Below are 60,948 nucleotides of genomic sequence, written 5' to 3'. Positions count from 1 at the left end.
AGAGTATGATTTAGCATATGAATCGTTGCGTGCCATGAGAGGTCAAGTTATCGCCGATTTTATCGTTGATCATAGAATTAAGGATGAAGAAGATATTAATTATGTTAGTGTTTTCCCTTGGAAACTTTATTTTGATGGATCGGTTTGTAGAGAAGGGCAAGGTATCGGTAATGTTTTAGTTTCACCTAACAATGTTATTTATGAAACATCGGTCCGTCTAGAATATTTTTGTACTAATAACCAAACTGAATATGAGGCTTTGTTGTTTGGCTTGCAAAGTTTAGTGGACATGGGTGTAAGGGACATAGATGCTTATGGAGATTCGCTTCTAGTAGTACAACAAATAACAGGCGAATTTCAGTGCTTTGATGGATTACTAAATAGCTACTTAGACCGATGTTTAGATATAATTAGGTCTCTAGATACATTTACTATCCATCATATACGTAGAGAAGACAATTCTAGAGCCAATTGTTTAGCACAACAAGCATCTGGTCATCTTGTTTCCAGAGGAAGATTTCTCGTGCTAGAGGCACCAACGTTAGATGCTGCTGCAAGAAAGACCGAACTATTATGGTATGACTGTTTCTAGTTCGGTACAACAACAAATGAAACAGGCTAAAGAGAATTCGGTCCAGACGTTGCAAACAGCCGAATTAGAAAATAATAGAGAACCTAAAGAATCTGGAGATTGGAGAGTTCCTCTAGTTAGTTATTTAAAAGACCCAAGTCAGATAAGAGATAGAAAAATTCGGCGACAGGCTTTGAAATATACTTTGTTAAATGATGAATTATATCGCCGAACAATAGATGGGTTGTTTTTGAAATTTTTGAATTCTGATGAATCTAAAATAGCTATGGGTGAAGTTCATGAAGAAATATGCGGTACACATCAGTCGGCTCATAAGATGCGATGGTTATTAAAAAGAGCGGGTTTTTACTGGCCGACTTTGTTAGAAGATTGTTTTCGGTATTATAAGGGGTGCGAAGCATGTCAAAAATTTGGGAACATACAGTTAGCGCCCGCGGCTATGCTGAATCCTATAATTAAGCCGTGGCCATTCAGAGGGTGGGGTTTAGATTTTATTGGTCAAATACATCCCGCTTCTTCTAAAAGGCATCGCTTCGTCCTAGTAGCTACAGACTATTTTACTAAATGGACAGAAGCGGTACCCTTAAGAAATATGACTCATAGAGAGGTTATAAGTTTTGTCTTAGAGCATATTATTCATAGATTCGGTATTCCCCAAACTTTGACTACTGATCAAGGGTCTTCTTTTATGTCTCACCAATTTCGCGAGTTTGCCGAATCATTTGGAATTAAATTGTTAAATTCGTCGCCTTATTATGCTCAAGCTAATGGACAGGCCGAATCTAGCAATAAAATTTTGATTAAACTTATAAAGAAGAAGATTGAGGAGCATCCGAAAAAATGGCATGAGGTGCTTTCGGAAGCATTATGGGCTCATCGAATATCTAAGCATGGAGCAACTCAAGTAACACCTTATGAGTTAGTATATGGGCAAGAGTCAGTGTTGCCTGTAGAAGTTAACTTACAAGCTCTTAGGGTGGCCAGACAAAATGATTTGTCGGCTGTAGACTATAATAACTTGATGATGGATAGAATAGATGATGTTTCCGAAGAAAGACTAAGAGCCTTGCGGGAAATTGAAAAGGAAAAATTAAGAGTAGCTAAGGCTTATAATAAAAAGGTGAAAGAAAAATCGTTTCAAATAGGAGACTTAGTATGGAAAACGATTTTACCTATTGGAACTAAAGATAGAAAATTCGGCAAATGGTCGCCGAGTTGGGAAGGTCCATATAAAATAGTAGAGATTGTTCCTGGAAATTCATATTTTGTACAATCTTTGCAGGGGGAGAAATTGCCAAAAGCACTTAATGGAAGATACTTGAAAAAGTATTATCCTAGCATGTGGCAAGAGGCTTGAAGAGATTATGGCCGATACATTATTACAAGTATTGACCTAAGCAAAAGTTGGCTGATACATTATTACAAGTATCGCCCTAAGCAAAAGTTGGCCGATATGTTACTTGAAGTATCGCCCTAAGCAAATTTGGCCGATGTATTTTTTTTAAACATCGCCCTGAGCAAATGTGTGGCCGTTGTGAAGTGGTTTACATCGTGCTAAGGTACTGCTGTTATAATATTTTTGACAAATACAATTGTGCCAAAAACAGGGGGGCATGTGTTAAGTATATAATTTGGCTACTAGATATTTTGGCAGGCCAAATTAGTTTAAAATCTGGTGTTTAGATTATTGATTGACATATATATTCAAGATTATTGTTTAGTTAAAAATGCAGGCATGATCAAACTTCAATACAAATGTCGAGAGCGTACCAAGCTATTCACCCGGGACAGGTATACTGAGTTTTACAGGACTAACAGCTCGCGGGACAAGTCCTCGGATGAATTCTTGCATGTTGAGATAAAACGCAGCTGCAAAGATGAGTCCTAGCAAGCATCAGAGCCAAGCTGTCACATGAGAAGAAGTGCGACAGGAAAAATATATGGATGAATAGGACGTAGGTAATCCTTATTATCTGATGTGATTAGCTCCTGGCCGGAGTATTTTATTCATACAAGCAATTAGTGCTGGGTCTAAACATGACCAGGAGATGATACGGATATGTTAGCTAGCCGACTTAGAACGCCGTGGTCTATACATGGTAATCTAATTACGGCAAGATTCTAGTCGGTTTATGTTTTGGAGTTCTAAGCTTGTACGTCAAGTCCGGCTGTAACGCAAAGTCCTGCGCCTTATTTAAAGGCTCTGGCCGATTGAAGAGAAGCCCCAATCGATATTCATCAAAAAACAAATCTACTTTTTCTTACGTACTGTTTTTACGTTCATTCTTCTCCGCTGAGCTCTAGCAACCCTAGGCTTAGCAAAATCTTTGCCGCTTTGCGCTGAAAAGCGGTCGTCCTCCTCTCCGAAATTGAGGCATCTTTGTTGATTTGCTCGAAAATCATCCGGTTCGTCGTCACGAAAGTACGACGGTTATCGTGTTGTTGCGCTGCAGTTTTGCGTGGCAACAAGTATAACCTGTTAACCGTTCTCTGACCAAGAACGAAGTTTGCCATCACCAACTATAATTTCTTATGCACCTTTATTTGTGATTACCTTATACTTGTTTCAAGTTGAGTTATATGAGGAAGTTGTTTACTAGAATGATTTGTGTTAATGAATATGATGCTTATTGTCCGTATTTTATTTATCGACTCTTCACTCCATAAACATGTGGTCCTGTTTACCGAGTTCAGTTTCGCTTGGGGACAAGCGAAGTCTAAGCTTGGGGGGAGTTGATATGTCCAATTTGCATCACTATTTTATATCATAATTTGCTGTTATTCCTTGTTATATTTCATGTTTGGACACAATACTTATGTTATTTCATCTGTTTTGCATGTTTCATCATTATTGGAGGATCAAGCACCGGAGCCAGGATTCTGCTGGAAAAAGCACCGTCAGAATGCAATATTTCGGAAGATCAATTGTGGAAAGAAATTATACCAAAAATCCTATTTTTCAAGATGACGAAGGAAACCAGAAGGAGGAGCTGAGAAGGCCCAAGGCGGGGCCAGACCACAGGCCGGCGCGGCCCATGGCCTAGCCACGCCACCTGGTGGTGTGGGGGCCCCACAGACCCTTTCGCCTCCTTTTCTTCGCGAAACCCTTCGTCCCGAAGACCTAAGCCACAGAGGATGCTGCTGACGTGGGAGTCGTAGCTTCCTTGTGACGGTAAAGCACTCGTCCGTTGGGAACCCCAAGAGGAAGGTATGATGTCGTATAGCAGCAAGTTTTCCCTCAGTAAGAAACCAAGGTTTAATCGAACCAGTAGGAGTCAAGAAGCACGTTGAAGGTTGATGGTGAGGAGTGTAGTGCGGCGCAACACCAGGGATTCCGGCGCCAACGTGGAACCTGCACAACACAACCAAAGTACTTTGCCCCAACGAAACAGTGAGGTTGTCAATCTCACCGGCTTGCTGTAACAAAGGATTAGATGTATAGTGTGGATGATGATTGTTTGCAGAGAACAGTAGAAACAGTATTGCAGTAGATTGTATTCGATGTAAAAGAATGGACCGGGGTCCACAGTTCACTAGAGGTGTCTCTCCCATAAGAAATAGCATATTGGGTAAACAAATTACAGTTGGGCAATTGACAAATAGAGAGGGCATGACAATACACATACATGACATGATGAGTATTGTGAGATTTAATTGGACATTACGACAAAGTACATAGACCGCTATCCAGCATGCATCTATGCCTAAAAAGTCCACTTTCAGGTTATCATCCGAACCCCTTCCGGTATTAAGTTGTAAACAACAGACAATTGCATTAAGTATGGTGCGTAATGTAATCAATAACTACATCCTCGGACATAGCATCAATGTTTTATCCCTAGTGGCAACAGCACATCCATAACCTTAGAGGTTGCTGTCACTCTTCCAGATTCACGGAGACATGAACCCACTATCGAGCATAAATACTCCCTCTTGGAGTTACAAGCAATGACTTGGCCAGAGCCTCTACTAGCAACGGAGAGCATGCAAGATCATAAACAACACATAGATAGATTGATAATCAACATAATATAGTATTCTCTATTCATCGGATCCCAACAAACACACATGTAGCATTACAGATAGATGATCTTGATCATGATAGGCAGCTCACAAGATCAGACAATGAAGCACAATGGGGAGAAGACAACCATCTAGCTACTGCTATGGACCCATAGTCCAGGGGTGAACTACTCACTCATCAATCCGGAGGCGACCATGGTGGTGTAGAGTCCTCCGGGAGATGATTCCCCTCTCCGGCAGGGTGCCGGAGGTGATCTCCAGAATCCCCCGAGATGGGATTAGCGGCGGCGGCGTCTCAGTATGTTTTCTCGTATCGTGGCTCTCGGTACTGGGGGTTTCGCGACGAAGGCTTTAAGTAGGCGGAAGAATTAGGTCAGGGGGGCGCCCGAGGGGCCCACACCACCAGGCGGCGCGGCCAGGGCCTGGGCCGCGCCGCCCTATGGTGTGGCCACCTTGTGGCCCCACTTCGTCTCTCCCTCGGACTTCTGGAAGCTTCGTGGAAAAATAGGGACCTGGGCGTTGATTTCGTCCAATTCCGAGAATATTTCCTTACTAGGATTTCTGAAACCAAAAACAGCAGAAACAAGAATCGGCTCTTCGGCATCTTGTTAATAGGTTAGTGCCGGAAAATGCATAATAATGACATATAATGTGTATAAAACATGTGAGTATCATCATAAAAGTAGCATGGAACATAAGAAATTATAGATACGTTTGAGACGTATCAAGCATCCCCAAGCTTAGTTCCTACTCGTCCCGAGTAGGTAAACGATAACAAAGATAATTTCTTAGTGACAATGCTACCAACATAATCTTGATCATACTATTGTAAGCACATGTAATGAATGCAGCGATCGAAACAATGGTAAATGACATGAGTAAACAACTGAATCATAAAGCAAAGACTTTTCATGAATAGTACTTAAAGACAAGCATCAATAAGTCTTGCATAAGAGTTAACTCATAAAGCAATAATTCAAAGTAGAAAGTATTGAAGCAACACAAAGGAAGATAAAGTTTCAGCGGTTGCTTTCAACTTGTAACATGTATATCTCATGGATATTGTCAACATAGAGTAATATAACAAGTGCAATATGTAAGTATGTAGGAATCAATGCATAGTTCACACAAGTGTTTGCTTCTTAAGGTGGAGAGAAATAGGTGAACTGACTCAACATAAAAGTAAAAGAATGGTCCTCCAAAGAGGAAAGCATCGATTGCTATATTTGTGCTAGAGCTTTTATTTTGAAAACAAGAAACAATTTTGTCAACGGTAGTAATAAAGCATATGAGTTATGTAAATTATATCCTACAAGTTGCAAGCCTCATGCATAGTATACTAATAGTGCCCGCACCTTGTCCTAATTAGCTTGGATTTACATGGATTATCATAGCATAGCACATGTTTCAACCAAGTGTCACAAAGGGGTACCTCTATGCCGCCTGTACAAAGGTCTAAGGAGAAAGCTCGCATTGGATTTCTCGCTTTTGATTATTCTCAACTTAGACATCCATACCGGGACAACATAGACAACAGATAATGGACTCCTCTTTAATGCATAAGCATTCAACAACAAATAATATTCTCATAAGAGATTGAGGTTTGTTGTCCAAACTGAAACTTCCACCATGGATCATGGCTTTAGTTAGCGGCCCAATGTTCTTCTCTAACAATATGCATACTCAAACCATTTGATCATGATAAATCACTCTTACTTCAGACAAGACGAACATGCATAGCAACTCACATGATATTCAACAAAGAAATAGTTGATGGCGTCCCCAGAAACATGGTTATCGCACAACAAGCAACTTAATAAGAGATAAAGTGCATAAGTACATATTCAATACCACAATAGTTTTTAAGCTATTTGTCCCATGAGCTATATATTGTAAAGGTAGAGAATGGAAATTTTAAAGGTAGCACTCAAGCAATATACTTTGGAATGGCAGAGAAATACCATGTGGTAGGTAGGTATGGTGGACACAAATGGCATAGTGGTTGGCTCAAGGATTTTGGATGCATGAGAAGTATTCCCTCTCGATACAAGGTTTAGGCTAGCAAGGTTATTTGAAACAAACACAAGGATGAACCGGTACAGCAAAACTCACATAAAAGACATATTGTAAACATTATAAGACTCTATACCGTCTTCCTTGTTGTTCAAACTCAATACTAGAAATTATCTAGACCTTAGAGAAACCAAACATGCAAATCAGATTTTGGCATGCTCTATGTATTTCTTCATTAATAAGTGCAGAGTATATGATGCAAGAGCTTAAACATGAGCACAACAATTGCCAAGTATCACATTATTCAAGATGTTATACCAATTACCACATATATCATTTTCCAATTCCAACCATATAACAATTTAACGAAGAAGAAACTTCGCCATGAATACTATGAGTAAAGCCTAAGGACATACTTGTCCATATGCAATAGCGGAGCGTGTCTCTCTCCCATACAATGAATTCTAAGATCCATTTTATTCAAACAAAACAAAAACAAAAACAAACAGACGCTCCAAGCAAAGTACATAAGATGTGACAGAATAAAAATATAGTTTCAGGGGAGGAACCTGATAATGTTGTCGATGAAGAAGGGGATGCCTTGGGCATCCCCAAGCTTAGACGCTTGAGTCTTATTAATATATGCTGGGGTGAACCACCGGGGCATCCCCAAGCTTAGAGCTTTCACTCTCCTTGATCATGGTGTATATCATCCTCCTCTCTTGACCCTTGAAAACTTCCTCCACACCAAACTTAAAGTAACTCATTAGAGATTTAGTGCACAATTAAAATTCACATATTCAGATGTGACACAATCATTCTTTATACTTCTGGACATTGCACAAAGCTACTGAAAGTCATTGGAACAAAAAAATCCATCTAACATAGCAAAACAGACAATGCAAAATAAAAGGCAGAATCTGTCAAAACAGAACAGTTCGTAAAGACGAATTTCTAACAGGCACCAGACTTGCTCAAATGAAAAAACTTAAAACTAATGAAAGTTGCGTACATATCTGAGGATCACTCACGTAAATTGGCATAATTTTCTGAGTTTCCTACAGAGAATTAGACTCAGATTCGTGACAGCAAAGAAAACTGTTTCTGCGCAGTAATCCAAATCTAGTATCATACTTCTATTAGAGACTTTACTTGGCACAACAATGCAATAAAACTAAGATAAGGAGAGGTTGCTACAGTAGTAAACAACTTCCAAGACTCAAATATAAAACAAAATACTGTAGTAAAAATATGGGTTGTCTCCCATAAGCGCTTTTCTTTAACGCCTTTCAGCTAGGCGCAGAAAGTGTGCATCAAGTAACATCAAGAGACGAAGCATCAACATCATAATTTGTTCTAATAATAGAATCAAAAGGTAACTTCATTCTCTTCTAGGGAAGTGTTCCATACCTTTCTTGAGAGGAAATTGGTATTTAATATTACCTTCCTTCATATCAATGGTAGCACCAACAGTTCGAAGAAAAGGTCTTCCCAATATAATGGGACAAGATGCATTGCATTCAATATCCAAGACAACAAAATCAACGGGGACAAGGTTATTGTTAACGGTAATGCGAACATTATCAACTTTCCCCAAAGGTTTCTTTGTAGAGTTATCAGCAAGATTAACATCCAAATAACAATTTTTCAATGGTGGCAAGTCAAGCATATTATAGATTTTCTTAGGCATAACAGAAATACTTGCACCAAGATCACATAAAGCATTACAACCAAAATCATTAACCTTCATCTTAATGATGGGCTCCCAACCATCTTCTAGCTTCCTAGGAATAGAAGTTTCGCGTTCTAATTTCTCTTCTCTAGCTTTTATGAGAGCATTTGTAATATGTTTTGTGAAAGCCAAATTTATAGCACTAGCATTAGGACTTTTAGCAAGTTTTTGTAAGAACTTTATAACTTCAGAGATATGACAATCATCAAAATCTAAACCATTATGATCTAAAGCAATGGGATCATTGTCCCCAATGTTGGAAAAAATTTCAGCAGTTTTATCACAGGCAGTTTCAGCAGTTTTAGCAGTTTCAGACAGTTTTGCTCGCTTTGCATTAGAAGTGGAAACATTGCTAACACCAATTATTTTACCATTGATAGTAGGAGGTGCAGCAACATGTGGATCATTTGCATTGCTAGTGGTGGTAATAGTCCAAACTTTAGCTACATTATTTTCTTTAGCTAGTTTTTCATTTTCTTCTCTTTCCCACCTAGCATGCAGTTCAGCCATTAATCTTATATTCTCATTAATTCTAACTTGTATGGCATTTGCTGTAGTAACAATTTTATTTTCATTATCCCTATTAGGCATAACTTTCAATTTCAAAAGATCAACATCAGCGGCAAGACTATCAACTTTAGAAGCAAGCATATCAATTTTCCCAAGCTTTTCTTCAACAGATTTATTAAAAGCAGTTTGGGTACTAATAAATTCTTTAAGCATGGCTTCAAGACCAGAGGGTGTATTCCTATTATTGTTGTAAGAATTCCCATAAGAATTACCATAGCCGTTGCCATTATTATAAGGATATGGCCTATAGTTGTTACTAGAATTGTTCCGGTAAGCATTGTTGTTGAAATTATTATTTTTAATGTAGTTTACATCAACATGTTCTTCTTGTGCAACCAATGAAGCTAACGGAACATTATTAGGATCAACATTTGTCCTATCATTCACAAGCATAGACATAATAGCATCAATCTTATCACTCAAGGAAGAGGTTTCTTCGACAGAATTTACCTTCTTACCTTGTGGAGCTCTTTCCATGTGCCATTCAGAGTAATTAATCATCATATTATCAAGAAGGTTTGTTGCTTCACCAAGAGTGATGGACATAAAGGTACCTCCAGCAGCTGAATCCAATAGGTTCCGCGAAGAAAAATTCAGTCCTGCATAAAAGGTTTGGATGATCATCCAAGTAGTCAGTCCATGGGTTGGGCAATTTTTAACCAAAGATTTCATTCTTTCCCATGCTTGTGCAACATGCTCAGTATCTAATTGTTTAAAATTCATTATGCTACTCCTCAAAGATATAATTTTAGTAGGGGGATAATATCTACCAATAAAAGCATCCTTGCATTTAGTCCATGAATCAATACTATTCTTAGGCAGAGATAGCAACCAATCTTTAGCTCTTCCTCTTAATGAGAAAGGGAACAATTTTAATTTTATTATGTCACCATCTACATCTTTATACTTTTGCATTTCACAAAGTTCAACAAAATTATTGAGATGGGCAGCAGCATCATCAGAACTAACACCAGAAAATTGCTCTCGCATAACAAGATTCAGTAAAGCATATTTAATTTCAAAGAATTCCACTGTAGTAGCGGGTGGAGCAATAGGTGTGCATAAGAAATCATTATTATTTGTGGTTGTGAAGTCACACAACTTAGTATTTTCAGGAGTGGCCATTTTAGCAATAGTAAATAAAGTAAACTAGATAAAGTAAATGCAAGTAACTAATTTTTTTGTGTTTTTAATATAGCAAACAAGATAGTAAATAAAGTAAAACTAGCAACTAATTTTTTTGTGTTTTGATATAATGCAGCAAACAAAGTAGTAAATAAAATAAAGCAAGACAAAAACAAAGTAAAGAGATTGCGATGTGGAGACTCCCCTTGCAGCGTGTCTTGATCTCCCCGGCAACGGCGCCAGAAAATATGCTGCTGACGTGGGAGTCGTAGCTTCCTTGTGACGGTAAAGCACTCGTCCGTTGGAAACCCCAAGAGGAAGGTATGATGTCGTATAGCAGCAAGTTTTCCCTCAGTAAGAAACCAAGGTTTAATCGAACCAGTAGGAGTCAAGAAGCACGTTGAAGGTTGATGGTGACGGAATGTAGTGCGGCGCAACACCAGGGATTCCGGCGCCAACGTGGAACCTGCACAACACAACCAAAGTACTTTGCCCCAACGAAACAGTGAGGTTGTCAATCTCACCGGCTTGCTGTAACAAAGGATTAGATGTATAGTGTGGATGATGATTGTTTGCAGAGAACAAAGAGAAACAAAGATGCAGTAGATTGTATTCGATGTAAAAGAATGGACCGGGGTCCACAGTTCACTAGAGGTGTCTCTCCCATAAGAAATAGCATATTGGGTAAACAAATTACAGTTGGGCAATTAACAAATAGAGAGGGCATGACAATGCACATACATGACATGATGAGTATTGTGAGATTTAATTGGGCATTACGACAAAGTACATAGACCGCTATCCAGCATGCATCTATGCCTAAAAAGTCCACTTTCAGGTTATCATCCGAACCCCTTCCGGTATTAAGTTGTAAACAACAGACAATTGCATTAAGTATGGTGCGTAATGTAATCAATAACTACATCCTCGGACATAGCATCAATGTTTTATCCCTAGTGGTAACAGCACATCCATAACCTTAGAGGTTGCTGTCACTCCCCCAGATTCACGGAGACATGAACCCACTATCGAGCATAAATACTCCCTCTTGGAGTTACAAGCAATGACTTGGCCAGAGCCTCTACTAGCAACGGAGAGCATGCAAGATCATAAACAACACATAGATAGATTGATAATCAACATAACATAGTATTCTCTATTCATCGGATCCCAACAAACACACATGTAGCATTACAGATAGATGATCTTGATCATGATAGGCAGCTCACAAGATCAGACAATGAAGCACAATGGGGAGAAGACAACCATCTAACTACTGCTATGGACCCATAGTCCAGGGGTGAACTACTCACTCATCAATCCGGAGGCAACCATGGCGGTGTAGAGTCCTCTGGGAGATGATTCCCCTCTCCGGCAGGGTGCCGGAGGTGATCTCCAGAATCCCCCGAGATGGGATTGGCGGCGGCGGCGTCTCAGTATGTTTTCTCGTATCGTGGCTCTCGGTACTGGGGGTTTCGCGACGAAGGCTTTAAGTAGGCGGTAGAATTAGGTCAGGGGGCGCCCGAGGGGCCCACACCACCAGGCGGCGCGGCCAGGGCCTGGGCCACGCCGCCCTATGGTGTGGCCACCTCGTGGCCCCACTTCGTCTCTCCCTCGGACTTCTGGAAGCTTCGTGGAAAAATAGGGACCTGGGCGTTGATTTCGTCCAATTCCGAGAATATTTCCTTACTAGGATTTCTGAAACCAAAAACAGCAGAAAACAGCAACTGGCTCTTCGGCATCTTGTTAATAGGTTAGTGCCGGAAAATGCATAATAATGACATATAATGTGTATAAAACATGTGAGTATCATCATAAAAGTAGCATGGAACATAAGAAATTATATATACGTTTGAGACGTATCAGATACCTCGCGAAGAGTTACAGCCGCCTCTGCGGGGCGGAGAACACCAGAGAGAAAAGAGCTCTCCGGCGGCTGAGATCCGCCGGGGAAATTCCCTCCCGGAGGGGGAAATCGACGCCATCGTCATCGTCATCGAGCTGGACATCATCTCCATCATCATCATCTTCTTCTTCATCATCATCACCGCCGTCTTCACCGCTGCACATCGTCACAGCTGTAACAATTTGGATTTGATCTTGATTGTTTGATAGGGGAAACTCTCCCGGTATTGATTTCTACTTGTTGTTGATGCTATTGAGTGAAACCGTTGAACCAAGGTTTATGTTCAGATTGTTATTCATCATCATATCACCTCTGATCATGTTCCATATGATGTCTCGTGAGTAGTTCGTTTAGTTCTTGAGGACATGGGTGAAGTCTAAATGTTAGTAGTGAACTATGGTTGAGTAATATTCAATGTTATGATATTTAAGTTGTGGTGTTATTCTTCTAGTGGTGTCATGTGAACGTCGACTACATGGCACTTCACCTTCATGGGCCTAGGGGAATGCATCTTGTATTCGTTTGCTAATTGCGGGGTTGCCGGAGTGACAGAAACCTAAACCCCCGTTGGTATATCGACGCAGGAGGGATAGCAGGATCTCAGAGTTTAAGGCTGTGATTAGATTTATTCTTAATTACTTTCTTGTAGTTGCGGATGCTTGCAAGGGGTATAATCACAAGTATGTATTAGTCCTAGGAAGGGCGGTACATTAGCATAGGTTCACCCACACAACACTTATCAAAACAATGAAGATTAATTAGCCATATGTAACGAAAGCACTAGACTAAAATCCCGTGTGTCCTCAAGAACGTTTGGTCATTATAAGTAAACAAACCGGCTTGTCCTTTGTGCTAAGAAGGATTGGGCCACTCACTGCAATTGTTACTCTTGCATTTTACTTACTCGTACTTTATTCAACTGCTACATTAAAACCCTCTGAATACTTGTTTGTGAGCATCTACAGTGATTCCTGCATCGAAACTGCTTGTCAACACCTTCTGCTCCTCGTTGGGTTCGACACTCTTACTTATCAAAGATACTACGATACACCCCCTATACTTGTGGGTCATCAGGGATGTCCTCATCACATCATTTATATGCATTTTCCGGCACTAACCTATTAACAAGATGCCGAAGCGCCAGTTCCTGTTTTCCGCTGTTTTTGGTTTCAGAAATCCTACACAGGAAATATTCTCGGAATTGGACGAAACAAAAACCCAGGGTCTTATTTTTCTACAGAGCTTCCAGAAGACCGAAGAGGATACGAAGTGGGGCCACGAGGCGCCACCACCATAGGGCTGCGCGTCCAAGGGGGGCCCCCGTGCCTCTCCCGACTCTGCCCTTCCACCTACTTATACTCTCCGTCGCGAAAACCCTATTACCGAGAGCCACGATACGAGAAAAGTTCCAGAGACGCCGCCGCCGCCAATCCCATCTCGGGGGATTCAGGAGATCGCCTCCGGCACCCTTCCTGAGAGGGGAATCATCACCCGAAGGACTCTACATCACCATGATCGCCTCCGGACTGATGTGTGAGTAGTTCATCCTTGGACTATGGGTCCATAGCATTAGCTAGATGGTTGTCTTCTCCTCTTGTGTTATCATGTTAGATCTTGAGAGTTGCCTATCATGATCAAGATCATCTATATGTAATGCTACATGTTGTGTTTGTTGGGATCCGATGAATATGGAATACTATGTCAAGTTGATTATCAATCTATCATATATGTGTTGTTTATGATCTTGCATGCTCTCCGTTGCTAGTAGAGCCTCTGGCCAAGTTGATACTTGTGACTCCAAGAGGGAGTATTTATGCTCGATAGTGGGTTCATGCCTCCATTGAATCTGGGACAATGACAGAAAGTTCTAAGGTTGTGGATGTGCTGTTGCCACTAGGGATAAAACATCAATGCTTTGTCTAAGGATATTTGTGTTGATTACATTACGCACCATACTTAATGCAATTGTCTGTTGTTTGCAACTTAATACTGGAAGGGGTGCGGATGCTAACCCGAAGGTGGACTTTTTAGGCGTAGATGCATGCTGGATAGCGGTCTATGTAATTTATCGTAATGCCCTAAGTGAATCTCATATTAGTCATCATGATGAGTATGTGCATTGTTATGCCCTCTCTATTTGTCAATTGCCCAACTGTAATTTATTCACCCAACATGCTATTTCTTATTGGAGAGACACCACTAGTGAACTGTGGACCCCGGTCCATTCTTTTACATCTGAATACAATGTACTGCAATCATTGTTCTCTACTGTTTTTTGCAAACAAACATCATTTTCCACACCATACGTTTAATCCTTTGTGTACAGCAAGCCGGTGAGAATGACAACCTCACTGTTAAGTTGGGGCAAAGTATTTTGATTGTGTTGTGCAGGTTTCACGTTGGCGCCGGAATCCCTGGTATTGCGCCGCAATACACTCCTTCACCAACAACCTTCACGTGGCTTTCATCTCCTACTGGTTCTATAAATCTTGGTTTCTTACTGAGGGAAACTTACTGCTGTACGCATCACACCTTCCACTTGGGGTTCCCAACGGGCGTGTGCTTTACGCGTCAACAGGAGGTAAGATACCAGGTTCCTCATTAATATCAAAAGGAACCTCATTTAGATCAAGGAAATCCACTCCATGCGTACCAGGGACCTAGAACAAATGACCCATTAGCAATTACAACAGCAAAACATGCAACTCAGGCAAAAAGTTAGTGGAAAGATGCAAATAACATGCGCATGCAAGCAACTAACATGCACAAACAAAGCAACTAACATGCACAAACATGTACGTCTCCAGGTGGGTTTTTAGGGAAGATGATGATGATGACAGTGAGTACTTTTTTGTTGCTTCCCCATGATACCAATTTGTATGTTCATGCCTTACTAATGTATTGCATCTACAATATTGCTTCTTATAACTACATTTTTTACTTGGAGCTAACACCTTGTTCTATATACGCATAGGCATCGCTGACAAAGAAGATATAAAGTGCAACAGAAATTGCAAAGGACAACATCATGCCTTCCTCAAGATCGATTGCTACTTTACATATTGTCATGTTTTTACCTAGAACAAAGAATACTTTTATTGCTAGTTGCACGATATAGTTTGCAGATATGTGGATTTTTACGTAGCATGGAGTTCTACTAGATGACAAGACCACTGTTGAATATGTGTTCCCTTTTTGTTGATGGATCCTTAATTCTTTTTTCTACTATGTGCCATAGTGCAGTCATGCAAATTACTTGTTGCCTGGGAACATTAACTTGTTGCTTCTATTAAGCATTGAATTTTCTTGCATGGATTATAAAGTTACCTGCTTCTACTTTGTGTCATCCTACATTACTTGTTGCCTGGGAAACATTTTTTTGTTGCTTCTCTTATGCATGAAAGTTGCATGCATGGGCTAAAAAGTTGCTTACTCTATTGTTTTTCACCCTATTTTTACATGTTGCCCGGGAAACATTACGTGTTGCTTGTACTAGGCAGGGAATTTGCCTGCATGGGTAACAAAGTTGCTTCCTTTTGCTTGTTCATCCTAGAATTATTATCAACATGTAGTTCCTCATAGTAGTTGCTTCAAATTGTCTATCAGTTGCATATTCTGCCCATGATTTTTGCCTGTTACTACATGGGGACATAGTATGCAGGGCTAACAAGAACAAAAGTTGCCTGCTAGATTCCAATCTAGATGGGAAACCTCAATCTAGATGCAGGAGCAAATCCTACTCCTGTATAGGCAAGAAACTTCACAGAAAACTAGCAGGTATGTCCCATAGCTTCTCTTTGAGGAAAATAGAAGGATATCAGGAGAGGAATAGGAGGATCTACAAGCAATTTTGAAGTTTTCTGTTCAGTTATTGTTACCTGATCTGAAGATCCCACTGAAAATCTTCCTGTTCTGGAGTTGCTTGGTTCATGGTTCATAGACATGGAGAGTTGGGAGCTGGACGAAGGGATCTGGGAGGTGGACGAAGGGAGCTGGAAGGGTATCGAAGGGAGATTGGGAGCTGGAGGCAGACGAACGGAGCTGGAGGTTGATGAAGAGGGAGCTAGTAGGATTTGGTCCAGGTATGTAGCAAGACATATCTGGACGTTATATTGGGATCTGGGGAACCTGGTAGGTTTGGGCGGGACTGGAGAGAGGATCTCGCGCCTGTTTTTTCGGGATCTGGTGCGTGCCAGAAACAGCCAACCGACACCCAGGTGGTGGACCAGGGGGTTTACCTTTTTGGACGGTCCCCCCGACAGGTTCTTTACTTTTTCGGCCGGCCACTCGGTTTGACTATTTGGCACGCGACCGCCCGCTAGAGGCACCCATTTTGTAATGCTGCCGCGGCACCCATCCCACGAGCTCCGGACTCGAGAAGGAATCTAATCCATAGCCCACCGGTTTCCCCCAAAACATCGGCCCCACCCACCGTATCCAATTGCCTCGTCATGCTTACCGACTCCGCACTCCATAAATACGGCCGCAGCCAGGTAACTGAAAGGCCGAACCATCTTATCCAAACTTATCCGATCCAAACCACATCCAATCCAATCCAACACCGTCGTGATCGTTCTAGTAGAATCGATCGCAGCAAATCAGAGAAGACCTAGTAGCTAGGCGATGGCCCCCAGCGCGTCGATGCTGTTCCCGATCTACCACGACGGCACCGCGGTGAAGGAGGTGGCGGAGGGTGGCGCCGGCGCCGGCGCCGGCGGCTTTAGGTTCGGCTTCCGCAATGTCTTGTTCCCTACCGGTTTCCTGGCGATGATGACGCGGCGGAATAAGGTGCCGGCGCCGCAGGTGGAGGCCGCCGAGGTGAAACAGAGAGGGCGCCACGCCGGCGGCAATCGGGAGACGGAGGACAAGGCCGCGGCGCTCGGAAGCAAGTTCGAGGAGGCGGTGCGGCTCAGCTGCTGGGCGTCTTGAAGCCTTCCGCGTACGCGGCGTAGTCTTGTCTTACTTGCCATGTAAATAAATCAGCATGAACAGAATGCATTGCGCCGATCGAGCATCGAGGCCGAGGCATGCATGCATGTGTAGATAGAATAGAACACGACTGTGTACTATATAAATTCGAATTTCCGTTTTCTTACATCAAATCTTGGTGCTGTTTGTTTTCGGTTCGAAGAAGAAGGTGCCATTGGAATTCTTGATTCGCGTGTTCGTCGTGTCCTCCCAGCTTCTGAACCGGAGGTGGAAAATTTGGTATTCTTCCCAAAAAAAATTCTTAAATCTTGAGAACGAAAACAATTCCCATTGCTGACGGCAAATCCTGTTTGATGCAGCGCCGCGGCGCACACCCTTGCCTCTATCAGCGAGTGATAGGTTGGGCCGGCTCAGTTTGGTGGTGACCGGGAAGGAAGAAGACTTTGCTGGAGACGGTGAAGACACGTCTGGCCGCATCATCGGGGGTGAGGCCAAGAACTTAGGGTAGGTGTGCGGGGGCTTATGGTTCCGAGGTGGGAGACCGACGACATGGCTTAGGGTTTTGGGTGTCTGGGGGTATAGTTGCCGAGACAAAGGACATGGGAGGTTAGAGGGAGGCGAGAGACCGGGGTGGACCGGTGGTGGGCTAATTGCTAGCGGTGGAGGCAGGGGCGCTAGTGTGTGGATAGCAAAGAAGATGAAGTGGGAAGAAGAAGACAATCCAGACTCCAGAGTGCGTGTTGACGCTAGAGCTTTAAATGCTTTTTTTCTTCTTGAAACATACCCCTTCCGTTCCTAAATAAGTGTACTTCTACCTTTTATCTTAAGTTGTATTTTAAAGTTTAACCAACTTCATGGGAAAAGGTAACAACATTTAGAATCACTAGATATCCTTATTGAAATATAACTTCATATTATAGAAATTCAATTCGGCTCCCGGTGCGTATGCACCCTCTACCAAAAAATCATATTTCGAAATATCGAAAAATTTTAACAAAAATTTTTACATGTACATCTTCATAATATATGTTCGTTCGTCAAGTTTCACGAAAAACTAATATTTTTTGTGGTCTATATAAAAAAGAGAAAACTTATCTTGTGAAAAGTATTATTTTTAGCACTGAGTTTTGACTTTTTTACACACGTCACATGATAAGTCATTTTTTATGAAACAACTTTGTAAGCGTGTAGCACGAGAAGATTTACATGCGAATTTTTGATTTCAAATTTTTTGAAATTCAAAATATGTGTAAGATGCATTTCAAAATAAAGGGAGCATATGCTCCCATGTTCCAAAAACACCACTCCCTATTTAATGTTATACTTCCTCTGATATTTTTTAATTAACTTGAATTTAATAATCATATTAAATTCGAATCAATTAAAAAGGATCGAAGAGAGTATATGTTACTAATATTTTCAATGAAGTTGATCAAAGTTTGACTCACATAAAAGTTAGAAATACACTTTATAATTTAAGAATGGATGAGAGTGACCCAGAAACAAGAGGGTTCAGGCCAGAACCATAACTGAGCAGACAAGCGGTAGAGGATTCGGCCCACAACTAGAAAACCGGGCCACATGGTTCACTAGGCCTTTCTCGCCCAGAACCCTTTACCCCTCGCTCGCGCGGCGCCTTCTCTTCTCTTCTCCTCACGGGACTCCTCCTCGGACCTCCCTCTGCTCTGCTGCCTCGTCCAGCAGAGGGCAATCGCTGCTCCCCCTCCTCCTTCTAATCAGCCGGAGCGCCATGAAGGTGAGTGACCCCACGAGCCTCTCCTCCGCTCTCCGTTTCTCCGGATGCGGCCCTGTGTGCTCCGAGCACCGGCTGCTCGGTCCGCGGTTCTGGCAGTTTCTTTTGAGCGTGCTAATTGTTCGACGTAATGCCTCGCTGGGTGTGCTGTGCAGATCGCCGTGGAGGGATGCATGCACGGGGAGCTGGACAAGGTCTACGACACGATGCGCCGTCTCGAGGAAGCGGAGGGCATCAAGATCGACCTCCTCATCTGCTGCGGCGACTTCCAGGTGCAGTCCGCTCTGTCTGCTCACGCTCTTTCGATTGGGGATGTGTTTCTTTTGGCCTTTCAGAACATTACATGTTTACAGTTTGACTTGACGCATGTGGGAAAATGTGCATGTTGGTTTGCAAATAATGTCTTAACTAGTGTTGGCGTCCGCCATACCCGCACCCGCTGTGGGAGCTGTTTGGTTGGCGATGCTGTTCTTTTGTCTTTTTGAACATGATATCTGCTACTAGGCGGAATATAGATAACTAATGAGCTTACCTCAGCATTTTCTATGTGCACAATAGACTTACACATAGGTTGCCTCAAGGCCTTTAACTGAACGCTGCAATAGTTTGCCTTACGAAATATGTTTCTCTTACATGTCCTTAAGAAGTTCATATCCTTCTCCATCCAGTGGAGCATGGACAAGCTATTCTTCACAAGGTTATAGTTTAACGTTCGATAGTAGTTCACTGTACGCTGACATTGCACCTTTTCATGCAGGCTGTAAGGAATGAGAGCGATTTACACTGTGTAAACGTCAAACCAAAGTACCGTACCATGAACTCATTTTGGAAGTACTACTCCGGACAAGCAGTTGCCCCATACCCAACTATCTTCATCGGTGGAAACCATGAAGCATCCAATTATTTGTGGGAACTGTGAGTCTTTGTCATTTATGCCCTGCACAACTTTCAAAATACAAATTCTTGGTTTCGTTTAGCTCTTTTGGACCTTATTGTATACTTTCACTTCGGGGGAAAACAACTAGAATTGGCACATACGAATTTGGGGAAGACTGAACCACAGTATTCTTAAATTTTCCACAGATTTTACTCAACTTTTCTTTCTAAATAAAATCTATTCTTTGTATGGAAGTGTGCTGTTGTTATTATATAGCCACCTACATACTCCTGGCTGTGGGGTCCCTATTATAATTCATAGAAGCATAGGATGTAAATGAACGGAATTAAAGGGACAAATACATCGTTTTGAATCTAAGGCTTCCTCTTGTTTGGAACTAATAATATTTGCTTAGAGTTTAATTAAAGATTAACAGCTTTCGTTCATTAGATAAATTGATTTCAATATATTTGTGTACTATTGTTCAGTGCGTGATAATTTCCATCTTGGTGTAATGACTATCAGGTACTATGGAGGATGGGCAGCACCTAACATCTACTTTTTGGGGTTTGCTGGTGTTGTTAAATTTGGAAACATTCGAATTGGTGGAATGTCAGGAATACATAAGCAAAATGATTATTACTCAGGCAAGTTAATTGATATTTGTTTGGGATACTTTGTAGTTTATAGTTTGTAGATTCATAGTTCTTTTTAATAATTTGAGTCTAGAAGATATTGTGTAGGGAGTTGAAGCATATTCAAGATGGGTCCTAAACTAGAACTATAGATGTCATTACACTCTGATCAGAGCATTCAAATTTATTATTGCTAACCTACGCAGGACACCATGAGAGGCCTCCATACAGTGAAGGTAACAAGATATCAGTGTACCATGTGAGGCATTATGATGTTCTCAAGCTAATGCATGTGAAGGAGCCTCTAGATATATTCATCTCGCATGACTGGCCTGTGGGCATTACTGAATATGGAAACTGGCAGAAGCTCATTCAACAGAAAAGGCATTTCGAAGAAGAGGTAATACCAAGTTACCTACTGGCAATGGCGGAACCAGCCCAAAAATCCAGTGGGGGCCTTACTGAGTGGGGGCCTTATTTCTTAGCTAAGTGGCGGCCCAACTAGTAGTATATTAAGCTTTAAAGCTGTAAAAATAAAAATTGACTGGGGGCCTAGGCCCCCACTGGGCTCAACGTGGCTCCGCCCCTGCCTACTGGAATATGAGATTTTTTGTGTTACACTTTTGTTATGTATGTGTAGTACATGGCTCACCCAGCACCAAGTTAGAAGGGAAGATCACCATAATCTATCAATTATGCAGTTTATCTTATGTATTAAGAAGATGTCTTTTATCTTGGGCCTTAAACCAATTAGACATAAGATCTATGACTTGTTATTATATTTGATTGTTAGGCCACTATATAAAGAGGACCCTCTATGCGGAATAAAGCACAGAGTTAGAAAAGTGGTTCTTCTACCTTGCCCGTAAGCTTTAGTACGCTAGACATTCGTGGCATGTCAACAATCTTCTCTCTATAACATATGCCTGCCACAACTGATCACCCACTAACCTTGTGATAATGCCTCAAGGGAGCTTGTTCACTTGTTGTGCAACAATGCCACATTTTGAGGCAAAACCATGGATAATATGATTAATAAGTCATGCAATAGTTTTCATGATGTGTTACTGTGTTGAAATAGTCTCCAAGGTTGTAAGTTAGCTGAACTTTGTTTTTTGACCTTTTCCTGCTAATTAATCTTGTCAAGATTACACTGGATAAATCTTACCATTTTCAGTAAAAATGCCTATTCCTTGCTTACATTATATGTGGGTCGCACTCGCACGTATGGGCAACAAAAGTATTTTCTATTTGGAAAACTAATTCCCAGGACACCAAATCTTGTATGATGGCCACTGTGGTCTGATATCCACAGTGCTTGACTGAGACTGCTCTCTCTTCATGCTTCCCTAACACATACCTTTTAGGATTGTCCGATTGTGTTGCATCTGAATATCATACTATTTTTTATATTATCTTGCCATTTCAGGTCCGCACAAGAACACTAGGCAGCCAATCAGCAGCAAAATTACTGAGCAAATTAAAACCACCGTACTGGTTTTCAGCTCATCTTCATTGTAAGTTTCCAGCTATCATTCAACATGGTGAGGATGGACCTACAACAAAGTTTCTTGCGCTTGATAAGTGCATTCCCAGGCGGAATTTCTTGCAGGTACTCTTATCTCGTCTTTCACGGAATCACGGCCATTTGATCCACTACAAATAAGTTTCTGTTACACATTTGTTCTGAGTAAATCATGCCAATCCATTTTTAGGTACTAGACATTCCATCCAATCCAGGGCCATATGAAATCCAGTACGACGAAGAATGGCTTGCAATAACACGAAGATTCCATAGTGTTTTCCCCTTAACTCGGGCGCCATTCAGAATGTTGGTGCATACAATGTCTTTATTGTTATGTGTGATCAATAATTCGAAAATATATAATAAATGGAAAATCTGGATTAATTCCATTGGGTTATCCTACAGGAATGAAGAACTTGACATTCAAAATGACCGACAGTGGGTTAGGAGCAAGTTGAATGCTAGAGGGGCTAAGCCATTTGATTTTGTCCAGACTGCTCCACCTTTTAATCCGTCCATGCCAGTTGATAATCCCCCCGCAGCGGGTAAGCTTAAGTAGTGACATCTTGACTGTGATCGATGAATAGTATGGATTTTACCATCAAAATGTTTCTTGAATCTCGAGTTACCATATAGTTTTCCTTTATCCCTAGTTCCACACTTTCATGTTATATTACTGTTCACTCCTTTCAACCCAGTTGTTTTTATATTTAAAGTACCACAAAAATAGTGTTTAATTCTAAGCATTTAAATTGTATTCCCTTCCTTTGTCAAACTTCGGAAATATTCCTTTTAATGGTTCTTGTGCTACGTACAGTTCATTGCAGGAATCCGCAAACTGAATCTTTTCTCCAGTTTTTACAACTCCCATATCTGCTGGACTCGTCTAATTCTGGGGGTATGTTTCTCGCTCTCTGATAATAAAACCTTATGGCTTTTGCTCAATGTCACTTATAGTGTTTTTAAGCTCTGAGTTTCACGCATATGACAAGCCAAGGACGGTTGGCTTATGGTTTGGCGGTCTGACATAATCAGCTTACACTCAAACTATTTGTCTACCAAAAGAAAAAGAAAAACAATTGTTTTATTTATACATCTCCTGGTGGTTATACATTGTGGTGACTTGTGGTTACCCATCTTTCGGTCCACAGGGGTTAATAGAAATGCATCGAGCTCTCAGCCAGCACATCCACTTAACAACGACGACATAGAGCTCCCCGACGAAATTGAAGATGACGAAGATGACGAATGAAGCACTGATAGTAGTAGACAAGTCCCGTTGCATTATCCCTCCGTCCAGGGTTTTGTTGGCAGATATTTTGATGACCGTCCCTACCTCTGTAGAGCATAACTGCAGAACGAACTAAGAGTACCCGACTTTGCCAAATTTAATTTTTGACTTTTTGCCAAATTTAATGGGGCGTGTACTAATCTACTTGGAAACATGTTAACCAGTGCTTAGCTTTACTTGGCGAAGCTAGTATCAAGGAACACTTTAAAGTGCGTTTGTTCACTTTGTCTCTCACCGGTATTTGTTGTTCATGGTTTTCAGCATTAGCTTCTAACTCTATTCATACTTAGTTCCATTTGGAGAAGAAATTCCACGAGCACCTTTTTTTACTAGTGATAACGAGCAGAAGTTGTTCCATCTCACATCAGTTCAACAAAAGCTTGACGAGTCGGTTTCTGACTATGGCAAACGTGCTATAGTTTGGTGATAACAGACAAACACGGCCGACTTAGAGCAACTCTGGCAGATCTGTAAATTCCAAACTAAAAAAACGCAATGGCAGATTGGCTAAGTGTGGGCCATAGCTCCCCACCTCCTTTTGGAGATCCGTGTGGGCTGTGATCTTAGCCTGAGGCAAGCTAGATTAGAGACCTTTTGCCGGAATAGCGAAATGTGTAAAAGGAAGTACAATAGTGGGTTCATAGCCTATCTACATGGCATTTTTGCTTATAAGAGAGAGGCATGAAAAAGTAAGGAGATTGGGCTCCTATGCAACGGCTAGCTCTAGCACGTGTTTCTAGATAATTTGTGAGCTATATATCCATAAAATAGTACATTTTTATAGCTAACAATTACACATATTGGTTATAAGCTGGCTATAGATGATATGGCAATTGTTTATAGCTAACCCTTGGCTGTACAACTAAACTTGCTCTAAGTAATGATGTATTCCACTGACCCCGGGAAGAGGATCATCAGGTGGTGATAGGAGGGGACAACTTTGCATCATAGCTGTGTTAGCGGGCTCGTGGGTATCACCAGCTGGATGATTGGGTATTCATGGCTATAATGGTGTTATATCTTCTTTTTTTTTTGAAAAGAAGAAGGCCCCGAAGGACCTAGAGTCTACAATCATCAGCGGTGGATGTACATTTACAGAAAGGACCCCAATAGAACAAGATTAGCACATGAGCCCCTAGTTTTTTCCACACAACACCCTACGTCTTCACCGCCATCGGTCGTCGACCTCCTAACGCGGCCACCCCGCGCCCACCGGGGACAAAACCACTTGGTGGAGCGGCAGCGCTCACCACCACGCCGAGATCCAAAAAGACCCCCCACTGAAGGGGGAAGAAGAATCTCAGGCCGTCGAGCCTGAGCGCAGCAGGACCGCACTCGCGGCCAAGAATAGCTCCGGCGCGCCATCGCTGTTGCTTAGGAACTGCTGCAAAGGGCGCAGACCCTAGAAGCCCTCGGCGCCACCACCGAACCTCAGCCACCGCACGATGCTCGTCATCCTCTCCCTCGCCCCCTCGGCCGGCCAAGAGAGACGGAGAGCGCGCATGTCGCAGATGTTGATGATGACAACGCCAGGAGCGACGCTTCGGTGGAGATGTCAACCAGGCTGAGCGCCACCCCTTCCCCTCGCCTCCACGGCAGGCTAGAACAGGGGCAACCAGACCACGTCTTTGCAATATATAGCTCATGGGAAAATAACCTTAAAAACTATTGTGGTGAAGAATGTGTAGCTTATGTATCTTATTTCTTATAAGTTGCTTGTTGAGCGGTAACCATGTTTCTGGGGACGCCATCAACTATTACACCTTTGATGAATATCATGTGAGTTGCTATGCATGTTTGTCTTGTCTGAAGTAAGGGTGATTTATCATGATTAAATGGTTTGAGTATGCATATTGTTAGAGAAGAACTTTAGGCCGCCAACCAAAGCCATGTATCATGGTGGAAGTTTCAGTTTGGACAATAATCCTCAATCTCTTATGAGAATATTATCTGTTGCTGAATGCTTATGCATTAAAGAGGAGTCCATTATCTGTTTTCTATGTTGTCCCAGTACGGATGTCCTCAAGTTGAGATCTATCAAAAACGAGAAATCAAATGCGATCTATCTCCTTGGACCTTTGTACAGGCGGCATAGAGGTACCCCTTTGTGACACTTGGTTGAAACATATGTAATGCAATGATAATCCATGGAAATCCAAGCTAATTAGAACAAGGTGCGAGCACTATTGGTATTCTATGCATGAGGCTTGCAACTTATAGGATGTCTTATGCATAACACATATAAATTATTACTACCGTTGACAAAATTGTTTCTATGTTTTCAAAATAAAAGCTCTAGCACAAAAATAGCAATCCATGCTTCCCTCTGCGAAGGGTCTTTCTTTTACTTTATGTTGAGTCAGTTTACCTACTTCTTTCTATCTTAGAAGCAAACACTTGTGTCAACCGTGTGCATTGATTCCTACATACTTGCTTATTTGCATTCATCATATTACTTTGTGTTGACAATCATCCATGAGATATACATGTTGAAGTTGAAAGCAACTGCTGAACTTATATCTTCCTTTGTGTTGCTTCAAAACTTTCTACTAAGAATTTATTGCTTTATGAGTTAACTACTATGCAAGACTTATTGATGCTTGTCTTGAAAGTACTATTCATGAAAAGTCTTTGCTATATGATTCAGTTGTTTAGTCATTGTCTTTACCATTGCTTCGAATCACTTCATTCATCTCATATGCTTTACAATAGTATTGATCAAGATTATGATAGTAGCATGTCACTTCAGAAATTATCCTTGTTATCGTTTACCTACTCGAGGGCGAGTAGGAACTAAGCTTGGGGATGCTTGGTACGTCTTAAACGTATCTATAATTTTTTATGTTCCATGCTAGTTTTATGACAATACTCACATGTTTTATATACACTTTACATCATTTATATGCATTTTACGGCACTAACCTATTAACAAGATGCCGAAGCGCCAGTTCCTGTTTTCTGCTGTTTTTGGTTTCAGAAATCCTACACAAGAAATATTCTCGGAATTGGACGAAACAAAAGCCCATGGTCTTATTTTTCCACGGAGCTTCCAGAAGACCGAAGAGGATACGAAGTGGGGCCACGAGGCGCCGACACCACAAGGCGACGCGGCCAAGGGGGGGCCGCGCCGCCCTATGGTGTGGGGCCCCCGTGCCTCCCCCGACTCTGCCCTTCCGCCTACTTATACTCTCCGTCGCGAAAACCCTATTACCGAGAGCCACGATACGAGAAAAGTTCCAGAGACGCCGCCGCCGCCAATCCCATCTCGGGGGATTCAGGAGATCGCCTCCGGCACCCTGCCGGAGAGGGGAATCATCACCCGGAGGACTCTACATCACCCTGATCGCCTCCGGACTGATGTGTGAGTAGTTCATCCTTGGACTATGGTTCCATAGCAGTAGCTAGATGGTTGTCTTCTCCTCTTGTGCTATCATGTTAGATCTTGTGAGCTGCCTATCATGATCAAGATCATCTATTTGTAATGCTACATGTTGTGTTTGTTGGGATCCGATGAATATGGAATACTATGTCAAGTTGATTATCAATCTATCATATATGTGTTGTTTATGATCTTGCATGCTCTCCGTTGCTAGTAGAGGCTCTGGCCAAGTTGATACTTGTGACTCCAAGAGGGAGTATTTATGCTCGATAGTGGGTTCATGCCTCCATTGAATGTGGGACAGTGACAGAAAGTTCTAAGGTTGTAGATGTGCTGTTGCCACTAGGGATAAAACATCAATGCTTTGTCTAAGGATATTTGTGTTGATTACATTACGCACCATACTTAATGCAATTGTCTGTTGTTTGCAACTTAATACTGGAAGGGGTGCGGATGCTAACCCGAAGGTGGACTTTTTAGGCATAGATGCATGCTGGATAGCGGTCTATGTAATTTGTCGTAATGCCCTAAGTAAATCTCATATTAGTCATCATGATATGTATGTGCATTGTTATGCCATCTCTATTTGTCAATTGCCCAACTGTAATTTGTTCACCCAACATGCTATTTCTTATTGGAGAGACACCACTAGTGAACTGTGGACCCCGGTCCATTTTTTTACATATGAATACAATCTACTGCAATCATTGTTCTCTACTGTTCTTTGTAAACAAACATCATTATCCACACCATACGTTTAATCCTTTGTTTACAGCAAGCCGGTGAGATTGACAACCTCACTGTTAAGTTGGGGCAAAGTATTTTGATTGTGTTGTGCAGGTTCCACGTTGGCGCCGGAATCCCTGGTGTTGCGCCGCACTACACTCCTCCACCAACAACCTTCACGTGGTCTTCATCTCCTACTGGTTCGATAACATTGGCTTCTTACTGAGGGAAAACTTGCTGCTGTACGCATCACACCTTCCTCTTGGGGTTCCCAACGGACGTGTGCTTTACGCGTTATCATTGACTAGCGGACGTCGATAATGGGTCCCGGCCAGACATGTATATTTGCTAAAAGGGCCCTAAATTGTATTCCTTTCAAACCACATGTCCCTATGTACCAGGGATGGCGCGGGGCTGGGGCCAGTGGCCTGCTGTACCAGCTGGAGCTTGCTATGCGCCGCTCCTAGCCCGCCGCGGCATGTCCCTCCTCCCAAGCTCGTACCGGCACGCACGCCCATGGTCGCAACCGCCGGTCGCACGGGGCTGCATGGCCACCGCCACTCACGCATGCCCCTGGCTGACGCCACGCGCGCACGCCATGGCCGCCGCCAAAGCTCGCGCGAGCTCACCTATGGTTGTGGCGGCCCTGGCCGTTGTCACCGTTCGCACTTGCCCGCCCCTAAGCGTTACCACATGCACCAGGGCGCCGCCACAGCTCGTGCACGAAGTTGTCTGACCATCAAAGCAGGCCGAGCGGGCCCTCCTCTAGCTGACAACGTCATTCTCGCGCGCCCTCTCGTCCTCGTCTTGGCCAGCACGTGTTGAAGATCTGAAGTGGGGACGAAAAGGGACCATGCTTTCAAAGAAATACAAAATAGTGAGCCTTTTTGCAAAATTGCTAGTCCCGCCAGGGTCCCACTGTCGACGTGGCAGTGGTCAAACGCCACACAAATAGGTCAACGTTGGTTAGACCGATTTAGGACCTCCGATGAATCACTTGCAAAAAATTTAGGACCTAGACGTTCAATTTTAAAGAATAGGGACTAAACTGAAGGGGCGAGAAAAGAATTGGAACCGCCAGTGCGTTTTACTCGAGAGGATAAGGTAGGGGGGGAGGTTGAGAGAGAATCGGGAAAGCAGGCGAGTTGTACATGTCCACCTTCTCATCTATAGGGCTGCGATTGTGTAGAAGGCAGAGGTTGAAAATGCAAACATAGCTAGCACAAATCTTGATACTCTGTTCGGCTGTTGGATAAGCCTGGGACACCCACACCTATGTAGAATCACTGCGTTGGCTAATGTTTCCTTGGTTTCATCCGCTAAAGTGCGCTTTCGTCCACCGTCCTAAGCGCCTTTGTAAGTCACGGCTTCTTATGTATTCATCCATCATTCCTCGCCTGAACACATTACGCGGCCCAACAAAGTCCCGCATGAGAACGTCCGGTCCTGAAAGGAAAAGAGGCAACGTATACGAGTAGAACTGCATGTCCGGAGAGTTTTCTAATTAGATGATTGCTCTTTATAATCCAACCAACCGCAGAATCAAAATTGAAAACCCAAACGCTAAAAAGTGCACGGTGGCCAGTTTGTTTTGCCGAGCCAACGATTCCTGGCCGTTGGATCTCGCTTCGTCGATCAGCGATCTGGGCGCGTTCCGACATGTCCCCACCTGAGAACCCCACCGTCATCGCAACCGCACCGTGCAAGGGTCCATTCCGCGTCGCGCGCGTGCGAGGAAGACATTCGCGAACGTCTCCCTGCCTCGTTCCCCATTTCTCTCGCGAGCTCCGTCCGGCGATTCGCTAGGGTTTCGGTTGAGCGACGGTGTGCTCGCCGGCACCGCGATTCCCTAGGGTTCCAGGGGTGAGGGGTAAGTTGCTCGCCGGCGCTCGATTCGCGAGGCTTCCGGGAGGTCCTCGTGAGCTCAGTAGGCGTAAGGAGCGGGAGGTCGACGGCAGTGGGGGCGATGCGCGAGGTCCTGCTTCGATCTCCGTGACGGAGATCGACCTTCTCTCAGGCGGGGTGCAGTCGATTCGCCGTCCAAGAGCTTCATCGCCGCCGTATCAGTGGCCGTGCACTAGGCGCGTGGTGTTTTTTGCCCAGATCGTGGACGGAGATTGTCCCGTATGCGTTCGCCGTGTCCGCACCTTTGAGCAGTTGCACATCCAGGTAAGCGATATGTGCTCATATCCCCCCAATCCCCCAGTAGAACTTGATTTCCTGGTCAATTTTGTCCCCATTTTCATGGTGCGGGACTTTGGAAGTAGATGGATGGCAGTGCATGGACTCTCCCCTGTATATCCACTTTTGTCCTTGTTCTATGGTTCTTATGGTTCCCAGTAGAGCATGTTTTGGAGTAATTTGTACTTGTTGTTATGGTTCCCATTGTTTCCCTGTTGATCATGGTTGGAGTAATTTGTACACCCGAAATTAGATGATGCTAGTACAACTTTTATGTTCTCAGTTGTTTATTAAAGCTTGTAGGTTCTGTATGGATCATGTAGAGTAACTTTGCAGTTGTGTTTGATACTCATTCCAGCCTAAGTTGTTTTGCCATGCTAGTGCACCTGCTTGATATAGGCTACCAATTTTAGATGATGCCAGTACTTGCTTATGTTCTTTAGTGGTTATGTTTGCACATTGGAACATTCTAATTCATATGATGCTGCTTATTGAAGTTGCTGGTGATTCTTATTGAAGTTGATTTGCCATGCCATGAGATGCCACAAGTTGGCGATTATTCATGTTTTAAATAAGTTGTTACGTCATTATAATTAAGTTGTCAACTAGGAGTCATTAAGTTGGCTCGTGGTTGTTACTTAAGTTGCTTTCTGAATTTTCCATGCCATAAACGATGCCACGAGTTTCCGTTATCTATGTTTTAACTTGTTCTGTCATTATGATCAAGTTGTCCACTAGAAGTAATTAAGTTGGCTTGTGGTTCTTAATTAAGTTGATTTTCTGTTTTTTACATGACATGAACGATGCCTTGAGTTTGCCCATTATCTGTCTTAAACAAGTTGTTCTTGGAAATACATCTAGTTGAGTAACTTGTCCAAATACATCTAGTTGTTCCAAGTACATCTAGTTGTTCCAATTCCTTTTCCAAATACATCTAGTTGTTCCAAGTAGAGCAAAGTTGGTATCTGCTTTCAGTCATGTTTTGCCGAAGTTTTAGCAGAACAGAGCTTTTGTATGTTTTGTATGACCACGTAGACTAACTTGCATAAGCGGTGATGTAGAGTTGCATTGTACATTTTTGTGTGCGTATGTAAGCATGTTAAATTGATTTTTGGTTTTTTTTCTATTCATCAACAGGTGTAGGGAGATGACTAAGAGGTTTCCGCGTCTACAACAACCAGATGGAGCAACGGGCAGACCTGCAGTAACAGGCGTGCAGCCTCGCCAGCAGGTATAGCATCCGACCTTAATTTGTTTTTCATAGCATACTTAAGTTTGCTATTCTAAAAATATTTGAGTTGTCTTTTGATAGCATGCCTTAGTTGTTTTTTGGAAGTAAATTGAGTTGTTCTGACATTACCTTGTCCTTACTTATGTTGAATATGTTGTTCCTTTTTTCAGGCTGCAGTTGCGAATAATCCTATGAACATGAATGGTCCGAATCCTGTACCCGCTACTAATTTACGATCCTGTGGTGCTACTTCAGGTGGTGGTAATCATGCAGAAAATGTTGATGGACCTTCTGCAACTGTGGTTGAACCTAAGAAAAGCCGTGCGTTCCTGTCGGTATGTCTAATTCATACTTCCTCGCTTGTGTGTTTTCTTCAAATATGTGTATTAGTTTTCTTATGTTGTGTGTGAAATTGTCCTGAATTACTATTTGACCTTTTTTTCTCCTTATCATGGTGTGCAGCTTGGTAGGAATAAAGCGTCTCCTGCTAGACTTGTGAAGCTGAATGAAATTTTATCAGGTGATCAGAAGACATTGATCACAGAGTGGGGGTGGGGAGGAATGTTGATGGTTAAAGCTACTGAGATGCCTGTTGATCTAAGCATGTGGGTCTTGGAATGTTTTGACCCAATTAGAAGTGAGCTAGCTATACCAGGGAGGGGGACCATTCCCGTCAATGCAGCAAGTTACAACAAAGTCTTTGGGCTACCCAATGAAGGATTGTCTGTACGGTATGAAATGGAAACTGAACCAATAGCCTTCATGAATGAAGAGTACAACATTCAGGGTGGGTCTGCACCAGGTTTCAAGCAATGGCGCAAGATGATTCAGGAAATGGCAGGGGCAGCTGATATGAAGTTCCTACGAGCATACTGTGCTGCTGTTGTGAGCCGTTTTATATCACCGTCAACAAGTGCCAATATCAGTCCAAGGTCATATCCAAGTCTAGTGGATCTCAATGTCATGAGGAAGTCTAATTGGTGCCAGTTTGCAGTTGATCAGATTGTTCAAGAAGTGAAAAAGATGGGGGTCAAAAAGAAATCCGTGTGTTGCTGTTTACATCACCTCGTGGTACTTGATATTTTTTAACCTTTTCGTGTTTGGGCCTTGTTTTTATGTCGTAATAACTGTTGCAACATGTGTTGCTTTTTTTTCAGGAGATCTTACTCACTTTTTCTTTTACCTTTTCTTGTAGATACTATATCTTGACTCTCTTGATGTTGATGAGCCTGTGCCATCTATTGAGGAATGTCCCATACGTGCTGCCGCATGGGATGACAAATTAATTCAAGCTATCATGCGCAAAGATATGAAGTCAAATGGAGAGTTTGGAAAGATGAAGGTAATTTTTAACTACTTAAGTTTTGCTTTACCGGATTGATCTAAGTTGTTTTTAAGTAGATCATCTTCGATGTGGCTGGATCATTTTTCCAAAACACTCTTACTTCATGTAATACCTAAGTTTGCTTTATTCTGCCTCATCTAAGTTGTCACATTAGCCCATCTATTTTGCTATTTCCACAAAATGTATCTTAGTTCTTACTTTTTCTGTTTTCATATATCTAAGTTGTTTTCTCTGTGTCATCTAATTTACTTGCCATTATAACTAAGTAGCTTTTATTACCCTGATCCAAATTGCTTCATATTCAGTACATATGTTGTGTTCCTAAGCTGCTTACTAGCCACATCAAAGCTGCTTACTAGCCACATCTAAGTTGTTACGTATTAGTACATCTAAATCGCTCATACAAAATGTACCTTACTTCTTCATTCTTCTGTTTTTCATATATCTAAGTTTTTTCTATGTGTCATCTAAGTTACTTGCCAAAATAACTAAGTTGTTTTACTACACTGGTCCAAATTGCTTCATATTAGTACATATGTTTTGTGTTCTTAGGCTGCTTACTAGGCACAACTAAGTTGCTTTAGTATCGATATCTAAGGTGTTCCAGTGATTCATACATAGTTCAGTTCAAATTGCACACTCATGCTAACAATTATGACATTTCCTGATTTTTTACAGTTGAAAGATGGGGTGGGGGTGACTATTAGAGACGGTCTTTTTGTCGGGATGACGAGATTAGAAGAGTTTGTATCATCAAGGTTGCCTAGGAATTACCCATGTCAGGTAATTTCATTTTTTCCCTTTTCCCACTTTTATTTTCTGTTTTCTCAAAATGTACACAGTGATTTCATACAAAACTAAATAATTCTCACTAGTTTTTGCTTTTGAATTTGTTGAGCAGAAAAAGAGGAAACTTGATGTGATGATTGGGGAGTGATGACCCACAAGTATAGGGGGTGTATCGTAGTACTTTCGATAAATAATAGTGTCGAACCCAACGAGGAGCAGAAGGTGTTGACAAGCAGTTTCGATGAAGGATTCACTGTAAATGCTCACATACAAGTATTCAGGGGGGTTTGATATAGCAGATAAATTAAATACAAGTAAGTAAAATGCGAGAGTAATAATTGCAGCGAGTGGCCCAATCCTTTTTAGCACAAAGGACAAGCCGATTTGTTTACTTATGATGACCAAACGTTCTTGAGGACACACGGGGATTTAGTCTAGTGCTTTCGCTTCATATAGTTGATTAATTTTCATTGTTTTGATAAGTGTTGTGTGGGTGAACCTATGCTAATGCACCGCCCTTCCTAGGACTAATACATACTTGTGATTGAACCCCTTGCAAGCATCCGCAAATACAAAAAAGTAATTAAGATAAATCTAACCACAGCCTTAAACTTTGAGATCCTGCTATCCCTCATGCATCGATATACCAACGGGGGTTCAGGTTGCTGTCACTCCGGCAACCCCACAATTAGCAAACGAATACAAGATGCATTCCCCTATTCCCATAAAGGTGAAGTATCATGTAGTCGACGTTCACATGACACCACTAGAAGAATAACACCACAACTTAAATATCAAACCATTAAATATTACTCAACATAGTTCACTACTAACATTTAGACTTCACCCATGTCCTACTCACAAGACATCATATGGAACATGATCAGAAGTGATATGATGATGAATAACAATCTGAACATAAACCTTGATTCAATGGTTTCACTCAATAGCATCAATAACAAGGAGTAATCAACACCGGGAGAGTTTCCCCTATGAAATAATCAAGATTCAACCCTAGATGTTACAGCGGAGATGAGGTGCAGTGGTGGAGATGACGGTGTCAGTGGTGGAGATGATGATGATGATCCCAATGAAGTCCAGCTCGATAACGGTGATGATGGCGACGATTTCCCCTTCCGGGAGGGAATTTCCCCGGCAGATTTCAGCCTGCCGAAGAGCTCTTTTCTCTCTGGTGTTTTCCGCCCCGCAGAGGCGGCTGTGTCTATTCTCGATCCTCCTTTGCACCTTAGGGTTTCGGGTAGATGAAGTAAGCGAAAGGGAGATGGCCGAGGGGGGTCGTGGGCCCCCTCCCCACGTGGCGGCGCGCCTGGCCTGGTGGCCGCGCCGGCCTATGGGGAGGGCCCATGGCGGCCCTCCTCGGCCTCCCCTTTTGGCTGGCTCCTTCTTCTGGAAAAATAAGAGCTTCGGTATATTTTCCGTCAATTGTTGATCTTCAGAATTATTGTATCTTGACGGTGCTTTTTCCAGCAGAATCCTGACTCCGGTGAGTAATTCTCCAGTAATCATGAAACATGCAAAATAGGTGAAATAACATAAGTATCATCTCTAAATATGAAATATATCAATAAATAACAGTAACTTATGATATAAAATCGTGATGCAAAATGGACGTATCAACTCCCCCCAAGCTTAGACCTCGCTTGTCCCCAAGCGAAACTGAACACAGTAAACAAGACCACATGTTTATGGAGTGAAGAGTCGATAAATGAAATACGGACAAGAAGCATCACATTAATTCACACAGGACATTCTAGTGAACAACTTCCTCATAGAACTCAACTTGAGACAAGTTAAGGGAAATCACAAATAAAGGTGCATAGGAAATCATAATTGGTGATGGCAAACTTCGTTCTTGGTCAAAGAATAATTAACAGATTGTACTTATCTTTCGAGTAGAGCCTTTATATTAGAGCTTATATGGCAGAACTTACTTGCTCAATCATAACAATCTCCTCATAATCATTGATAACCTTCAAAGTCATATTCATTCAGATAAAATTTGTACTAAACAAGGAAGGATAAAAGACATGATTAATAGACCACAATATAAATGGTTGGATCACAACAACTCAATTGCTTGCTTAAGATAGAGGGAAATAGGTTTACTGACTCAACATAAAGTAAAGATAGGCCCTTCGCAGAGGGAAGCAAGGATTAAATCATGTGCTAGATCTCTTTAAGTTTTGAAATCATATAGAGGGCATAAAAGTATAGTTTTGAGAGGTGTTTGTTGTTGTCAACGAATGGTAGTGGGCACTCTAACCCCCTTGTCAAACAGACTTTCAAAGAGCGGCTCCCATGAAGGACGTTATCTCTACCAGCAAGGTAGATCATCCGTTTTCTATTTTAATTACACATGTACTTTAGTTTTATTTATGAATGACACTCGTCCCAACCTTTGCTTACACTTTTTGCAAAATTATTGGATAAGCGGATGTGCCACTAATCCATTGGTGAAAGTCTGCCCAACAAGATTGAAAGATAAAACACCACATACTTCCTCATGAGGTATAAAACATTGACACAAATAAGAGATACTAACTTTTTGAATTGTTTAAAGGTAGCACATGAAGTATTTACTTGGAATGGCAGAGAAATACCACACAGTAGGCAGTTATGGTGGACACACATGGCATAGGTTTGGTTTAAGGTTTTGGATGCACGAGAAGCATTCCCTCTCAGTACAGGTCTTTGGCTAGCAAGGTTGGTTAGCAAGCATAAGAGTTGAGGGACAACAAACAAATATACATATGATAGAAGCAATCATGCATCTTCCTTGTAAGCACAAACAATTTTAACTTCAGAATACTAAACTCATTAGCTAACAAGAAAGACAGATTAAGAAATAATATATCTACATGTATTTCCCTCTCTTCTACTTAAACCTCAAAGTGTTGTTGATGTTGACCAATGCTAAGTTTGCCAAAACCAAATAGATTTACTTGATGCTCCCAAAGTGATACCAATACTAACAACAAGATTAATCATATAACAGAAATTGCAAACTAAAATAAGGTGTGCAAAACGTAACTGATAAAACTTCTCATTAATATTCCATAACGATAACTCACACCAAGGGATACATAGATAACCAACTAAAAGAGAGATACTTCCACACTGCAAACATCTTATATGATAACTTCCCTACTCATGATATGACACTACTTGAAAGAAAAAAGGTAAAGATAGTGATAATGTGATACCGTGGCACTCCCCCAAGCTTGGAACAAACCAAGGGGGTGCCAATTCCAATGATGAATTACTCCTTCGGTGGTGATGGTGAATTCTTCCCGTCATCATACTTCCAAGGAAGAGGCTCTCCATCAACAAACGACATCTTGGTCTCAAAAATCCTGAAACTGTCAGCATAGCTTATGTGTTTAAACCTGTTTTCATACTCACAGTTTTGATTCTGAACATCATAAAGTTGCGCTTGGAGTTTGTTGGTAGTGTCGTGAAGCAAAAGGATATCGTCCCACAGCTTTGAAGTCTCCTTCTTGTGTTCATCAATAAGTTCAGACACAATTTTGTGGAAGATATCCACTTCACGTTCAGCCATCTTCTTGTAGGTGAAAACCTCTTGTTCTAGTTTCTCCATCTTGTCCTCCAAACTTCCTTCTCCTTTAGGACCCCTAACATCTTCAATCTGCAACACTCCATCCACGAGCAGCAATTCCTTGGGATGCATCTTCAGCTCGTTCATGTACGGGTTGACGACGTTCTCAAAGAAGCTGTCCTTCGGAGTTCCCGACGAAGACATGGTGGCTCTAGATCTGAAAACAGTATCTGGCAGAAAACAGCTCGAAACAAAACACGGCGAGAAGACAATATACGGACCTCGGGGGATCCGGGGATTATATAGCAAAAAATTTCACGACAAAAGAAAAGTACCAGGTCAAACCAGAGTGGAAGAGGGACTCCGAGGAGCCGTCCCCATAGGGCGGCGCGGCCAGGGTGGGGCCCGCGCCACCACGTGGGGACGCACCCTCGTGCGTCTCCTCCGCTCCGGTTCGATCTCGTAATTTTTCATATTTTCTAAAAATAGCAAAAACATTGTTCGGAAATTAAACGCGGACTTTTTATTACCAGAACTGTTACCTATTCGAAGTCGAACTCTGCAGAACTATCAATTTGATCTTTGATGAAAGTTTCCGGAGTCATCACTTGAATAACATCAACATCTTCATTATAAGAATCTCCAGAAATATAATGCTTGAGTCTTTGTCCATTCACCACCTGTGTGGCATCACCTTTTAGAGAACCAATTTTTATTGCCCCTGAACGATACACCTCCACAACGACATATGGTCCTTCCCATTTTGAGAGTAATTTTCCTGCAAAAAATCTGAGACGAGACCGATACAATAGGACTTTATCTCCAACATTAAATTCTCTTTTGATAATTCTTCTATCATGCCATTTCTTAACTTTCTCCTTAAAAAGTTTAGCATTTTCATAAGCTTCACTTCTCCACTCATCCAGAGAACTCAATTGTAGAAACCTTTTCTTACCGGAAAGTTTCGGATCTTTATTAAGTTCTCTTACAGCCCAATAAGCTTTGTGCTCTAGTTGTAAAGGTAAATGACAAGCTTTTCCATAAACCATTTTATAAGGAGACATACCCATAGGATTTTTATAAGCAGTTCTATAAGCCCATAGTGCTTCCTTCAACTTACTAGCCCAATTTTTCCTAGATTTATTAACAGTCTTTTGCAAGATAGATTTAATTTCTCTATTTGATAATTCTACTTGCCCACTAGTTTGAGGATGATAAGCTGAAGCAATTCTATGATTAATACCATACTTAGCAAGAGTTTTTCTAAAACCACCATGAATAAAATGAGAACCTCCATCAGTCATAAGATATCTAGGTACTCCAAATCTAGGAAAAATAACATCTAAAAGCATTTTTAAAGAGGTCTCACCATCGGCACTTTTTGTGGGTATGGCTTCCACCCATTTAGTAACATAATCAATAGCAACAAGTATATGAGTGTTACCTTCTGAAGAAGGGAAAGGACCCATGAAGTCAAATACCCAACAATCAAATGGCTCAATAACAAGAGTATAATTCATTGGCATTTCATTGCGTCTAGAGATATTACCAACTCTTTGACATTCATCACAAGATAAAATAAACTTTCTTGCATCTTTAAAGAGAGTTGGCCAATAAAAACCTGACTGTAGAACCTATTGCGCGGTTCTATCTCCGGCGTGATGTCCTCCATAAAAACTACCATGACACTTACTCAATATCTCTTGTTGTTCATATTCGGGGACACATCTTCGCATAATACCATCCACTCCTTCTTTATATAAGTGTGGGTCATCCCAAAAATAATGCCTCAAGTCATAAAATAATTTCCTCCTTTGCTGAGCTGAAAAGGTTGGAGGAAAGTACTTGGAAACAATAAAGTTAGCATAATCAGCATACCAAGGACTATCTCGCGAGCTCACCGTTATTGCAGCCAATTGTTCATTTGGAAAACTATCATTAACAGGAACTGGATCATAAGCAATATTTTCCAATCTATACAAGTTATCAGCAACAGAATTATCAACACCTTTCCTATCTACAATATGTAAATCAAATTCTTGCAAAAGAAGCACCCATCTAGTAAGCCTTGGCTTAGCATATTTTTTTTTCATAAGATACCTAATTGCAGCATGATCAGTATGAATTGTGACTTTTGAATCAACAATATAAGGTCTAAACTTGTCACAAGCAAAAACTACAGCTAATAATTCTTTTTCAGTTGTAGCATAATTTCTTTGAGCAGCATCAAGAGCTTTACTAGCATAATGAATAACATTCAATTTTTTGTCTACTCGCTGTCCAAGAACAGCACCTACAGCAAAATCACTAGCATCACACATAATTTCAAAAGGTAAATTCCAATCAGGAGGTTCAACTACAGGAGCAGTTGTTAAGGCTTTCTTTAGAGTTTCAAAAGCTTCCTTACATTCATTATCAAAAACAAAAGGTACATCTTTTTGAAGAAGATTAGTAAGAGGCTTTGAAATTTTAGAGAAATCTTTAATAAATCTCCTATAAAAACCAGCATGACCAAGAACACTACGAATACCTTTAACATCCCTAGGATAGGGCATCTTCTCAATTGCTTCAACTTTAGCTCTATCAACTTCAATACCTCTCTCAGAAATTTTATGTCCCAATACAATTCCTTCATTAACCATAAAGTGACATTTCTCCCAATTAAGAACAAGGTTAGTTTCTTCACATCTCTGCATAACTTTATCAAGGTTTCGCAAACAATTATCAAAATAGTTCCCATAGACAGAAAAATCATCCATGAATACCTCTACAATCTTCTCACAAAAGCCATGAAAAATAGCACACATGCATCTTTGAAAAGTAGCAGGAGCATTACATAAACCAAAAGGCATACGCCTATAAGCATAAGTTCCATAGGGACAAGTGAAAGTAGTTTTCTCTTGAACTTTTGCTCTAACAACAATTTGTGAGAACCCAGAATAACCATCAAGAAAGCATAAATGAGTATTTTTAGATAACCTTTCTAGCATTTGATCAATAAAAGGTAAAGGGTAATGATCTTTCTTAGTAACTTTATTAACTTTTCGAAAATCAATGCACATTCTATATCCTACAACTACTCTTTGATGGATGAGCTCATCATTATCATTAGGTACAACAGTTATTCCTCCTTTCTTAGGAACACAATGCACAGGACTAACCCATCTACTATCAGCAATAGGATATATAATACCAGTCAAGAAGTTTTAATACCTCATTCCTTACCACATCCTTCATCTTAGGAATTAGACGACGCTGATGTTCGACAACAGGCTTTGCATCATCTTCCATGTTGATGGCATGTTGGCAAATAGAGGGAGAAATCCCCTTCAAGTCATCAAGAGTGTAGCCAATAGCTCATCGGTGTTTCTTCAATATTTCCAATAATCTTTCTTCCTCAAAATCTGAAAGCTTAGCACTAATAATAACATGATATATTTTCTTATCATCTATATAAGCATACTTAAGATTATCAGGTAAAGGTTTTAAATCATAAATAGGATCTTCCTTTGGTGGTGGTGTTGTACCTAGATCTTCAACCGGTAAGTCATGTTTAAGAATGGGTTGACGAAGGAAAATTTCATCAAGCTCATTCCTTTCTTCCCTAAAGACTTCACTCTCATGATCCTCCAAATGTTGCTGCAAAGGATTATTAGGAGCAAGAGCAATAGATGCAAGCTGTTCAACTCTAAAATCATCATTAGGCAATTCAGCTTCATAAGGAACTTTGGCAAATCTAGAGAAATTAAACTCATAAGATTCACCAGCAAATTTAGTCACAATTTTCTCTTTCTTGCAATCTATAATAGCTCCACAAGTATTTAGAAAAGGTCTACCAAAAATGATAGGACAAGTCTTATTAGCAGCAGAACCAAGTACCAAAAAGTCAGCAGGATATTTAATCTTACCACATAGAACTTCCACATCTCGAACAATACCAATAGGAGAGATAATTTCTCTATTAGCTAACCGAATAACCACATCAATATCTTCAAGTTCACAAGAACCAATTTCATGCATGATTTCCCTGTAAAGCTCATAAGGAATGGCACTAGTACTCGCACCGATATCGCATAAACCATAATAACAATGATCACCAATTCTAACAGAGAGCATATGAACACTGACTTTCCTAGACTTACTAGGATGTGAAACAATATTAGAAGCATCTTCACAGAAAATGATGTGACAATCTTCTACATTTTCAGTCACAAGGTCTTTAACTATTGCAACAGCAGGTTCAACATTTATTTGTTCCTCAGATTCTATAGGTTTCTTTGCACTTTTGTTAACCACACTAGTTATAACAGAATACTCCTTCATTTTAGCAGGAAAATGAATTTTTTCAATATAAGCTTCAGGAAGAATGTGATCAACAGTTTTAACTTCAATACATTTACCTATAGGTGAATCAGTTTTATCTTTGTAAGGTTCATGATACTTATTAAAATTCTTCCTAGGCAATTCAAAATGAGAGGCAAAAGCTTTATAAAAGTTTGCAACAACTTGAGAGTCAAGACCATAAGTAGCACTCATATTACGAAATTTATCAGTATCCGTGAAAGTTTTAATGCATTCATAATCATAATTTATACCTGACTCTCTACCTTCGTCGTTCTCCCATCCTTCAGTATTCTCCTGAATCCGATCAAGAAGGTCCCATTTAAACTCTTCTTTGTTGCGCGTGAATGATCCAGAACAAGCAGTACCCAGCAAGGTTTTATCTTGAAAAGAAAGTCTTGCATAGAAATTATCAATGATGATATTACCAGGAAGCTCATGAATGGGGCATTTGAGCATTAAAGATTTCAGTCTCCCCCATGCTTGGGCAATACTCTCTCCATCATGAGGCTAGAAATTATATATGCGGTTGCGGTCTTTGTGAATTTCACTTGGAGGATAGAATTTAGAATAAAATAGAGGCACAATATCCTTCCAATCAAGAGAATGCCCATTCTTCAGCAGTTTATACCAATGCGCCGCTTTACCAGACAACGACATAGAGAATAGTTTCTTCCTAACTTCATCCATAGAAATACCCGCACACTTGAATAACCCGCATAATTCATGTAAAAAAAGTAAATGATCTCCAGGATGGACAGTGCCATCCCCTTCATAGCGGTTATCCACAACACGTTCAATAATTTTCATAGGTATTTTATATGGAACCTCTTTCTCACCTGGCGCCTCATCCACTACCTTTGCAGTAGTAGTATACTTCCCAAATAGGAATTCAAGAGAAGATCTCTCCATAATGAATTATAGCAGCGGGCAGAAATAAAAACAACACGTACAGTAAAAGTTTTCCTTACCAATTCCACTTACCAATAGCGCTTCACTCCCCGGCAACGGCGCCAGAAAATAGTCTTGATGACCCACAAGTATAGGGGGTGTATCGTATTACTTTCGATAAATAAGAGTGTCGAACCAAACGAGGAGCAGACGGTGTTGACAAGCAGTTTCGATGAAGGATTCACTGTAAATGCTCACAGACAAGTATTCAAGGGGGTTTGATATAGCAGATAAATTAAATACAAGTAAGTAAAATGCGAGAGTAATAATTGCAGCGAGTGGCCCAATCCTTTTTAGCACAAAGGACAAGCCGATTTGTTTACTTACGATGACCAAACGTTCTTGAGGACACACGGGGATTTAGTCTAGTGCTTTCGCTTCATATAGTTGATTAATCTTCATTGTTTTGATAAGTGTTGTGTGGGTGAACCTATGCTAATGCACCGTCCTTCCTAGTACTAATACATACTTGTGATTAAACCCCTTGCAAGCATCCGCAAATACAAGAAAGTAATTAAGATAAATCTAACCACAGCCTTAAACTCTGAGATCCTGCTATCCCTCATGCATCGATATACCAACGGGGGTTCAGGTTGCTGTCACTCCGGCAACCCCACAATTAGCAAACGAATACAAGATGCATTCCCCTAGGCCCATAAAGGTGAAGTATCATGTAGTCGACGTTCACATGACACCACTAGAAGAATAACACCACAACTTAAATATCAAACCATTAAATATTACTCAACATAGTTCACTAGTAACATTTAGACTTCACCCATGTCCTCAAGAACTAAACAAACTACTCACAAGACATCATATGGAATATGATCAGAGGTGATATGATGATGAATAACAATCTGAACATAAACCTTGATTCAATGGTTTCACTCAATAACATCAATAACAAGGAGTAATCAACACCGGGAGAGTTTCCCCTATGAAATAACATAGATTCAACCCTAGATGTTACAGCGGAGACGAGGTGCAGCGGTGGAGATGACGGTGTCGGTGGTGGAGATGATGATGATGATCCCAATGAAGTCCAGCTCGATGACGGTGACGATGGCGACGATTTCCCCCTCCGGGAGGGAATTTCCCCGGCAGATTTCAGCCTGCCAGAGAGCTCTTTTCTCTCTGGTGTTTTCCGCCCCGCAGAGGCGGCTGTGTCTATTCTCGATCCTCCTTTGCACCTTAGGGTTTCGGGTAGATGAAGTACGCGAAAGGGAGATGGCCGAGGGGGGTTGTGGCCCCCCTCCCCACGTGGCGGCGCGCCTGGCCTGGTGGCCGCGCCGGCCTATGGGGAGGGACCATGGCGGCCCTCCTCAGCCTCCCCTTTTGGCTGGCTCCTTCTTCTGGAAAAATAAGAGCTTCGGTATATTTTCCGTCAATTGTTGATCTTCAGAAATATTGTATCCTGGCGGTGCTTTTTCCAGCAGAATCCTGACTCCGGTGAGTAATTCTCCAATAATCACGAAACATGCAAAATAGGTGAAATAACATAAATATCATCTCTAAATATGAAATATATCAATGAATAACAGTAAATTATGATATAAAATCATGATGCAAAATGGACGTATCAGGGAGCTGTGCACCGATATCTCCAACGGTTGGGCACTTTCGTAGAACAAGTAGGGGACTTTGAACAAGCAGAAGAGAGTGCAAAAGGTGTTTGTGGAAGAGTTAGGAAGAGGCAAAGGCCCGAACCTTCTATTGTTGTTGATGACGAGGATGATGAGGATGCGGATGATGAGGACTACAATGCAGATGGTAATGATGATGACGAAGAAGATGAAGATGGTGATGACGAGGATGATGAAGGCGATGACGACAGTGACAATGAAGATGGTGCCAGCAAACAACAACCTTCAAATGGAAAACACATTGAGGATGATGATTTCCAAGACCGTGGTGCTTCTTTCGATAATACACCAAGGAGATCTCCTCGTTTCGACAATACACCAAGGAGATCTGCTAGGTTCGGAAATGTGAACACAAATCAATCAGTTGGTGCAGCAAACACTCCATTGCCTGGACTGAGCCCGTTCTCAGATATCAGAGGGTTTGTGCTTGCGCACAGTTGATGTGGGCGTAGTAGCTTCCTTGTGATGTTGGGAACCCCAAGAGGAAGGTATGATGTGTACAGCAGCAAGTTTTTCCTCAGTAAGAAACCAAGGTTTATCGAACCAGTAGGAGCCAAGAAGCACGTTGAAGGTTGATGGCGGCGAGATGTAGTGCAGCGCAACACCAGGGATTCCGGCGCCAACGTGGAACCTGCACAACACAACCAAAGTACTTTGCCCCAACGAAACAGTGAGGTTGTCAATCTCACCGGCTTGCTGTAACAAAGGATTAGATGTATAGTGTGGATGATGATTGTTTGCAGAGAACAGTAAAACAAGTATTGCAGTAGATTGTAGTCGATGTAAAAGAATGGACCGGGGTCCACAGTTCACTAGAGGTGTCTCTCCCATGAGATAAATAGCATATTGGGTAAACAAATTACAGTTCGGCAATTGACAAATAGAGAGGGCATGACAATGCACATACATGACATGATGAGTATTGTGAGATTTAATTGGGCATTACGAAAAAGTACATAGACCGCTATCCAGCATGCATCTATGCCTAAAAAGTCCACTTTCAGGTTATCATCCGAACCCCTTCCAGTATTAAGTTGCAAACAACAGACAATTGCATTAAGTATGGTGCGTAATGTAACCAATAACTACACCCTCGGACATAGCATCAATGTTTTATCCCTAGTGGCAACAGCACATCCACAACCTTAGAACTTTCTGTCACTGTCCCAGATTTAATGGAGGCATGAACCCACTATCGAGCATAAGTACTCCCTCTTGGGGTTAAGAGTAAAAACTTGGCCAGAGCCTCTACTAATAACGGAGAGCATGCAAGATCATAAACAACACATAGGTAATAGATTGATAATCAACATAACATAGTATTCTCTATCCATCGGATCCCAACAAACGCACATGTAGCTTTACAGATAGATGATCTTGATCATGATAGGCAGCTCACAAGATCAGACAATGATAGCACAATGGGGAGAAGACGACCATCTAGCTACTGCTATGGACCCATAGTCCAAGGGTGAACTACTCACACATCAATCCGGAGGCGACCATGGCGGTGTAGAGTCCTCCGGGAGATGATTCCCCTCTCCGGCAGGGTGCCGGAGGCGATCTCCTGAATCCCCCGAGACGGGATTGGCGGCGCCGGCGTCTCCGGAAGGTTTTCCGTATCGTGGCTCTCGGTACTGGGGGTTTCGCGACGAAGGCTATAAGTAGGCGGAGGAGATAGGTCAGGGGGCCTCATGGGGGCCCCACACCACAGGCCGGCGCGGCCAAGGCCCAGGCCGCGCCGCCCTATTGTTTGGCCACCTCGTGGCCCCACTTCGTGACTCCTTTGGTCTTCTGGAAGCTTCGTGGAAAAATAGGCCCCTGGGCGTTGATTTCGTCCAATTCCGAGAATATTTCCTTACTAGGATTTCTGAAACCAAAAACAGCAGAAAACAGCAACTGGCTCTTCGGCATCTCGTTAATAGGTTAGTGCTGGAAAATGCATAATAATGACATATAATGTGTATAAAACATGTGAGTATCATCATAAAAGTAGCATGGAACATAAGAAATTATAGATACGTTTGAGACGTATCAGTTTGCGGCATCCAGAGGCAAAGACATTGACATGACAAACAACCAGGGCCCAAAATTCTTTGATATAATAGAGAAGATATACCCCAATTCCATATTCATGGAGGAGATTGCTAGGTCTCAAATGGTTTCTCCTACAACAACACCACCACTGGACCAGTTCCGCAGGGACACTGTTGTACAGAAAGTTCAGGCAGAGTGCATTGCATTTGATAAGTTAGCAATCAGGGGTGATAAAGGAGTCCAGATGAAACAGAAAATGGTTGCGCATCGTGTCAAACCTGTGGATACCAATGTGCAGTCTGAAATAGTTCAGGATCAGGTCACAGTACAGACTGCCAACCAAACTGCAGCTCCGTTGGGACCAAAATCAACTATGGCAATGTCAGACACAACTATGGTCGATACGGCAGCAACTTCAGCTAATCAAGCGCTTGTTTCACCTCGAAGAGCTGCAACTAGTTCAAGAATAGCAGCCCACAACACAGGTGCAGCACCGCAACCTCCTCCAGACGCAAGTCATGCTGTTGCACAAACAAAAATTCCAGCACAAGCTCTTTTCATTCGTACTTCTCCACGCCGGAACAAGAATACTCCAACATCTCCTGCTATGCCTTCTACTTGTCAAGGATCGTAGACTAGCCGTGCCGCCCAGAAATCATCGGGTCCAACTCGTCAAACTTGTCCACCTCCGCGAGCTAAGGATCCTAGATGGGAGAAGGGTTGTGACCCGCCATGTTTCAACCTTGGGTTTGATAGTCCATATAAAAGCCAACAACAAACTCCTGTAGTTGCAGCATCTGATGGGATAACACCACAATCTTTTAGGTCCTTTGGTTCTCCAATTTTCGATGACTACGACGATGTTTGGAGTCCAGAAATGGAGGAATAAGCCATTGCTTTATGTACCAAGGTTGAAAGGGAGAAAGGCTACCTGACAGACGAAGCAGATACTATCGGTGTAGGACATCAAACTGAAGCTGAACTCCAAACACTAACCCTTGTTGCCAACAAGGATGCTTCTAGAAGCAACTCAAATGCAGCTCCTGTCCGGATCATCCGACCAGCTGCATGTTATAAGTCACCGTACATAGACTTTTCAAGCAAAAACACCTATGCATGCTCTGCTGGTGTGAAGGAAGTCTATGATCTAGTTATCACAGGTGGTAAACGAAATGGAAGGGGTCAGCACAAGGAAAACACCTCAATCATTGTCAACTTCGAGAAGTTTTTTGTGTCCCATCAGGAACTGGCAAACTCAATGATGCCTTGCGCCGAGCTAGATAACACAGTATTCGAACTAGGTCTCGAATCAATTATGCTGAGGAAAGATAAGAATGACAAGAAAGTTGTGATGCCTTTGAGATTTATGGTTAGCACCACAACACCTTTTTTGTGTCTATTTTTGTTCTGTTTCTTTTTACTTGTCAAGCACAGATATTCGAAGCAAAACTAACTGCACCACCTGGGGGATTCCTCAAATGTTTTCTGTAGACATTACTGCAGGAATATGGTTGGAATCACAAGCATGTCAAGAAGTACTTTGCGAAGAAGGATGCGCATCTTGACAAGAAAGACTTGGTAATCTTTTTCCCCCTTTCTTTTCCTTTTTTGTGTTCATTCATATTCTGGACCACGGTCATTCTAGTTCTGTTTTGGACCTGATTTCTTTTTTATCTGCCAACCACACGAACAGGTGTTGCTTCCAGTGTTGGAAAACATTAGCGAAGACCCAATTGTGAAAGTGAACCACTATTGGTTGCTTGTTCTCAACATCAAAGACAGAAGATTCGAAGTTCTTGACTCTATGAGGACAATAAATGATAAAAAATTGGGCCTGCTTGTGAAGAATCTTCAGGCAGCAATAACATCTCTATGGAATGAAGAGTACCCAAACTCACGCATCAAGCTGGAGAAGTTTGACCTCAGCGACATTTTTGCTCCAAAGCAGAAAACTAAGTAAGCACATAAAAACACTCATTCAAATAACTTGCTTTATTAGCATCTAAGTTTTGCTCCTACTGCACATCTAAGTTGCTTTCCAGTAGTAGCCAATATGTTCTTATTTTGCTTCACCTTACTGTGGACACCGAAGTTGCTTCCAGCAAGTGCATTTATTTGTTTCACTAACAACAACTTAGTTGCTTCTATAAGAAGGTTTCCATAGTTCAAATTTAACACTAATTTGCTTTTCAATTTATACCATAGTTGCCTACCTTTTTTTGAGCTAAGTTTGCTTGTGTCCAACTTCTCCTTACCTTAGTTGCTTCTGAACAACCCCTTTTTTGCTTCCTCTCAACAGTGTTATTTGCTCTCCAGTAGCATCTAAGTTGCTTACTCGGCATCCTCAAAATAGTTTCTGCGGGGGTGAAGTACTTGTACTGAAGTAGGCTAAGTTATTTTCTTTTCCCATATAATATAGGTTGATTCTTACTAGCTTCATAAAATTTCAAGTCCAATTCCTTTTCCTAATACATCTAGTTGTTCCAAGCATAATATTTAAGTTGCTTACTTTAGTTTTGTGCTAATTTGATTCACTTGTTCTTCTGTAACTCATATAAATTACTTGCTCGAATACATAACTTATCTTCCCACTTTTTTCTCGCAGCAAGGAATGTGGTGTCCATGCACTTATGAATGTTGAGCACTGGACATGAAGGTCTCTCCCAAACTATGGAGGGAAGGACATATCAAATATTAGGAAAATCATGACTCACACATGGGTTACTTCCATCCACAACACCATCGACTGGAGGAAAGCTCTCAAGAAGAAAGGAAAATGATGTATATTCTCTCCTTCTAACTACTTGCATTACTGAAATTCAATTTGGGAAGCACAAATTACATCGCAGTATTGAAAATTCAATATTTCAAGCACAATTACATCTTATAATTGTAGACTGTGTCATAAGTTGTTGTGTCTTGCAATACTATCCGATCTTACACACACAGAAAAAAAAGGACCTTGAGGAGACATAATTTGAGTTCATCCTTTCAGAGAATTTTCGCACGTTGCTGAATTATGTCCAGGAAAACCGCACAACGTACACATAATTGTTCTTTTTGCTTGCAACTCAATCCCACCAGGGTATCGATTCTTCTTTATTCCTTTTGTATTCGACCTAGGAGGATCAAGAATAACCATAGCTTCTTCACTTGCTCCAACCATGTCACTTGCCTGTTGCACATATGGAAAGTCGGCCTCTGTGCTTTTCTTCTTCTTGTTTGGATGACATTGGCGAGTAGGGGCAGACGGTGCAGAGTGTCCTTGCTGGGAAGTTGCTGGTGCGGGTTTAGTTGCTGGTGGCACATCACCTGTAGTATGTGCTGTTGGCACATGCCCTGGAGCTGACCGAGGTGCCTGCTGCCTGTTTGATGTTGTAGGTTGAGGTACTGGTCGCGTTCGGGTAGGCCCTGAAGATGTTCTCTGATGCGTAGTAGGTGCTGAAGTAGATGTCCTATTAGAATTAGGATTTGCTGACTATTCAGGTGCTGAAGTAGTTGGTTTCCTCTTCCTCTTTACCTTGTTTAGTTGTGCAAACTCAGTTGTCATTTCCCTGATGTGTCTACGAGCAATAATGTCATGTTGGTCTGATGCACTTGCTAGCTTAGCCAAAGCAACAAACTTAGTTGACAAGTTTGCAAACCGCAATTTCTGCCGTGATTCTTCAGGCATAACATCATCTTGTGCTGTGACAGTTGGCTGAACCACAGTTTCCAATGCAGCTGGAGTCCACCTTCGTAATATGTATTGCTCTGGTATAGCATCAACACCAATATGCGTAAACACTTTTAAGACATGACAACATAGCAAACCGTCACGCTCAAACTTGCAGCACTCGCAGTTGAATTACCCACCATTAGCATTAACCATGTAGTACCTTCCACCATAAGGATAGCACTTCTCATTGTTAGGAACTAGCTGGTACAAATTATTGCCCTGTGGTTGGACATTATAACAGCCAATGAGCGCGAACTCCTTCCTGAACCGATGGTAGATGGGACGTGTGTACACAGCCAAGGCATGCTTCTCAATAGGGAACGTCGACCATGGATCTGGCTCAAGCTCATCCGTGCGGAAATCATTGTGGCCCTCCTTACCCAATATCCATTGCTGTAGCTTCTCATATTGTTTAACAAAATGCTTGATTGAGTTGTGAGGGTTGATGTAACATTTTAGAACAGCGTTAAACCCCTCACTCCTCTGAGTTGATTGCAAAAATGGGAAGAATCGATGTCTGTAGTAGCATGGAACCCAGAATTTTGCATACTTCTTCAACCATAAAAATGTTTCATGCTCAGCTAACTCCCACTTTGCAATCATCTCTGCCCATCTTGCTTCAAATTCATCCTTACTCATACTTTCATTGATACATTCATTGAACTCTTCAGCCAAACCAGGGTGCCTACCTAGGAATGGCCCGAGCTTCTCATTTGCTTTCTTCATAACGTGCCAGCGACAGTTGCGATGCACAGTGTCGAAGAAAACAACTCTGATTGCATTCCTCATAGCCTGGTCATGGTCTGTTATAATATTTGTTGGCTGCAAACCATGCATTGCATCAAGGAACTGGGTGAAAAGCCATGTAAAACTCTCCTCCTTCTCATCCCTTAGGAAACCACAGCCAAGCATGAAGGAATGTCCATGTCTGTTTATCCCAATAAATGGAGCAAATGGCATATTGAACTGATTAGTCAAGAAAGTTGTATCAAATGACACACAATCATGATATGCTTCTGTGTAAGCCCTTCATCAAAAGAAATTCGAGAGTAGAAACCCGGGTCCTTGTCCTTCAACTCTGCAAAATAAGCCACTGTCTCAGCAATGTCCCATTCCTTCTCCTCCTTCCTCAAACTTGTCCGCAGATTTTTTATAGCTTTTGGATCATAGGGGACGAAACATTCTTCACCATAAAAAGAAGACATCACTATCATCATACGCCCAGTTTCTAAGTTGCAGTCATGTAGACATTTCAGGAACTCCCTTTCATCTCTAGGTATGCCTTTGTGTGATCTCAGGTACTTTGTCAGTGAAGGTTTCACAAGCATGGGGTGATTGTGTTCTGCAATAAAATATGGCACTTCATATTTTTTGTTAATCAACTTCATACACATTTTTGCTGGACACTTGGTTTGCTTTATTTTTTCCCTTTGCCGCTTAACTCCTGCAGATTTTGGTTTCTTGGACGGTCCAGCTTCTTCTCCGTCCCCGTCTTCATCATCTAGCTGGACAGGGCTAACCTCTTCTACAAATTTGACTCTCTCCTCTTGAATTTGCTCTTCTGTTTTCGGTGCCCGATACTTGTTGCACACAAATTGTTGCTTCCGCACCACCTTAGTGAAAGGTTGCCTCGGTGATGTGTTTGATTTGATAGAGAACCCCAGTCTTTTTGAGTAAGCATTGTAGTGCTCACTGGCATCTTCGATTGAGTCAAATCGCATACCCAGGAAGGGTTCTTGAGGACTAGATGCAACTTCTTCATTAGGAGAAACTCCATCAGCACCATGATCCGCCAACTCAGGGTTAGAAGAACCAGAAAGGGTTGTAGTAGGCATAGTCGTTGTGTTGATGTTTTCAGTGCTAGGATTTGCTGGAGGTGGTGCTGCATTGAATTGCTGCCCTCCACCACTGTGCACATCAGAGTCGCCACCTTGTCCACCATGCTCAGCAAGGAGTGGGTCCTGAGACTCATCGACAACCTCCGTCTGGTAAGCTTGAGTGCAGAAAAAGGGGTCACTGCCATTTATTCCTGCATCTTCCATGTCGACATCGTCTGGTTCTAGGTTCAGGCCCAAACCACCCATCTGCAAAACAGAAAGTAATTTCATTTTTCTGTAAGTAAACTTGAAAACTTTGTTTATGGATGCATCTAAAGTTGCTTCTCTGATTCATCTAAGTTGGTACACTAAGGCCATCTAAGTTGTTTTCCCGAATTGCATTTTTGATTCAGACCTGCATGACATAAGGTACCAAAGTTTATGGTTGTCACCACCATTCACACCTTCTCACAAACTTGCTTTTTCAGGTACTGGAGGCTAGCATGGACCAGATCAAGTGTCTAATTTTGCTACATCGATCAGCCACGGAGAAACGGTGCAAACCCTATGTAATTAGCACTATGACAGAAGAAACTTTTGCTTCGCATCTCAAACGGTAGCTAAGTCGAACATTTTACTGCTTAGTTTTGTCATGTGACAATACTAGTTCTTGTTGAAACATAGTTTGTTCTTCGGTGAACTGGTTGTCTTGATGCTTTCGACAAACTAAGGGTACGCAATCCTACTATAGAACCTCCCGAGTACTATGTGACCATCTAAATGCATTGCTAGTCCTTCCATTTTTTGTGGCTTATTCTATGGTTAGTATGCATCAGACTTGCTAACTTAGTTGTTTGCAAGGTGTTGTCTTGAGTAAAATCTGAACTGAAAAGCAACTACCTTGAGAATCCCACCAAATTATAACAGGTATGTGCCCACAAAGTTGAGTTTTTTTTGATCTACATGTGTCCTGTTACAACTACATGCTGGTCTTTTCTATGACATACAAGCCTGTTTGCAATTTTTCATGAATTTGTATGGGTAAGGACCATAATTATGCATCAGGAAACAATTTTGTGATTGAATAGTTGTGTTTTATGCATCATGCACTACTTGTTTCAGATGATATGGATCTGATCATGTAGATCTGGTCTTGTTTGTGTTTTGCTCAATTTGTGTTCTTTTTCTGGGAAGAAAACGTGTAGATCTGGTTGCCAGGTTCAAAAGGTTGAGCAAAATATAGCAAAGGGGAGATGGGAGGGGGAGGTAAGCATCTGGGCAAATCTGACCTTGTTTGTCCAGCCTCTGAAACTTTGATTTTCAGCTAGTAGTTGCTGTCTTTGTGCTGGTAGTTGATGTTGGAGATATGCCCAAGAGGCAATAATAAAAGTGGTTATTATATATCTTTATGTTTATGATAAATGTTTATATACCATGCTATAATTGTATTAACCGAAACATTGATACATGTGTGATATGTAAACAACAAAGAGTCCCTAGTATGCCTCTTAACTAGCTTGTTGATTAATGGATGATTAGTTTCATAATCATGAACATTGGATGTTATTAATAACAAGGTTATATCATTGTATGAATGATGTAATGGACACACCCAATTAAGCGTAGCATAAGATCACGTCATTAAGTTATTTGCTATAAGCTTTCGATACATAGTTACCTAGTCCTTATGACCATGAGATCATGTAAATCACTTATACCGAAAAGGTACTTTGATTACATCAAACGCCACTGCGTAAATGGGTGGTTATAAAGGTGGGATTAAGTATCCGGAAAGTATGAGTTGAGGCATATGGATCAACAGTGGGATTTGTCCATCCCGATGACGGATAAATATACTTTGGGCCCTCTCGGTGGAATGTCGTCTAATGTCTTGCAAGCATATGAATAAGTTCATAAGAGACCACATACCACAGTACGAGTAAAGAGTACTTGTCAGGAGACGAGGTTGAACAAGGTATAGAGTGATACCGATGATCAAACCTCGGACAAGTAAAATATCGCGTGACAAAGGGAATTGGTATCGTATGTGAATGGTTCATTCGATCACTAAAGTCATCGTTGAATATGTGGGAGCCATTATGGATCTCCATATCCCGCTATTGGTTATTGGTCGGAGAGAGTTCTCACCCATGTCCACATAGTTCACGAACCGTAGGGTGACACACTTAAGGTTTGATGTTGTATTAGTAGAACCTGAATATGGAATGGAGTTCGAAGTTTTGTTCGGAGTCTCGGATGGGATCCCGGACATCACGAGGAGTTCCGGAATGGTCCGGAGAATAAGATTCATATATAGGAAGTCATATTCCAAGTTTGGAAATGATCCGGTGCATTTATGGAAGGTTCTAGAAGGTTCTAGAAAAATCCGGAAGAAATCACTTTGGAAGGCGGAGTCCCGAAGGGACTCCACCACCCATGGCCGGCCAACCCTAAAGGGGGAGGAGTCCCAAGTGGACTCCCCAAGGTGGCCGGCCACCCCCTCCCAAGGAAAGGTGGGAATCCCACCTCAAGTGGGAGTCCTAGCTTGGGTAGGTTTCATGCCATATGAAAGGTGATGAGGACATCCCTACTACACCACTACCGCCGTCATTGATAGATGAAGATGAAACTGTTGTGAAGCTCAAGTCCAATGAAGTTCGGATTGGACCAATTACAAGGGCTCGTGCGAAGCTACTTAAACAACAGGTGAACTTGTTTCTAAACGGTACTTTGATTGATGAGAACTTTATACTACCTAAGTCCTATTACTTATGTATCATCAGGTATCAAGAGGAGACGAGCATCGCACGAGGAGGAGAGGAGCAGCTGGACATGAAGACGGACGTCAAGATGGACGTGAAGCTGGACATGGAGCTGGACATGAAGATATCTCATGGACGCGCGAGGGAGGAGCGGGAGGCATGCGCGAGAGGAGAAGAAGACGTCCAGGCCGGTCCAGCACCCGATCCGATCGGCCGCCAGACCGGCCCACCCGGTCACTGACCCGGTCGACCGGGCGCCAACCGGACGAGGTTTATCGTACCGGGTGAAAACCGGAAAACCTCGCAACTTTCCAGTTGCCGCCCGGTTGACCGGACCCCAGACCGGCCGATCCGGTTGCCGCCCGGTTGAACCGGACCCCAGACCGGACGACCCGGTCCCAGGCCCGGTTGACCGGATTCCAGACCGGATTCGTCCGAGTCTGTCTCGACCAGATCTATTCTGGGTCGGTTATTTTTGTATCTTTTCGACCTGGAGTCATCCCGGACGCCTATATAAGTGCCCAGGACGCCCCCTAGCTGTTGGAGACCACGTTTAAGATAAACCCTAGTTCTTAGTTGTTTGCTTATGCAAAACTATTGAATTCCTACACCATATTGCTTGATATTGTGTAGATCCTGAAAAAGTCTTGTGTGATCTGCTGTTCCATTGGGAATTAGAAGGTTGCAACTTACCGCTTCGTGGTCGGCGGCTACGTGCGCAAGTGTGTGGAGTTGCGAATATCTTGCAGGGTTGAGAGCTGTTGCATTGGCGACAGGGACCAATCGAGAGATCTCGTTGCGTCATACAAGTTATCATCCACTACATCGTCGTGTTCCTCCGCTGCTATCACCCCGTGATCATCATCACCACCGTTGCTTACTGAGAAGATCGGGCCACCCCATATCATCTTGGTATCAGATTTCCAGTTTTCCTCGGTAAGCCATCCACAATCCACCCCATAGTTGAGTTGTGAGTGTTTTTCCTATCCAGAAAAAGCCAAAAATATTAGGGTTTGGGTTTGCCATAGCCTTAGATTGCACTAATTTCGAGTTTTAGTTGCTTTTCGTAGTTGTTTTTGCGTATCTTTATCTTTCATCTAGTATTATTAGGGTTTGAGTCTCTATTATCATCTAGTGTCAGTTTTTGTTACTCCGAGTCCACATAGCGTACAGTGTGCTTGTTCCCAACCATAGACACAGCCTTTCGATATCAAGTGACTAGGAACTTCCCCAGAAGAGACTAGTTTTACCGCTCGACAGGCTGCTCGTTAGGGTTTTGGTGCTTTGCATATCTTGTTGGCCGTGTTATCAAGGATTTGTGTCATAAAAATCAAAAAAAAGAGAAAATTGAAAAGAAGCAAAAAGAGCTACATAGCTGCGTGTGTTATACAAAAAGAAAAATCCCAAAAGAAAAGTGAAGTGCTAGTGAATCAAGTGAAGGCCTAAGTTTACTTTACTGCACCCGTAGTTGAGCAATCTTGTGCCTGTCTCGTTGAGCTTTGCTAGCGTCTCTCGTGTGCATTGCAACCTTTCCCACATATAGTTGCATTGCCCCATTATATCGCCTTGTGTGAGTATCATTGGTTGTCTACGGTCAGCGCTAGAGCTTGTTATTGGTGCAAATAGGTAGCCTACCTACAGCCCCACATATATCCTGCTTTGTCGTGTGATTTGTTCTTATACCCTTGATATTCGCTTCGCTACATCCGTGCACTAGTTGTTACTACAAGTGGTAAGCAACACTAATTTGCTTTGGAATGGTAAGATCTCCTTTTCTTATCAGTTTTGAGTGAGTTGTGAGAGTACCACCATATATTTTTGATTTAGTGCACTAATCTACTAACGATGTCTGCTAGTGATCATAAACTTGTGAACCAGGAAAACAAGAGTGCTGCAGATATTATCACATGGAGGGAATATGAGTCTCTTCGTAATGAGATGCGACGTGAATTCCGCGCTCAGGATGATGAGCTTAAGGGGACGGTCCAAGAGATCTCCCAGAAGTTGGATGCTACTCATGTGAGCGTCACTACAATGCAAGATCAAATGACGGATGTACAATGCAGTCTTACTGATTTGCGCCTAGCTGTTGAGAATTTAACCGCGCAACAACAACAAGACGATGATGATGATCCTGAGCTTCAAGATGACGCACACAATGCTCGTGGTGCGCCACGTGGTTATCGTCCTCGCGGTTGGGCTCCACTTGGCCGCAATGGTCGTGGTCAAGATGAGGAAGATGGCTTGGGTAAGCCCAAGTTTTCTATACCCATATTTGAAGGAGGAGCTGATGTTGAAGAATACCTCACTTGGGAGCTCAAGATTGAGAAGTTGTGGAGCTTACACCCACATTATACTGAAGATCGGAAGATCAAGCTGGCTTCTTCCGAATTTGATGGCTATGCTTTGCGTTGGTGGGATGCTTTTGTTCGTAACCGAGACGAGGATGGTGAGCAACCTATACGTACATGGCGTGCCATGAAGGAGGCGATGACTTCTCGCTTTGTGCCCACAAATTACTTGCGGAATATATATGATAAGCTGACTCTTTTGAGACAAGGTGTGAAGACTGTCGATGAATACTACATGGAGATGGAGATGCTTATGCAGCGTGGCCGTGTCCGTGAGTCTCTTGAGATGACAATGCAGCGTTTTCTGAACGGCTTGAAGTATGATATCAAAGGCATTGTTCGTCACTACAGTTACACCAATATGAATCAATTGTTACATCATGCAAGAGAAGCTGAATCACAGTTGGCTGACGAAGCAAAGATCAAAGGACGAGCTACAGGAGCTGGGCGTTTCACACCCCGCGCAGCCCCATCTACGGCGCCGGCGCCTTCGACACGCTCCGCCCCTTACTCTACTCCTAGTAAACCGGTCTCCAATGTGTCTAACACAAAGAAGTCCGAATCTGCTGCAAGTACGAGTGGCTCTAATGTGTCTACTGCGCGTAACCGTGATATGGTTTGTCATACATGTGGTGGCAAAGGTCACTTCAAGAGAGATTGTCCTAACCGCAAAGTTATGATTATCAATGAGGACAATGAGTATGAGACCGGAGATGATGTTGATCCTAATGCTCCAGAAGATGATGACTATGACACTGATGGTGAGGATGCATATCCGTCTGATGCTCGCACCATTGTTGTGTCGCAGCGTGCTCTTAATGTGTTGCCTAGTGCATCTACTCAGCGCTGCAATTTGTTCCAAACAAAAGATTTTGTTGGTCCTGACAAGGCTTGCAAGGTCATTATTGATGGCGGGAGTTGCCGCAATTTAGCAAGCAAGGAATTGTGCACCAAGCTGAAGTTGAAGTATCTACCGCACCCGCATCCATACTATATTCAGTGGTTGAGCGACAATGGTGAGATGAAGGTAAACCACATGGTGCGTGTTGAATTTGTTATTGGACCGTATAAGGATTGCATTGACTTTGATGTCGTTCCTATGACAGTGTGTCACCTTTTATTGGGTCGGCCTTGGCTTTATGACCGTTCTGTGCAACACAATGGCCGTGCCAATACATATCACTTGGAGTTCAAGGGCAAGAAAATTAACTTACAGCCTATGACACCACAGCAAATTGTCAATGAATCTCGTCAGAAAGTTGAAGTGAATTTGGAGGATGCTTCTTTAGATAGGCGAGAGAATTGTAATGTTGTGAGTGATATAACGAAAAGTGAGAGAGTGAATTCCTTAGTCTCATTAGCCACCAAAGAAGACATGAGAGAATTTAGTGAGGATCCTACAGCCATGCCTCTTGTGCTCTTGTACAGGGGTACGGTTTTGGTTTCTAACGACATGACCCCTCTTCCTCTTGGTGTTTCTAATGTTTTGCAGGAATTTGGCGACGTGTTTCCGGATGAGGTACCCGCAGGACTTCCACCATTGTGAGGTATTGAGCATCAAATCGACTTGATTCCCGGAGCTTCGCTACCCAATCGGGCACCATATAGAACGAACCCCGAAGAGACGAAGGAGATACAGAAGCAAGTACAAGCGCTACTCGACAAAGGTTATATCCGCATAAGCCTTAGTCCTTGTGCTGTTCCTGTTATTCTTGTTCCTAAAAAAGATGGTACATGGCGTATGTGCGTAGATTGTAGAGCGATAAACAACATTACTATTCGATATCGTCATCTTATTCCCCGTTTAGAGGATATGCTAGATGAATTGAGTGGTGCTGCTATGTTCTCTAAAATTGATTTGCGTAGTGGTGATACGTCTCCAACGTATCGATAATTTCTTATGTTCCATGCCACATTATTGATGTTATCTACATGTTTTATGCACACTTTATGTCATATTCGTGCATTTTCTGGAACTAACCTATTAACAAGATGCCGAAGTGCCAGTTGCTGTTTTCTGCTGTTTTTGGTTTCAGAAATCCTAGTAACGAAATATTCTCGGAATTGGACGAAATCAAAGCCCAGGGGCCTATTTTTCCACGAAGCTTCCAGAAGTCCGAAGACGAAACGAAGAGGGGCCACGAGGCAGCCAGAGCATAGGGCGGCGCGGCCCCTGCCCTGGCCGCGCGGCCCTATGGTCTGGGCACCCCGTGCCGCCTCTTGACCTACCCTTCCGCCTACTTAAAGCCTCCGTGACGAAACCCCCAGTACCAAGAGCCACGATACGAGAAAACATACTGAGACGCCGCCGCCGCCGATCCCATCTCGGGGGATCCAGGAGATCGCCTCCGGCACCCTGCCGGAGAGGGGAATCATCTCCCGGAGGACTCTACACCGCCATGGTCGCCTCCGGAGTGATGAGTGAGTAGTCTACCCCTGGACTATGGGTCCATAGCAGTAGCTAGATGGTTGTCTTCTCCCCATTGTGCTATCATTGTTGGATCTTGTGAGCTGCCTAACATGATCAAGATCATCTATCTGTAATTCTATATGTTGCGTTTGTTGGGATCCGATGAATAGAGAATACTTGTTATGTTGATTATCAAAGTTATATCTACGTGTTGTTTATGATCTTGCATGCTTTCCGTTACTAGTAGATGCTCTGGCCAAGTAGATGCTTGTAACTCCAAGAGGGAGTACTTATGCTCGATAGTGGGTTCATGCTCGCATTGACACCGACAGCTGATGAGAAAGTTCTAAGGTTGTGTTGTGTCATGCCACTAGGGATAAAACATTGATGCTATGTCTAAGGATGTAGTTGTTGATTACATTACGCACCATACTTAATGCAATTGTCTGTTGCTTTGCAACTTAATACTGGAAGGGGTTCGGATGATAACCTGAAGGTGGACTTTTTAGGCATAGATGCAGTTGGATGGCGGTCTATGTACTTTGTCGTAATGCCCAATTAAATCTCACTATAATCATCATGATATGTATGTGCATGGTCATGCTCTCTTTATTTGTCAATTGCCCAACTGTAATTTGTTCACCCAACATGTTGTTCGTCTTATGGGAGAGACACCTCTAGTGAACTGTGGACCCCGGTCCAATTCTCTTTACTGAAATACAATCTACTGCAATACTTGTTCTACTGTTTTCTGCAAACAATCATCTTCCACACAATACGGTTAATCCTTTGTTACAGCAAGCCGGTGAGATTGACAACCTCACTGTTTCGTTGGGGCAAAGTACTTTGGTTGTGTTGTGCAGGTTCCACGTTGGCGCCGGAATCTCTGGTGTTGCGCCGCACTACATCCCGCCGCCATCAACCTTCAACGTGCTTCTTGGCTCCCACGGTTCGATAAACCTTGGTTTCTTACCGAGGAAAACCTGTTGCTATACGACATCATACCTTCCTCTTGGGGTTCCCAACGAACGTGTGAGTTACACGTCATCAAGCAGTTTTTCCGGCGCCGTTTGGGGAGATCAAGACACGCCGCAAGGGAGTCTCCACTTCTCAATCTCTTTACTTTGTTTTTGTCTTGCTTTATTTTATTTACTACTTTGTTTGCTGCACTAAATCAAAATACAAAAAAATTTAGTTGCTAGTTTTACTTTATTTGCTATCTTGTTTGCTATATCAAAAACACAAAAAAAAAAATAGTTACTTGCACTTACCTTACTTATTTCATCATGTTTCCTTTTAATTTTACCGTTAAAGACATGCCGGTAGGGCGCGGGTCTATAATTGGGAGAAATAATATAGAAGAATTTTTCACTCATGTTAGTATGACTGATGATTTTGAAGATAGACACTTGGTAGACCTTGCTCCTACTTATGAAATTGCCGCTGCTGTTTTAGTTCGTATGATGGAAACTAAATTTGTTAATCTCAATCCTATAATCCAACACATGTTTCTTACACTCGGTGATATGGAAGAAGGGGAAAAGAAAGATTTTGTTTTAGAAACCCTTCTTAGAGAATTTGGTGGTATAGCAAGAGAGGCTAGAAAGGTCTTTGCTAAATATAATATGCTTGGTTCTTGCACCAATTTTGTTAGTCTCCTTGAAAAGATGGACTTGGAGAGAATAAGGTACACTAATAATATTGATGATGGTGGGGAGATCAAAGCACCAATACCATGTAAACTATTAGCTATGAATGATGCACTAGAAAATAACTATGCTTGGCTTGTTCCCGAAAATTTGTTTGATGAGAGTAGCAAGCCCAAGACTAATGAAAAGGGGGACGCTAAAACTTATGTATCCAATATACTATGCATGGTTGAGAAAACTCCGCATCCCGCTGTAGGTGCTCCACCGTTTGATAATACTTGATACACACTTTCTGCGCCTAGCTGAAAGGCGTTAAAGAAAAGCGCTTATGGGAGACAATCCATGTTTTTACCTACAGTACTTTGTTTTTATTTTGTGTCTTGGAAGTTGTTTACTACTGTAGCAACCTCTCCTTATCTTAGTTTTGTGTTTTGTTGTGCCAAGTTAAGCCGTTGATAGAAAAGTAAGTACTAGATTTGGATTACTGCGCAGTTCCAGATTTCTTTGCTGTCACGAATCTGGGTCCACCTCTCTGTAGGTAACTCAGCAAATTATGCCAATTTACGTGAGTGATCCTCAGATATGTACGCAACTTTCATTCAATTTGAGCAAGTCTGGTGCCATTTTAAAATTCGTCAATACGAACTGTTCTGTTTTGACAGATTCTGCCTTTTATTTCGCATTGCCTCTTTTGCTATGTTGGATGAATTTCTTTGATCCACTAATGTCCAGTAGCATTATGCAATGTCCAGAAGTGTTAAGAATGATTGTGTCACCTCTGAATATGTCAATTTATATTGTGCACTAACCCTCTAATGAGTTGTTTCGAGTTTGGTGTGGAGGAAGTTTTCAAGGATCAAGAGAGGAGTATGATGCAACATGATCAAGGAGAGTGAAAGCTCTAAGCTTGGGGATGCCCGGTGGTTCACCCTGCATATATTAAGAAGACTCAAGCTGTTTAAGCTTGGGATGCCCAAGGCATCCCCTTCTTCATCGACAACATTATCGTGTTCCTCCCTGAAACTATATTTTTATTCCATCACATCTTATGTGCTTTTTCTTGGAGC

General features: G+C 42.1%; 1 protein-coding gene and 1 long non-coding RNA gene across 2 annotated transcripts; both read left to right on the top strand.

The window, feature by feature from the left end:
* The first annotated feature begins 16,890 nt into the window (after positions 1 to 16,890).
* LOC139830481 (uncharacterized) lies at positions 16,891 to 17,736 on the top strand. The gene is made up of 2 exons (XR_011742603.1): positions 16,891 to 17,169; positions 17,250 to 17,736. It is a non-coding gene; the product is annotated as an uncharacterized lncRNA (long non-coding RNA).
* A 753-nt stretch (positions 17,737 to 18,489) lies between these two features.
* LOC127293077 (lariat debranching enzyme) lies at positions 18,490 to 23,193 on the top strand. Its single transcript, XM_051322629.2, has 10 exons — positions 18,490 to 18,646; positions 18,799 to 18,915; positions 19,401 to 19,558; positions 20,046 to 20,167; positions 20,362 to 20,555; positions 21,585 to 21,767; positions 21,871 to 21,986; positions 22,086 to 22,225; positions 22,498 to 22,578; positions 22,832 to 23,193. Exons 1-10 carry the CDS (start codon positions 18,641 to 18,643, stop codon positions 22,930 to 22,932), a joined length of 1,218 nt encoding a protein of 405 aa, XP_051178589.1. The 5' UTR covers positions 18,490 to 18,640; the 3' UTR covers positions 22,933 to 23,193.
* Positions 23,194 to 60,948: the final 37,755 nt, after the last annotated feature.

Source organism: Lolium perenne, chromosome 4, assembly GCF_019359855.2.
Source record: "Lolium perenne isolate Kyuss_39 chromosome 4, Kyuss_2.0, whole genome shotgun sequence".
Taxonomy (NCBI): domain Eukaryota; kingdom Viridiplantae; phylum Streptophyta; class Magnoliopsida; order Poales; family Poaceae; genus Lolium; species Lolium perenne.
Note: the sequence above shows the minus strand (reverse complement) of the source record. Positions and strands in the feature narration are given on the sequence as shown.

Coding starts and splice junctions, on each gene's coding strand:
- LOC127293077 (XM_051322629.2), top strand. Junction 19,559..20,045: donor TCCAATTATTTGTGGGAACT/GTGAGTCTTTGT, acceptor AATGACTATCAG/GTACTATGGAGGATGGGCAG. Junction 22,579..22,831: donor GGACTCGTCTAATTCTGGGG/GTATGTTTCTCG, acceptor TTCGGTCCACAG/GGGTTAATAGAAATGCATCG.